General features: G+C 43.4%; 2 protein-coding genes across 2 annotated transcripts; one reads left to right on the top strand and one right to left on the bottom strand.

Moving 5' to 3' along the window:
* Positions 1–32275: 32275 nt before the first annotated feature.
* On the bottom strand, positions 32276–35016 carry foxa2 (forkhead box A2). The gene is made up of 2 exons (XM_083791974.1): positions 34707–35016; positions 32276–33966 (listed from the first exon to the last, which is right to left on the bottom strand). Exons 1-2 carry the CDS (start codon positions 34773–34775, stop codon positions 32695–32697), a joined length of 1341 nt encoding a protein of 446 aa, XP_083648100.1. The 5' UTR covers positions 34776–35016; the 3' UTR covers positions 32276–32694.
* Positions 35017–48955: 13939 nt separating this feature from the next.
* Positions 48956–59442, top strand: LOC310877760 (targeting protein for Xklp2-like; the record flags this gene model as incomplete). The annotated part of the gene is made up of 14 exons (XM_083791709.1): positions 48956–49043; positions 49695–49908; positions 50100–50150; positions 51430–51572; positions 51661–51741; positions 52232–52370; positions 52511–52727; positions 52910–53002; positions 53098–53271; positions 53842–53988; positions 54171–54282; positions 55173–55339; positions 55576–55689; positions 59392–59442. The coding sequence occupies 14 exons, from the start codon at positions 48956–48958 to the stop codon at positions 59440–59442; spliced, it is 1791 nt and encodes a 596-aa protein (XP_083647835.1).
* Between the last annotated feature and the right edge of the window lie 12647 nt (positions 59443–72089).

Below are 72089 nucleotides of genomic sequence, written 5' to 3'. Positions count from 1 at the left end.
TTATACAATAATGCTAAAAGGATGACACAAAAAGCCCTGGTGGCTTGATTCCATTGTGTTCCTTTGTGTATTCAATTCAGCAAGGGGATAAAAAGGACAGAACAGGTGTGTGCATTTTAAAATGACCTGAAGAAGGTCCATTGCTGATCGAACATAAAGTTAAAGTGAAGGCACTACCTCTACATTGTAGGGTTTTTGGGGGGCCTAGCAGCACCCATTGTCAATGTGCGTGTAATTAGGTATAGGTATCATGCTTTGAGGGTGCTTGATCCCAGAAAAGCTCACCAAAAAACATCCGCAGACCTGCAGGTAGCTCCCATTTGCAGAGATTTATTTTCCGGCACTGAGACCCTTTCCTCAGACTCGAGGAAGAGATTTAGTGCTTGAAACGTCACAACTCTTTGCAAATGGGAGCTACCTGGCTGGCATGCTGACCGTCTCTATACACTCTTATGAAGTGGAACTCAAAGTGGAGTCTTTGAGGGCGTTCCAGGGGGTCCACAGCAAAATATAGCATATCCTCATGCCTGAAGAAAGAACGTCATCAGTGACCAAAACCTTGCTTCTTCTAATACATCTGCTCATGTACAGTACCGTGCAGTACGGCAGTGTGCGGGCAAATTTCTTTTTATTATTGATGTGCACTCGTTTGCCTATACGCACCTGCTTTTAAAGTTTGTATTCAGGTGTGCAATCCTTTTTATAAATGGCTAATATAGCATCAAAATCAGTTTAACCACTATAATGCATTCTCTGTTTTAAAATAGCCCATCTACATGCTCTCAAGTTGTCACATGATTGCATGGAATATACTGTATTTTTCTTTTCTACATTTTTATCCCACGATATTGCAACCCTTTTTTTTCACCCAGTGTCAATTTTATTATAATGTAATCCTGGGCGCTGCACTATACCTCCGCCAACCTGGAGAGAGCAACGGACTGACCTCATGTTTCCTTCTATGCATGAGGAGTCCAAGCCGCTTCTTTTCATCTGACGGGGGGTAGTTTCCCCGGTTGGATGTATAGCGTGTATAGAAGGAACACGTTATTCCAACCAGTTAGTTCCTCTCCCCTCCATCGGACGCCCTGGGCTGGCCAAGGGGAGGCAATATGCTGTATTTTTTAAATCTTGTAGGGGGGGTCCCTGCCCTGGCACAAAATATTTTCACACAGATGGGGGTCGGTCCGCGGCCAAATACATAGCAGTTTGAGGAGCACTGCTCTTATGTTACCCGTACACAAGATGTAAGAAACCTTGAACCTCTCTGTGAATACAAACACCTTTTATTAGCGCTGTCCTGGGAGGCAGCTGTCTGGCTGGCTGATGGACAGAGATAGCGACGGGCGGGCGGCCCATGCACTTACTTAACGGAGACTGCATGGGGGGGGGGGGGGGATCGGGGTGGGTGGGGGTACTGGGGGGGGGGGGGGGGAGACAGAGTCGTCCCTGTGCTGACCCCTGACCACCTCCTACCACCGCGCCATTAACCTTTTATCACTCTTCATAAAAACAACAAGGTCCACTTTGAAGTACTGTCTCTCTGCTGCATGCGCGCACACAGGGGTCTATCACGGTGAAGTACTGTCTCTCTGCTGCATGCGCGCACACAGGGGTCTATCACGGTGAAGTACTGTCTCTCTGCTGCATGCGCGCACACAGGGGTCTATCACGGTGAAGTACTGTCTTCTCTGCTGCATGCGCGCACACAGGGGTCTATCACGGTGAAGTACTGTCTCTCTGCTGCATGCGCGCACACAGGGGTCTATATCACGGTGAAGTACTGTCTCTCTGCTGCATGCGCGCACACAGGGGTCTATCACGGTGAAGTACTGTCTCTCTGCTGCATGCGCGCACACAGGGGTCTATCACGGTGAAGTACTGTCTTCTCTGCAGGGATAAAATGGTAAATGGTGCATTTATATATAGCGCTTTTATCCAAAGCGCTTTACATAGAGTGTGCATTACATTCACCCACTCACACACACACACACACACACACACTCAGGAAACCATGCAAGGTACCAACCTCCACACATAGGGAGCAATTCGGGGTTCAGAGTCTTGCTCAACGACACTAACTCTGGGGGGTCAGTGGGGAGCAACGGCATCGAACTAGGAACCTCACGGTTCACCATCCGGCCACTCTACCCCTGAGCCACTAGCCACCAGGGTCTCCATCCGGCCACTCTATACCCCTGAGCCACTAGCCACCAGGGTCTCCATCCAGCCACTCTACCCCCTGAGCCACTAGCCACCAGGGTCTCCATCCGGCCACTCTACCCCTGAGCCACTAGCCACCAGGGTCTCCATCCGGCCACTCTACCCCTGAGCCACTAGCCACCAGGGTCACCATCCGGCCACTCTATACCCCTGAGCCACTAGCCACCAGGGTCTCCATCCGGCCACTCTACCCCTGAGCCACTAGCCACCAGGGTCTCCATCCGGCCACTCTATACCCCTGAGCCACTAGCCACCAGGGTCTCCATCCGGCCACTCTACCCCTGAGCCACTAGCCACCAGGGTCTCCATCCGGCCACTCTACCCCTGAGCCACTAGCCACCAGGGTCTCCATCCGGCCACTCTACTCCTGAGCCACTAGCCACCAGGGTCTCCATCCGGCCACTCTACCCCCTGAGCCACTAGCCACCAGGGTCTCCATCCGGCCACTCTACCCCCTGAGCCACTAGCCACCAGGGTCTCCATCCGGCCACTCTACCCCCTGAGCCACTAGCCACCAGGGTCTCCATCCGGCCACTCTACCCCCTGAGCCACTAGCCACCAGGGTCTCCATCCGGCCACTCTACCCCTGAGCCACTAGCCACCAGGGTCTCCATCCGGCCACTCTATACCCCTGATCCACTGCCAGAAGGGTTTCTATCATGACGACGATGAAGGACGAGATACAATTCTATTGATTTAATTTCATAATAATCATTGAAAAGTAGTTTAGTACCCTTTTCTTTAAAAAAGAAAAGAAAAAAGACTTGAAGTTGAAGTTGAATATGTCCACATTTTGTGTAGAAATTAACAAGTGTGTTTATATTATTGTGCAAGTGCAACACAGGGACACACTTGAATACACAGTATTAGTGTTAATATAACTCTGAGAGTTAATTAACTATAACCACTTAAACCCTATATATAGACCTACTTACTTGACCAGGGGGATCCCCAGGGTTCTGTACTCGGCAAAATATACATGCTCACAAATGTTACAATGCACTGTGAGCTTTATAGATGTGCTATTTGTGCTGGATGTTCGCCCACAGAACGAGGAACAAAGGTGTGATTAAATGAACACTCGGTATGTTACTGTGATTTACTTGACTTACAGTACAAAGGTATTGGCATCGGAATGTACTTAAATGACCAAAAGTATTTCGACATCAAGTTTCCAGATGTCTGAAAGACAAAAATCTACAAAGTGACTATAGTAACTCAAGTTTTTCATATAATTGTATTGGAGTAAATGTACAATATTTGCCGGGATGTAGTGGAGTAGAAGTAAACGTATTGGAAATTGGAAATACTCAAGTACAAATACCTCGAAATTGTACTTAACCTATTCTGAACGGGCACCCATTTTGGTGTTGGCATCATGTTATGCTTTAGCTATTGAAAAATAGCAGATCTACAAGCTCATATCGCGCCACCGAGTGGCGCGATACGAGCTTGTAGGTCTGCTATTTTTGAAAAATCTAAAAAAACGACTGACATTTTTAGAATCTGATCTCAGGTCAGAATGGGTTCATCAGACCAGTGTGTGTCCAGTGGAAACCTCGTATGAATCTGATCTCAGGTCAGAATGGGTAAATGTACTTACTTTCCACCACTGACACTGTGTGTTACTGAGGCTATAACTGACGCCTACACAAGAAGGAAGCAGGTGCCCCTCCTCTCCATAAAGGCCGCTGGTTACTCGGCATGAATTCCATTTTCCATGGCACGGAATACACGTCTTCATTCTATTGGTGCTGCATGCGTGGGGCCTGTCAAAAGACAAGGGGTCAATGCGGTGCGTCGCTGCTTTAACAGAACGACTTTGCTCTTTTCAGATTCGAGGCAATTGTGCCCGGGACGAGATCAAAAGGGCTTTTTTTTTTCAAAAGCATGCGGGCTCTTATGTTCAGTGCCGCTTTCATCTCTTTATTATAAATACACCTCATTACTGGAAAACTCTTCTCTTTGATTGAGCTGCAGGTTTGGTCTGAGAGAGAGAGAGAGAGAGAGAGAGAGAGAGAGAGACAATGGGTCCGACAATGGGTTCCCGGACAACTTTCTGCCTGCCAAGGACACACAATGGCTGAGGTAACCCCAACCAAAAGACGTTTGTCTCAAATCCCCTCTCGAGATGGCTGGGCTATAGGGAGAGGCCAGCCCCCCCCCCCCCCCCCCCCCTTCAGCTGATCCACAACACAGGCCTGTGCTGTGAATTACAGTAACGCCTCCTCTCTATAGCAAGTGAGGATTTAGTAACTCCTCTGATCACACTCCGCTCACGGAGGGTAAATCCTCGCAGGCGGCCGGCCCGGCAGCAGAGCTGCAGATCAGATCGAGAGCGTTAAAACGAAATAAAACCAAATGTTTGGTTTCATTTTACGCTCTCAAAGAGTTAAAGATCTATATATAAGAGTCCGTTTGGTTACCAACTCTCCTCTTCATTTAGCTAGGGGACCACCTGGAACCCCCTCAAGGACCACTGGTGGTCCCCCGGACCACTGGTTGAAGGGAAAAGACCAGTGCTCTAGACCGGTGTGCTGTGGGACAAGTCCAGGTGTGCCCTTGGGATTTTGTTTACAACCACAACATCCACACATTTTTGTATTTTGTACTTACTGTGTACTTTATTTTACCAATACAGAGCAAAATGATATATACCCTGAAACTATATGTTAACCACTTTTATTATAGGAAAATGCTAACTTGTTTGCATTCACAAAAAGTTTGAGAAACCTTGAACCAGGACCGTAAGACCGTGAAGTGAGATGTGGAAACATGTTTTAAATGAATTAAGAATACTTCTTTTATACTTGTAACACGTACTTTTGGGGGTGAGACATTTTTATTTTGTTTTGTAATCAAGATAATACATGTTAATACATTTTAATTAGGCTATTAGTATTAATCATACAATTCTCACAAGGTTTCAAGTTTTTTGTTTTCCTTTCTTTTTATTTTTTTTCACTTCGGTGGCACCAATATTTTTTCCAATCTTTTTTTGGGGGGGGACTAGAGCAAACAAACTCTTCAATGTCTGTCTGTCTGTCTGTCTGTCTGTCTGTCTGTCTGTCTGTCTGTCTGTCTGTCTGTCTGTCTGTCTGTCTGTCTGTCTGTCTCTCGTGCCCCCCCCCCCCCCCTCTCAATGTGATGGTCCATTTCTCCATCTGTTCTATTCCTTTCTGTTTGTTTGTATGTCTCTCTCTCACTCCCCCCCCCCCCCTCCCCTCCTTTACAACTTAATTTCCTGTCCAGTTTATTTGGAGTGTTTGTTTTGAACCATTTTTTATCATCTCCCCCTGGTGATAATAACAGCTTTACAGGTTCAGGTTAATTGCAGACGGCACAAATCCAAAACACCCGCCTAGCAAGCAGACAATCTAAATATTTGAATGATAAAACATTTGACCTGGGCTGCCTGCGTGGGCCACATAAAACATTCCAAATGAAATGGACGTCTGCACCTGACGTAGTATGTGTTTGTGTTTTTTATTTCCCCCTCTATCCTGATTCCTGGCATTTCTTTTCTCACCTTTCAGCGACTGGCCAATAACAAGCGAGGCTTTTGTTCGCGTTATCGTGCGCTGTTCATTTGTCTCGCAGCCCCGGGAAAGCCCGCGTTAAGATAACGCCGTCCTATCATCTGATTGTCTTATCAAAGTTAACGCCACGCACACATGCAGGCTGGCCTGCACTAAAAGGCTAAGTGCTTCACACATGTCCGTATGTGTGTGTGTGTGTGTGTGGGGGGGGGGGGGGGGGGGGGGGGGAGTTGTGATCAAAATACATTTAACTAGCACACACACACATGCACACAAAGAGTTACACTTTCACTACTCAAATCCATAGATGTAATTTATCCATTTGTAACTGAGGATTTCTACTGTTTCCATACAGCAGTCGTTATAGGGCTGGGCGATATGGACAGATCTACAAGCTCACAGCACGTTGCCATGTGGCTTGTTGTGAGCTGGTGGATTGGCTACTTTTTCTTTTGACATTTTCTAAAAAAAGAATTTAAAGTAAAAGTGCGTGAAACCAGGAAATGACAACTCTTATAGCCATCTGGGTTCTGGGATATCCCAAATCCTATAGAGCATAATCTAATCTCACGTCATAATATTGATATATCAACATTATCGTCAACAAAGAGAGAAATATGCAATTCCTTGACCCCCTGTCACTTAACATTATTTTAGGTTACTCCTTCACTCATGTGACCACCGCGCTCTGACTGTAGGTGCGCTAACCGTTCAAAACATATCTAAATAACGGCAGTGGGTCGCACACACACACACACACCAAGACTTCAGTTCAAAATATTTATTGCATTTTTGAACGGGGACAAACGCTTCGGCTTCACACTGATGAAGGCTGGATAGCCGAAGCGTTTGTCCCTGTTAAAAAGAATGCAATAAATATTTTGAACTGAAGTCTTGGTGTGTGTGTGTGTGTGTGTGCGACCCACTGCCGTTATTTAGATGGGTTACTCCTTCAACCGCCGTGCGGCATAAGATCATCCTTGTACCCCTCTCTCTAGGTCTCTCTTATTGCCCCTTATATGGGACTCCTGGAGTGTGAGAGAGTGTGCAACCTCTCTACACACTGTTTGACACCAGGGTCACTGGAATTGCCCCACTTGAGCTAAAAGAACATTCGGTTTGGTTTGGAAAGTGAAAACCTCCAACCGCCATTAATTTGTTTGCTCTCCCACTAGTCGCCACCGCGGCGAAGTGCCACCACCTCAAAGAGCAGCTTCCACACTCCTCACTTTTATTTGTTTGTTTCTTTGGAGTGTGTGTGCGTGTGTGTGTGTGTGTGTGTGTGTGTGTGTGTGTGTGTGTGTGTGTGCACGTGTAGCATGCGTGCGTGTGTGTGTGTGTGAGGCTGTGAAGCAAGCGCGGCCGAGGCAGGCAGGCAGGCAGGCAGGCAGGCAGGCAGGCAGACTTCGGGGTTGGAGGGGGGTAGTAAGTAAGGGGGTAACGCGGGGAGCCTGCTCTACCACCAGGAAGACGCACAGAGGGCGAGCAAATGAGCTAAACACTGACAGAGAGAGAGAGAGGGGGGGAGGGGGGAAGGGGGGAGGGAGGAGGGGGTTCATTTAGCTCAGGCATAGCTGCTCTTGTTTGTGGTTGTCCCTGACACCAGTCGACGTCGTTGCTCCAAAGCACCTGTGTTTGCTCACTAGCTTTCCCCCAATCTGCTCGAAAAATGCTGCGAGCATGTCACATGGCGGCCAGATAGCCCGGGCTCCATGGGAATACAAAAGCCGGGGCTTTTAAGAACAGTTAATCATTGACGGGAGAACCCTCTCTTTTGTTCCCATTCAGCCTCGGCCCTCGCTGACAGAGGCTTTGATATTTCGTTTTCATATCCTATATACGCGGCAGACAGGTCGTTGATATTTCATGCGGTTGGGGCGGGCGGACAGACGCTGGGGGAGGGGGGTGGGGGGGGGCGGGGGCGGGGGCGGGCGCACACACACACAACGCCAGGTGACATTGACACAGGAAGGTGCCTTTGACCTCGATCCCGCCGCGCTGCGGGGGCGGCGGCGGGTTGATGGGCTCACGGCCTTCTGGTCGGATGGCCGCCGTGTGCATCTGTAGGGGATAAACACAACACGCACGGGGTTAATCTCATACACATTTATGTCGTTTTGATGAATCTCTCCGAATGAATGGTTCGGAGCGTGTGTGTCTGCTGTGATGATGGGCGGTAGCGTTGTTAACCCATTAAGACCCGAGACCGATTCGACAAATGCCTTTTTAGAACGGCTAGTTTTCAGACTTTTTCGTGCCTCCACTTTTCAAGATTTTTCAAACATGGCGGATGTGCGCGCTCCGCTATTGTTGAGAACCACTGTTTTAAATCCTTTAACTGGTTTTAATGGGTTAATACTGTCCCTATTCTGGGGGGCGAGCTTGTGGCGAAAATAGACGATCTACAAGCTCATAATGCGTCACATTGTGACGGGTTGTGAGCTTGTAGATTGGTTATTGTGGCAATTTATAGTTGGTGTAGATGGGAAATGGAGGGGGCTTGGTATAGAGCCCGGGGGCACCCCAGTCGACAATCTATGTAGGGTTTTAACATGGTTAATACATGTTGATAGAAGTAATAGTGAATTTAAAAGTGTAATGCCGACATTTCCATGATTTCATGACTTTTGATGGACCTGATTGGCTGGACGGTAATGAACACAATAAGTCTTTCATCATGAGTTGGAGGACCATAATTAATTAACAGGCCCTAATCTCAGTTTGCACTCCATCAATGAAAAACTCCAGCTCTCATTTCAAGGCTGTCAAAGAGGGCTTTAGGGATGGGGGCGGGAAAGAAAAAAAAGTAAAGCAAGAATTCCGCTTTCACAAAGAAGGGGCCAACACATTTATCTTAAAGACGGAATTAAGTTTGCACAGCCCCATTCTTATAAAACACTAAAAGGGTCTAACTCTTATCTTCCCATTTCCCTTCGGCATTCCAATGGTTCTTTATTGTCCGCTCAGTCTGCGCCCCGCCCTCTTCTCCAGAGCTAATAATACTGTATGAGAACTGGAGACGAGAGGCGACGCCGCCGCAAAAGGGTTTTTTTTTTACGGTTGAAAATGCGAGTCAAGAGCAGGCAAAGTGGTCACTCGATGCAGGATGCTTGGTGCAGCGCGGGTGAATGATTAACGCGGAACATTTGACTGATATCTGCTCTCACGCTGGCCCGAGGAGAAGTCAGGAGATAAATGAAGGTTGAGTTTCTGGCTGGAGTGCAGCTCCAAAACGTATACGTGCTTCGACAAACATACCAACCCTCACTTTGTTGGTTTGCTTTGAGACTTTTGAGATTGGTTTTCATGTCAGCATGTCTCTTTGAGTTGCTGGTCAACAAAGTGTCACAGTGACTCAGGCGCGCGCGCGCGTGCGTGCGTGCGTTTGCGCATGCGCGCGCGTGTGTGTTATAAGGTCATTCTAGCAGGTTTTTCTTGGATCATCTTCTGTTTGAACTTCTATTAGCCAACTATTCAACCAATTAATCTCTAAAGTCACAACAATGACATTTTGTCATTGTTTAAAAGAAAATATATTTTATATTCCGAGCTGGTTATGAAACTAAGCCGTTTGTGTTGTGAAATAAATCATATTCATTTCTATACATACCCTGGTGTTCATTTTGAACATACTGTAAACATGCAACGTGCAGCAGTCCATTCATTTCAGCGCTGTACATTATGGTAAATAAATAAAATGATGTCAGGTAATAATCGATGCATTTTATAACCGGCAGCATCATCTGTTAACGTCATGCAGCCATAAATCCTTCTTTTATATGCACAGTGACTTCTACCCATAGCCTGTTTATTTGCTCACCCTGGCCACTCACGATAAGGGTCACTGGTGGCCCCAAACTGTAACTCAGAATCTCTCTCTAGTGACCACACACACACACACCCCTGTATCCGCCATTCCACGTCCAAACACATTAACCCGTTGAGGACGATACTACAAAATATCGTATAAATCAAATAAACAGTATATAATATATAATATAAAAGGTATGTTGCTACAGTATATATCAGTGGTGCTCAAAACCATTTCATGTCAAGGGGCAATGATATGTATTTGGCCAGATTATTACTACTCTTGCTATATTACGGAAGCTTTTATTATATTTGCTGGGGAACTATACTTTTGCTGTGTCCCCACAATGAGAACAAATGTGCTATATATATATATATATATATATATATATATATATATATGTCACAAATGCTTTCTCGGTTTGAATGGGTTAACACTTCACAGACAAACAACAACGGCAGAATAAAGAACGAAAAAAGGAAAAACGTAAAAGACAATAAATGGTTCAGCCTGGATGGTTCAGGGCTATAAGGAAATAGATTTGCTGCTGCAGCAGGAGGGGATGGGCTTTAACAAACTGTACGCTTCCAACAAAGGTTCCCGTTTCAGGAGAGGAAGGTTTGGTGATGGATGGCCCTGCACAAACATAGTTGTCATACCTGACCCATGCCATGCGCCGGTCACAGCCCTGGACTGAGAGAGACATTGTGTGAATGTGTGAGTGCGTCCAATACATCAAGCTGGTATAGCTTCTGACCTGAGATCAGATTCATACGAGGTTTCCGCTGGAGACACACGCTGGTCTGATTAACCCATTCTGACCTGAGATCAGATTCTAAAAATGTCAGTCGTTCTTCGATTTTTCAAAAATAGCAGACCTACAAGCTCGTAGCGCGCCACTCGGTGGCGCGCTATGAGCTTGTAGATCTGCTCTTTTTCAATAGCTAAAGCACGACATGATGCTGACACCAAAATGGGTTCCCGTACAGAATGGGATAATATAACTTAGTTTTTAGTGTCATTTTGTTCTTTAATACAATATAACTTTACATATATACAATTGGTGTGGTTGTATTTTGTCTCTCTGTTCTCAGATCGTGTCAAAGGTCATGTCTCACCTAGACACAGGATCAGACACGAAGTTTGACATGTTTAAGATTCAATTTCCCCCCCCCGAGCAAGCAGGCAGGCTCTAATAGCTCTATTAGCTCAATGGTAAAAATGTCAGCACTTGTGCAGGTTCAAATCCGGGGTAGAAGAGGAACAGTTACATACAGTAGTGCAGCTCTAACCAAAATAGCTGACCAAGACCAACAAGTGGCGATGCAACGTGCTATAGGTTCGAAACATTTAGAAAAACGTGAGATAAATTTGAAACTTTTGAAACGACACCATTCTTCACTGCCGAGGTTTCGGGTACAGGCTTTAGTTCCGACATACTATTGGTCCGACTGTCATTAGACCGACACCCTACCCAAAGCCCTATAGTCCAGTGATTTTTCATGTCAAGGACAAGGACCCCCAAATTGACATTTATTACCAACATGTGAAAAGGTATGCCATGCAGGGACCCCATAATATAGAATAACTTCACGGCTCTAGCAGTGATTCTCAACCTGTTTAATTTCAAGAACCCCCAGTTTGACATGCATTAGTCTATGGACCCCCATTTAATGGCATTTCTATCTCTGACACCCCAATTTGTGAGTGTACAAATGGAACCAAATGGACCTACAGGCCCATAAGGGTCTATTTCATTTTGGAACTAGGGTACCCGGACCCCACTTTTGGAACCACTGCCCTAATCTACCCTTAACCGCAAGCATGGCGCAACGCATGTCGGACCAACGCATTGTCGGGAGCGACGGGTGATTTCCGCATGTCGGACCTTTGGTGTGTCGGATCTGCGTGTGCATCCCGAGGTTTATATGAAAAAACCTTTTCAGATTGGCGTCCGTGGCCAAATATGTATCAGTTTAGGCCAGTGGTTCCCAATGTTTTTCATGTCAAGGACCCCCAAATTGACACCAATTAGCCTGTGGACCCCCATTTGAAGAGATATGTGCAGGGACCCCCATAAGAGAAGATTTTTACGGCTCTAGTAGTGATTCTCAAACCGTTTAATTTCAAGGACCCCCCAGTTTGACGTGCATTAATAGTCTGCGGATCCCCATTTCACAGCATTTCTATCTCTGGGACCCCCAATTTATATTGTAAAATCAATGTTGATTTAACTCTGAGAGTGTACAGGTCCATTTGGTTCCATTTGCACACTCTCAGAGTTACAGACACATTTGGGTCCATTTGGTTCCAAACTATCTCATTTAGCTGGGGACCCCGTGGAACTCCCTCAAGGACCCCTGGGGGTCCCCGGACCCCACTTTGAGAACCACTGGTTTAGGCCATGGCGTCCTTGACTTGAAAATGGTTTTGAGAACCACTGCCCTATTAGTGATCCTTCATCCACACGGGGTTTCCTCCTCCTCCGCCTCCTCCTCTTCCTCCCCCTCCTCTTCCTCCTCCTCCTCTTCCTCCCCCTCGGTCCTCCTGGCGTTGGAAGGCGGGGGTGGAGATGGACTCCTTCGCCGGGTCGGGACTCTGGTGCATGGCCCCTGTGTGACAGACACAGTGTGGAGAGTAACTAACTATACATTCTCTCAAGTACTGTACTGAAGATTTTGTTTTGGTTTTTACTTTACTGGAGGGTTTTTTTCTACTTTGGTAACAAATGTGCTTTAAAAAAATAAATGTTTTACTCCACTGCAATTATTTGAAACGTTTAGTTACTTTGTAGATTTGGATTCTTTTTTTAAGATATTTTTTTTTGCGGCTTACGCCTTAATTGGTTTTTTGAAGGGACAGACAATAGGCTGACAGGAAACGGGAGAGAGATGGGGGGATGACATGCAGTAAAGGCCGTGTCGGGCTCGGGAGTCGAACCCGCGGCACACTGCGACTGGATTACCAGTCGGGTGCCCAGACGGTTACGCCACCGCCTGGGCCTAGATTTGGATTCTTATTACAAAACATTAACGTCAGCTATTTGAAACTTGCCGAAGTATACGACCTCACAACGTCGCTTTGCAAGCTTGTAGATCTTGTCTTTTGTTCAAAAGATATTTATACATTTTGAACCCATGTGACATGGGACATTCTGCATAATGAGTACTGTTACTTTTGGTACTTGGTATAAGTATATTTTGATGCCTATTCATTAACACTTTGAATACATGACTTCTACTGGGAACGGGTCGCAGTATTGATACTTTTACTCAAGTAACATATATTTGAGTACTTCGTCTACGACTGGATAGACAGACAGACAGACAGACAGACAGACAGACAGACATTGTTTTGTGTGTGTTTATTTGATGTGTGGTTCTCCCAGGACAGGACGCCTTCGATCTGCCCTCAGGGATTCCGCATCTCCAAAACGCTCAAATAGTCTGGGAGTGGCGATAAGCAGCCGGGCTGGAATTATATTCCCCAAATCCCAAATCCTTGTGGAGCGTCGCCGTCGAACCTACCGCATCTCAAAACACACCGAGCTAACACATGCCGTATATATATATATATATATATATATATATATATGGACTTGAAGAAATAGTCAAATATAGCCACCACCAATACATGTGTATAATGTTTATATGATAAATTAGATAGATAGATCCCCCTTTCTCCTTCTTCCCTTTCTCTGATGGCAATATCAAAAAGATAGAGCTCGCAGAAAAACTAATTTCACCCACTGTTTTACACCTGTTAACCCGTGATGTGACAATAAAGTTGGTCCTGCGATTCTAGTTCTGATTCAGACAGACACAGAGTACAGTACACAACACACGCAAATGACAATGATAACAAAAAAAAATACATACTAATAGAAATAATAATCATAGAAATATGTAAAAATAAATAAAAACAACAACAACAAAAAGCATTTGTACATTTCTCTCTTTTCCTTTTAGTGAGGGCGTGTTATTTGGTGGTCAGCGCTGGGTGGTGTGTATAGCGTTGGTGTGTGAGTGGTACATACATGTGCTGGCTGCTATATGGGGAACACCCAGGAATGTTTAGTTAACTCACGCCGTGCCGTCCCGTCACACACTCAAGCCTGTGTGTCAAAGGTGTTTTGCAGGGTGTTGACGCTCGCTCGCTCGCTCGCTCGCTGGCAGAGAGAGGTAGAAGGTGAACTGAACGCTGAAGCCATGAAGGAGACCTTCTCTGTATGTTCTGGCTTTTAGGTTTTTAGGACCGGTATTTTTTTTGGAGGATCTGTGCGGGAGATTCTACGACCCCCGCAGTCCCAATACGGTGTCCTTCATGTGACATCCTTTTAATTGTCTTGAGAAAATATGCTTTTTGTCCCAAAGTGACTGCAAAGCAAATGCTGTTTCAAAAAAGCTTTATACCATGTATAACATGTAGGCTATATAACAATGCAATGTGACATGGCTCTGTTTACAAAATGCTGTACCCCCTCCAACTATACTTCCCCATTTTCAACAGTTTTTATTGTATTTTGACACTTGCTTTGGCAATGTAAACATATATTTTCTCATGCCAGTAAATCTCCTTTGAATTGAATTGAATTGTGACAGAACTGACGATATACATAAGTGTTGATTTGACTCTGAGCTTGTAACCAAATGTCCATTTGGTTACATGTGCACAAGCTCAGGGTTACAATTCATGGATAAATTAAAATGTGCATGGTGCATCATATTGTTGGTGTAAATTGGTTCTGAGTGATAAGAGTTGGCATGTCATCCATTTGTTTATGGATTCAAACTGTCATGCAATAATAATTTGTTCATGAGCATCGTTCAGGTATTTTATTTTATGGCATTTTGTTTGAAATCTAATTGTAAATTAGGTATTGCACGAACAAATCAATCGATTTACAGATTTGATCGTTGAACACGACTATTTATTTTATTAATTAATAATGAATCAAAACAAATACTTTAATTATTATGATTTATTTTCAGGAAAACTAGGAAATGGCAAAGTCTCCAGCAAACCTCAATAAAAGTCAATAATATTAACCCAACAAAATGTTATTTCACTTTCTAAGTAATTTACCAATTGTTGGTATGTTGTTGAATTTTAAGTCTAATGAATCTTTTTCATTAGACTCACAAAATAATGCATTATTAATATATCGATAAAGTATGAATCATATCATTGTGTTCTCTTATTGAAGAAGAATATTTAAAGATTGTCTATTTTGTTTACATAGCCTAATATAAATGGAATGACAGTTAGTTTGGTCATTAATTCAAATACATTTTCACTGATAGCGAGGGTTTTATTATTTCACAAACACTGTGGTTAAGCTATAATAAAACAGTATTATCACAAAGTGATACAGATGGACAATATTACACAAACCAGACACATGATATATCATTGTTTGAACTGTTGTCAAGAAATTGTATTTTTACTCTTTTCTTTTCTCTATATCAAAAAACCTCTTTTTGATGCAGTCCTACATTTTACTTTGTAACAACATAAAATTAATCGCCATAGTTTTTAGCAATACACTTTCATTTTGTGCTTAATTTTTTTAAATGCATTTTCAGTGACATTTTAGAAATATAATCATTATTGAAATTTGGGCATTGGTACACGTTAGTTCAAAATGACTGAGAAAATATTTGTTCTCACAGAAATGAAATATATATATATATATATCATTCTTTAACAATAATTGATTATTGATCCTGTATTGAAATGAGCCTGTTTGTCTGTCTGTCTGTCTGTCTGTCTGTCTGTCTGTGTGTGTCAGTCAGAAAGACAGACAGACAGACAACCTGTCTGTCAGACAGACAACCTCTGTCTGACAGCCAAATTGTCTGTCTGTCTGTCTGTCTGTCTGTCTGTCCGTCCATACGTAATGACCACCCACAGAGTCGACGTACCAACAGGTCCTTGAATGAGACGGCTCTGGTCCGTATTGGTCTCTTCGCTTCAGACCCCGCTGTACAGGTGACAAAACACCCACAATGCAACAGAGCATATATATATGTACCGCCCAATGACTCTAAGGTCGCGCAACATCAACATTTGGCAACTGAACCCTGGCGGGGACAATGCGGCGCAGGCACCCAGAGATTGACACCCGCTTCAAATAATTGAAGGAGTGTTGTAAGTTTCCTATGTGAGTCACACAGGCTCTTTTTCTCCACCCTTGAATGCTGGGGGAGATTGTAGGTTGTTGTGAACTTAAAAACCCAAGGCCTCTCTCAACTCATAAATTACATGGCCATAGACAACTTTAAGCGCTGTTGAAATGCCTCGAACAGAGCTTTATTTCAGCACTGCTGGAGCGTGAAGCTGGGAGCACCACCCCACAGGGAGCCCTGCCTGCAGCTCTCTCACAAGAGCAAAAAGGGAGAAAAAAAGACGTAAGACACTTATTTATCTTGCCATACCTGAGGCTTGACATGCCGGCTAAATGCCAGCGGAGCACCGAAGGCCTATACGTGAAAACAAGCACTCTCTGTCTCGTTAATGATGCTGATGTTCACACAACAGCTCCAACCTTTTCTTCTGGCGATTACGCGGCTATTATATATGCCCCTCCGCGTGCGTATGTAGCATAAGCACGGAATTGCTTTCATATGAAAAGTTTTCTCTCCTGTATGAAAAGTCGTGCTTCCTGGAGCCTGGCTTACAACGCGGCTAGTCAGCAACAGCGCCTCGCTTTGAAATACGATATGGCAGATTAAGAGCTTAGTCATTAGAATAAACCATTGTGTAATTGACTCTCTCATCGCTTGGAATCTGTTTTTTTCCCCCCGTTTTTTTCCCACCTCCTCCTAGCTGCTACTACACATTAAACAATTTGAATTAGTTTAACCCAAGAGCTTACAAGTTAAATAGTGCTTGTATGTTAGTGAATGAAAAAGCACATATTTTTTATATTGTTGTCTGGAATTAGTATTCGCTTGTCGAAGTTCTTCTTCACATCATCACAGTGAGTCCTCAGTCTGACCACCCATGCAGGGGGTCTCTGACACTGCAACCTTTACGTGTGTGTGTGTGTGTGTGTGTGTGTGTGTGTGTGTGTGTGTGTGTGTGTGTGTGTGTGTGTGTGTGTGTGTGTGTGTGTGTGTGTGTGTGTGTGTGTGTGTGTGTGTGTGTGTGTGTGTGTGTGTGTGTGTGTGTGTGTGTGTGTGTGTGCGTGTGTGCGTGCGTGGTAACCAATGGACCCATAAGGGTTCATTTGGTCACACTTTGTACACGTTCAGACTTCAGAGTTACAAATGGATAAATTAACACTGGGGATTTTTGTGTCTGTTCATGTGCATACATGCATGCATGCATGATGTGTATTTCTGACTGTGTGTGTGTGTGTGTGTGTGTGTGTGTGTGTGTTCACATGCATGAACGCGTGTTCCTTCATGCGTTGTGTATTGGTTCTTATGACTTCCCTTCGCTATCTCTCTCTCTCTCTCTCTCTCTCTCTCTCTGTCATTGTACATCTGATATACATTAACTATTGTTATCTTTCCCCCCGGCATGCAGACCTTTACAGAGAAGGGGAACCTGCCTGCCTCTGCTCGCTATACTTCCAGTTCCTTCCCGCCCACCGCAGACGTCGACCGACGACCACAGCAACAACTAACGACAACATTACGAGCAGGCGAGTTGACTTCCCAATACACATCCATTCAGCCTTAAGAGAAGTGAGTCAATGTAAATGCAAACACAGAAGAGCCCAGCAGGGCCAACACAAAAGGGCCAACAATATGGATGCTTCGGTCAGTCCCACGCAAGCATGCACGGCATGCAGGGTGAATCCGCGTTCCCTCTGTTTGCTCATGTTCTTCTAACTGGAGATGTCATTAGTTTATACAACGACTGACTGCAGGTCGTCCCTCCCTCAAGAGCCTTACAGTCAGTCAGTCAGTCAGTCAGTCAGTCAGTCAGTCAGTCTGCTCTGCTCTGACCTGGCCATCACTATTGGAGCACTTGTTCCCTAAACACTGGGACATGATTCGGCACCCATGTTTGGGTCGCGGTGGATCCATTTTCGTGGGTCGCCAGAAGAAAATACCCCCCCTTTTTTTTCTTCGTTTCCTACATTTAAAAATATACATATTAAGCCTATAAATATTAGTTCAAAAGTTTAAACTGTTAAAACAATTAAACAATTAATTGACAATTAAAATGAAACTAATTCCAACATTTTTCAAAATAATTCTCGTATTCATAGTTTCTCTTTTTTTAATTTTTTATTAACTGCCTACTTGATCATACTACACTACAGCATCACGATAGTATCTAAAGTAGCAGATCCACAGGCTTGAAACCCGGCGCGAAGCGACTCACTTTGATCTTGTAGATCTGCTACTTTTGCTTAAAAAAAAATGTAATCTTAAAAGGTAACAGTTTTGGACATAATAATGAGGTTTCCACCCGACAGGGATGATAATGTTTTATCTCTGCTTCTGCTGCCTCAGACTAAATAATAATAATAATGAATAAATGACATGCATTTCCTTTTGGGAAATATCGACTGATAATTGTGTTTGTTTGATAGCATCACAATTAAAAGATCGAATATAAAATGTGTCCGCTATGTTGCAACATAACCCTGTTTGTCATTTGTCAAAATGTATTTATTTATTTATTTATTTCGAAAATATAGCATCTACAAGCGTCGCAGACACTGCAGTGTATAACGTGTTTCCCCCTGTAGATCAAGGAGGGCTTCTGTCCTTTCCTTTTTTAGTTTTTACAAATGTAACCTTTTTACAAATCTACCATATACACATAACATTTCTTACTACACAGATGCTACACAGTAAAGAGTAGTTGGATACAAACGTATGTCTTATCAGTACTCTTTTCATATTATATATATATTTATTTATTTTAAATGCAGAAAATAGCTTAACATAAGCCAATAGAACTTCATGTCTTTTCATGTCTAAATTACACCCATTAATATCTCAACTGTTAAGTGATTTTAAATATATTTATATAAAAATATATATATTTTACTAAAGTAACCTAGTAACATAAACCTTTGTTTGCTACAAAGATTATTATCTTAATTTAGCTATCTATTTGAAATCTGCAGTATAGGAACCCACGGTGGAATCTAACTTCCGGTGTTAGCCTATAAACCAACGTCATCACAAGAACAGATCTGTTAAACTTTTCTATCGAACTGTAAAATTAATTTAACCACGTGAAACCTATGTCCCTATTCTGTGGCAAACATTCAGCCACCGATGGGATGTACAAGCTCTCAACACACTGCATTATGAGCTTGTACATCTGCTATTTCCAGCTAAGAGATTTGGTGGAGGGAAAAAAAGGAGCGCACCAGGTCTAGAGCCTTGTGGGAGCCCATCATCTAAGTCTACCGAGTGTAAAAAATGGAACCAAATAGAACAAATTCTAACCCAATTAGACCTGAAAAGCCTGTACCTTCATGTTATATATATACCCTTCAATATGGGAATGTATTTGTGTCATTTTAGATGTTGCTATGTATATAGCAACATGGAAGTTTCTACAATTCGTAGAATAAAAATTCTAAATTCTATAAAAAGTCAAATTCTTCTGAAAACGTAGGTTCAGGATTTGGAAGCATTTTGGTCATAATCGTCCTCGGTTCTACAGCATATGGGCTGACGCGGCTCTTAGGCGCCGTGCATCACAATCACAAGCAGGCGAATCCTTTGCGCACGCACGTGAAGAGCGCTATCGCTATCACAGCCCGTGCTTGACTTCATGTGCTTCCTCCTCCAAAAAGAAGAAGAGAGGTCAGAAGACGTGACTCCCTCCTCCCCCCTTCCCCCGTCAACAATCCCCCGCTGCTTATGCTAAAGAGAGCGGATTTCATCCCTTAAACGAGCGCACATGCTGAGGTGAACGGAGATACATGCCACGATAACCCGTTCAATTAAGGCCAGCACCGTGGTGGCTGCGGGGCAAAATGCGGGCAGATAAATGACCATACAGTAGAAGAGGAAAAGAAAATGCTCAATGGGTATTAAAAGTATAGGGGCAGCTGGGCTCTTATCTGGCCCAGAGAAGATGCAACCGGGCCAACAAAGGGAGGCCTCAGACTAAGAGGCTTGATGCATGGGAAAGCCATGGGCCAGCCATTGTGACTGCCCTTCTGCTGAGCAAATAGTCCAAACTGTTCATTCCCCCATCTCCCCATTCTCTCCCCGGGACATTGTTTGTGTCCTTGCATTTCATTCTGACTGGGGAAGATTGCTCTCAGGGCCAGTGAGCAAACAGTCCAGAAAAGAGCCGGCTATCTCCTCGCCCCCGTTCCCAGGAGAACTAGCATTTTTATTTCAGCTCCAAGCTGTCAAAGGATTGGAGAGTTTATGTCAGGATCCTGAATTAATTGCTTTAAGCCTCGGGGCCGACGGCGGGCATTTTCATTTTATCACCAAATGTTCGGTAAAAAAAAATGTTTCCTAGCAAATGATGCCGGCCCCCACCGTCTCCGTCGCCGCCCTGCGGGCGTCGAGTCGCCAAACAGTTGGTCCCGGATACATGGATGATGAGTTTTCTTGCAACACAAATTATTCCTTTTAGTTGTCGTGACATGGTCGCCACGGTCCGAACAGAGATAAGCCTCGCGGCTGTTGACGATTTGGTGGAATTTGAAAGCAAACGCGCTGGAAACGTTTGCGTGCGTGCGTGCGTGTGCGTGCGTGCGTGCATGCGTGTACAGTGTGTGTGTGTGCGTGTGTGTGTGTGTGTGCGTACGTGTGTGTGTGAGTGCCAAGCTTGGCAGTGAAAGGAGCAGCATTGCAGATGCCCCAATAAAGCCTATAGCTGGTCAGACATTTGGTGGATCAGGTTTTTTTACCGGCTCCAAAACGTTGTCCAAACCGTGGTCCGAGGTGCCAAACAGTCTTCCGAGAGCATCTGCCGTCCTCCTATATATCCCATGGTGCCACTGCTTTGCTAAACCAATAACTAATAACTTTACGCTCGGACAATAACTGGGCTCTGCCACACTATCGTGTATATAGATGGCCCTGCTAACCAGCGTTTCCATGCCAACAACACCGAAGCCTCCGTTTGCTCCGTCATATAAAGCGGTCCATTTCAAAATGTTTTGAATAACTGACCTCGGTGGATTTACATCAATAGATGGATGTGGTTCTGAGTCATATTAAACAACGTACAAATGATGATGAACAGTGTTCCGTTCCCATCATATGATAGGCGCTTTCTTTTTGGTTTTTACTGACAAATCAGATTTATGGGCATTAACATTAGCTGTTGTGGTGTTAGTAGTAGCAGGAGGTTCATATCGTCTCTGTCGGGTGGAAACCTCATATGTTCAAAACTGTTACTTTCCAGGGTCCATATTTGAAAACGGCAAAGGTAGCAAGATCTATACAAGCTCAAATAGAAGCGGCGCCTTTTCGAGCTTGTGTCTGGGTCTGCTCCTTTCGATGCTGTTGTGTGACCAAGTATAGTTACGAGAATATTTAAAACGTTAAAACACGGAGATGAGTGGTTTTGTTCCCCGACGGCGACAATATTGGCGCTCCCATCGTATTTGGCAGAGCGTTGTTTTTCCTGGAGCGTCCAACAGCATCATGCTAGTGGTACTGAACCGGCTGCTGCAGCACTCACATTATCACCACTGGAACTGAAACGTGAGTCACCACCTGGGGCTCTGCTCCTCTTTACACAAATGCATCTGTCAAAGAGTACAGTGGGCCGTTGTATTTGCATTTTAAAAAGCGTCAGCGACGTTTCTCTGTACGGCACATGACAACCAAGGGCGTTATGGGAAGGACAAAATAGTCTCATTCATAAACTGCCTTACCGTGGAAACCCGTTATAATGAATGAATGGGTTTATCATGATTCAGTTGATCTTAGTCTTTCAACACTCCATCACAAAATATACTGATAAGTGATGAATACTTTTTTTTTTTGTGTGTGCGCGGGGGTACACGCCGTGTAATTTGCATCAATAACACAACTGCAACTGTCTCTGGCATTATGACCACAACAATGATGTTTCCGTTTTTGGGCGGGAACCCCTTTTGGTGTTAGCATTATGTTATGCTTTAGCTATTGAGAAATAGCAGATCTACAAGCTCGTAGCGCGCCACCGAGTGGCGCGCTACGAGCTTGTAGGTCTGCTATTTTTTTTAAATCGAAGAACGACTGACATGGAAACATAGCTTTTTCAGAAAACTGTCAGGATGTAGAAGACATTTTTAGAATCTGATCTCAGGTCAAAATGGGTTAATTTAACTGTGATCGAATGGAGCCCCAGCAGCACACATGTGCGTACCGCACGCCATTCACATGAATCAGTCAAGTGGGTCTTGATTTTTATCACATCTCGTCTTTCAAGGCTGAACTTCCGGAGATAAGGAGGGGACACTCCAATCGGGACCCATACATCTGGCGGCTGACTCCTTAATCTGACAGGATATTAAATGACAATCATCGCGCCTGTGTCAGTGTGAAGCAGGCGAGGGTTAAATAGTGTGCGTCAGGGGACTACTCTGCGACGGCGGCGAAGACACGGCCCTCTTTTTTTTTTAACCCATTAAGAGCTGAGGCCAGATTCTACAGATGTCTTCCTATGACAGTTTTATGAAAAACGTATGTTTTTATGCGAGTGGTTCTCAAACTATTTCATCCCAGAATGATAGATATTTGGCCGCAGACCTCCATCTCAAAAAGTGTTGCTCCAGGGACCCCCCCCCCCCCCCCCCCAGAAGCAAAGATGTGAGTTAAAACCGTTCGCTGTGAAAGTATTTATATTCAAAGATTCGCGCGCAAACTTTCAGGATTTCTCCAAGAAATAGCAGATCTAGAAGCTCGTTATAACTCGGCACTCGGTGCTGCGCTATATGAGCTTGTAGATCTGCTCTTTTTCAACGGCTAAAGTTTTAAATGACGATTGCAGTGGTTAAAAGCTACGAGGCGATACACAGACGCCCTCCAGGTTTCAGTGGATTAGAGAACGTAATCTGCTCGACAGCCCCACCGACGGCGCCCATAGGCTTTGCATCGGCAGCCCTCTCCATGATAAACGACACAGCCATTTATATGGGATTAAATCGGGGATTAATTTGATTCGCGTCAGGGTATGGGAATTCATTAAGCGGGACGACAGTGGCACTATACATGGAGGGGGAATTGAATTTGAATCTCCCCAAGGGGGGGGGACGGGGGGGCGACGACACACATCACGGTGGGCCATGGGGGGGGGGGGGGGGGGGGAGATGGAGGTCTTAAAAGACCGGGAGCTTATTGTTCTCCACTCTTAAGACATCCATTTTGACACTTGGTGCTTATATTGCCGGTTGTCAATTGGTTGTTATCGAATTGTGTGTAGCAGTGTTATTATAGGTGAGAGGGTGTGTCCTGTTAAAGGGACACGGATAGAGAGAGAGAGAGAGAGTAGAGAGACAGTAGAGTAGAGTGACCAATGCCACATGTCTGAGTCCGATGCCCATACCGATTTCGGAGGGTCCTAGACTACCGATTAGGTCATTATATATTTATATATATTGTGGATATAAAATGGATTTGATGAAAGTTTTTCCAAAAAGAAAATGTCATGAGCTCACAGCGTGGGCACGTTGTGAGCTTGTGGATCAACTTTTTCATTATTATTATTATATTTATTTTTTTTGACCAGTTTGAAAGTTTTCACCTATACAACAACATGCCCCCAAAAAACAGGGATGCCATGCAAGTTAAAAACCGTGACATGTCGGCTTGCCTAAATGCTGATACGGACGTCGTCCAAAACGTGGCTGATATTTGGGCCTGGCTCTGGAGTGTATCGGGAGAGGTGCGGTGGTATACTGTAGACGGAAAGCCAGAGATGAGCTTAGTTGGGAAAGAGAGAGAATAGCTTATCCTCAGATTTGCACCCTCCCTGTCTATCTGTCTGGATCAGGACCAGACCTCCTCGCCACCGTCATACAAGCGTGAAGACGAACAAATACCGTTTCTTTTTTTCCCCCCTCCACACAGACTTAGCTCCCACTCATACGGTATTAAAATGAGCACATTATTTGAATGTCAGTGATTCTCATGAATGTTGAAATGGCATATCTATCGCCGGCCGTCGTCCCCCAACAAGCCGTGTGGTTGTAGAGGTATTAAATTCAACTCGGAATGCAGATTACAGAATTCACCTCTGCAGAACACCGGTCCTATAGAGCGTTTCGGCAAATTGGACAAGTCCCATTGTAAGATAGCCTATCACTCGGGCACATGTCTGGTATGGAAGAACATATGCAGGACAAAATATTACGTCGTTTGTTATTCCGGAGGACTACATTGGGGGCACTCGGGCTTGTTTGCCTTTGCCGGGAGCGGAGATTGGATTGGGGGGTTTAAATGAATCACTGGCGCACCACGTTTATAGGTTTCATTAACTTTTAATGAGTTGGGTGTCCTTCGCCGCGATTGGCTGGCCAGGCCCCCTTGCCTTCACTTCCTGGAAGCGGAGGAGCACGTTGTTTACAGTATGCCGTGCTCATGTGTCGCTGGATGTCTTTACCGGGGGGAAGGGGGGGGGGGGAAGGGGGGGGGAGAAATAGCGTGGTGTTATTCCAAAACACAATCCCTAGATATCCAACGGCACTTGCCGACGGCTGAATCTAAAACCTTGTCAAGCCTCGGGGGGAATAAAGAAGCCATGTCGGATCAATCACAGCCCGGCAGGAATGTCTTTACCACAGCTGACTGACATATCGTTTTATGGCGGCTTTGCCAACAAGGCTTGATCTCAAAGACTAGCAGAGAGAGAGAGAGAGAGACCCGCTGGGAAATGCTCTGGGATAACCAGCAAGACGCTGTAGTGGAGTGTGTGTGTGCGTTTGTTTGTATGCATTCACACATGTATGTATGCATGTATATATGTCTGCATGCATTATTTTGTGTTATGCGTGTGTGTGTGTGTGTGTGTGCGTGTGCGTGCATAGCCTACAATACATTTGTACCCCCATCCCCTAACACACACACACACACACACACACACACACAACTTTAGTCAACCCAAGCAATAAATAGCTTCATATTCCTCAGCATCTTTAATCTCGATCCAATATTGCATCTCGCTGCATGGCTGGTTGCACTCGCATTGTCTTGCGATGGGTTTTTTTTTCTTTCCTGGATGCTTTCGTATGTGTATGTATGTATCTCCTGGAGGAGCTAATCTTCCCCTCCAGCACACGGCTGCATGAGAGCCTCACTTCAACACTCCCCGACAAACAATGCGGCCGCCTGTCATCTCCATTTCATCTCCTTTTGACTGATTGATTCTCATTCTACGACATTTATTTCATTTCACTTTGAAAGCTTTGATGTCTGATGTTACATGACTCCGAAAAGAACGACACATGTCGAACCCGCACGGGGCTACCTTTTCAAGGCGGGCGTTGTGAGGAAGGAGGAGGCCATGAGGAGAGGCCTACACGTTGCCGTAAAGCTTTACGCGGATAAAGCCTGAGCTCCCATCCAGCCACTGTTCAATGTGCAAACGCCGTGAGTCACTGAGAGACACATGGTCCTGGTCTGAATGGAGTGTCTTCAGGACAACCAGCTGCCACCTAACAGTAATCAATGGGCATTGTTGATGGACCTCTCTCTCTTTCTCTCTCTCTCTCTCTCTCTGTCCATCCCAGGTTGCTGGACCGGGACTAGAGGAAATCTCGAGGCAGGAATGTCGCACGGTCGTGTCAGAGGAGAGCGGACACATCACAGTCAGTAGCTGCATTCTCACCATGTCCATCTTCCCATCACACACGAACACGCACGCACGCACGCACACACACACACGCACACACACGCACACACACACACACACACAAACCTCTGCTCCTTTCCCACACACTGACAGGTCTCCAGGTTGACCCCATGATGTGCATGTCTGGAGAGGACCACTCGGCTTGACCACATGAACCCTATACAGCGTCACTATTTCCGGGGGTGAACGTTCAGGGAAAATGGCCAACCTATATAGAGGCTCACGTGCAGCGCATTGCAACGCAACATGTTGCAATGAATGTGAACATGAACATTGTCTATCTTCTGCAAACAGACTTGCTGTAGAGCTGAGGAACAGAGCGGACCAAGTGGTTAAGTGGTTAAACTGCCTTCAAAAGATTCCCACTGCAGCTCCGGCTATCGGTGAATTACGTTGATTGTGACGGAACGTCGCCAATTAAGATGCTGACGAGATAAATGGTAGACGTCGCCGTGCGTTTGATATAGGCGATGATTCCTGCGAATGGTTATCGTGTAATTGTAAATGACTGTTTCCTTGATGTCTCTCTCCTCACGTTTGTCATTAAAAGAAAGAGCTGACCAGTGCAGAAAGTGTGATGGGCCACGTTGTTTAGTGTAAAACAAACGTGTGTGTGTGTGTGTGTGTGTGTGTGTGTGTGTGTGTGTGTGTGTGTGTGTGTGTGTGTGTGTGTGTGTGTGTGTGTGTGTGTGTGTGTGTGTGTGTGTGTGTGTGTGTGTGTGTGTGTGTGTGTGTGTGTGTGTGTGTGTGTGTGTGTGTGTGTGTGTGTGTGTAAAGGGATATAGAGGAGGTGATAGGCGATTGCAACACGTCTGAACATCCCAGATCGTTATCTGGTAGATTGGGATTCCTACAAGATATCAGCAGGAGAACATGGCTTTGTCTCCATCACTGTCCACACACTGTCCCTCAAAGTTCACACCGTTCACCACTTTCACGTCTGTTTGTTTGTGCACTATCAGAGCTAAATTGACCCTCTGGGAATTTATTGTGGGTGTTTTGAGTGTGTACCTTTTTCGACTGTCCAATATTTACATTATATCAACAAACGTATCTGGTGATGATCATTTATATAGTCCGACATCGTATTTATTTAAAAGTCACTCTGTAAATATTGATTAATTGTTTGAGTTATGGTTAAGAATGGTACAATTCTTCTGCAAAACGGCTTTTGGGTTTGATGCCCAAAATGACGACATTACAGGCAAACGTTAACAGCGGAACTGACACACTTTGTTAATATACGTGATGAAGCATAATTTTGCTTTTATTTTCATATATCGTTTGCCATCATATGAAGCCTTACATATTTGTGTATATTCTTGATGCATTCCAATACATAAGCTGTGAATATGTTGTGGGGGAGAAAGCAATCGGTTGCAGAAATTTCTGGTGAATTAATTTGGTTTATTGTGATAGACATGTGTGAACATTTCTGCAGCTATATTAACCTCTCTACTATACACCGCCTCATGGATTTCCCATAGTGAAAATATAATATTACATTTGTTTGACTATTATTCATGAAGGTTTTGGCCTCATATATATTCAGTTATGCACGGAACTATATACAAATATACATTTAATGTTCATGCTCTGTTTAAATATATGTTTGGGTTTTATTGCTCATCTTTTTTTTAAACAACGCATCTGCTCATAAGCAGCTCCACACTGGCAACAAAATGTACATATATGATTTTGATCTTAGAATAAAGGAAAACCATTCATGTCTAAGGCCATGAATTCAGAAAGGCCAAAACCATGATATAAAATACTCTGTTCCAAACATTAATATTGGCTTGGGAAATGGGGGGTGGGGGGGGGGGGAAACCTCTCATTTAACAACGTGATTCATTCACAAACTATGAAAGAAAACAAGACAAAGAATGGCATCCTTAATTAGCCTCCTGCAACAACAACAAAAAGACCGGACGAGTGACTGACGACTCCGAGCAAACGCTTCACCATGCAAGCGAGCGAGGACGGAGGAACCGTGATGCTGGGTGGCTTTGAGTTTTGACTTTGTTGTCCTTTTAATATACTGTGGGATAGCAGTTTCCCTCGCTAAGATATGGGATTAGGACTATCTCATGGTGAAAGAGGAGCTAAGTCGGGCCAGTGTGGTCGGTCCCTCCCCTGCAATAGGCTAAAACAGAATTACAGCTTGTTCGACCGGCGTCCCGCTGTCACCAGGGAGACCGTTCTACTTGGGTGTTCCACACACAGGCAGGCATGCAGCGCAGACTGTTCAACCACGACTGTTATACTGCTGTCTTATATATAGGCTGCATGCGCACTCATTCACTGCATTGAATGTGTAGGCACGGGAGAGAAAAAAGGCTGCATGCATGCAGGCCTTTTAAAACACACTACTTTAGATTAGGTCCAACGTTATTTAAGCCTCCCATGACCCCCAGAAGTCTGGATATAGCCGCTAAGATCATATTTAAATTATACATGGGCTAATATTAATTAGGCATGCATGCCCTGGGCCTATATATATACGATGTTACAATAGGCCAAAGTAAACCCAATTTAACCACATGAACCCCATACACGGCATATAGCGTCGCTATTCTTTGGGTGAACATTCTGCCAAGAATATAGCAGGTCTATTTCGGCCTACAGGCTCTGCAAGTTCGGCTGTTTTCTGTGAAGATATTTAGGGCTATATCTTCATGCCACGCCCTTACCCCTGAACTTATTTGCCAATTAATACTATATTGAAAAACCTTTTTATAATAGTTCAAATAGCCGATCTACAAGATCACAACGTGTCGATGTAGATCGGCTAGTTTAACTATTCTTAAATGTTTTTCAAAATAGTAAGAAATGGCAAATAAGTTTAGGGGTATGGGGTGGCACAAGATAGGGCTCTTTTAGAGGAAATGTATAGGGGGCCTAGCATAGACCCCTGTGGGGCTCACGATCCGGTCAACTAAGTATATGGTTTAAGTGGAATAAGTAACTGACTTAATTTGTATGTACAGTATATACACTTGTTCATGAATATAGATATAAGACAAACTAAAACTGGTGTGCGTATTGGGGAATATTATCACCGCCTAATTCAATACTAACTTTCAAGTGCACATTTGACCCAGAGTCTTATGCCCTTGTGCAACTGTGAGAAAAATAGAGGCCTTAATCAGGAAAGAAATGTTTATGAGTTATAAGAAATGTGGCTGAAATGAGGTTCTATATATCGGCGTAAAGGGATCAACATAGGCTGGACCATCCCGTTGCTATGACGACAGAAGAGCTTGTCTGTAAGGGTGCGGACAGCGGTATCATGTCTCTGATCTGTGTGTGTGTGTGTGTGTGTGTGTGTGTGTGTGTGTGTGTGTGTGTGTGTGTGTGTGTGTGTGTCCACAGGTATGTTCATGCTGGAGTGTTGAGGGTACACATTTTGCCATCCAAATGTCCACTGTAGCTAAGCAGGCAATAACTATATAGCAGACTCACTGTACAAAATATAGTGTTACGGACCCAAAAAGGGTTACATTAACACTCAGCATTTCTGTGTATTGAACACATTTTGGCTGAGGTTAGTTAGACTATAGTATATACTATTAAACTAGCAAAGATTAAAAAAATAAAACACATTTGTATTTCACTGGATTGACCTGCATGGTTATCAAAGGACCGGATGAGAAATAGCCTATATGTGTTTTTCCATGATGGGATCTTTAATTTGTGAGTGAATACATTTGTCAAAAACATTTACGGTTTATCGGCCAGATTGGGACATCTAAAATAATGAGTTATACCGCATGTGATTATTATTATTATTATTATTGTTATTATTCGTATTGTTGTTGTAATAAATAATAATAGGCCTAACAATGATATAATAATAATTAATAATAATAATAATAGTAGTATTATAATGAGATGAAAATGCATTTTATTATTATTGCTATCATTAAATATATATTATCAAATCATAGTTTACAATAGAAAATAGGTTACATTTAATATAGCGCTATACTTTAGTCATAATATGCTGTCTTGTCAAGAGTTCCAAGCAATTTTAGTTGTTACCCGCGAGGCAAGCTTATAATAACACCTGGCGTCATGACAAGTCTATTCATAAAGCTCAAATAGGAAATCCCTGCACAATATATTCAGTTGGCACAATTGCGTGTAGGCTATATAGCCGAAAGACCCGAGTATAAGGCTTATATAATAATTTAACTCGAGCTTAATTTATCCTTCATTTAACGATGCCGCGGTGGCCTAATATATTAATTTAACTAACTGATGAGACGCGTTAACTGCATGTTTCCTTGAAGGTGAAATATTTTCGGCAAACACCGTGGTCCATGTAGCCTATAAATATATATACGCGGCATAAATGAGGTTCGAACATAATGGGGGTCTCTCTCTCTCTCCCCTCTCATCTCTCTCTGCGCCTTGCATCAGGTTCACACACGCATACACACACTCCTCCATGACATCAATGCAGCAGCAAACGATATCAATCAAGCGCTTCTGTCACGACGCCATTGAAAGACGCTTGCAACTAAAGAGGCAACAATCACCATAGCCAGCATGGGCTCCACACAACCAGCCACCACTACTACACAACCAGCCACCAGCACACAACAACCTGCTGCAAATCACCTCAGATTGTTGTCGTCCAATATTAAATTGAATACGGCCTCATCATGCAAGCTTGAAGAAGAGAATTAAGATGCACCCATGGTTCCACGTGTATTAGTCCTACATTGGAACAACCTTCGCCGAACTAAAGATAATAAAGTAAAAAAAAAAAAAAAAGCCCCCATACCTGTTTTAAAACGGTCGATGCATGTTGTTTGGCTGCGAGCCGCTTTTCCTTCCTTGTCTGGCTCATCATTGTAGATGGGAAGCTGTCCTTGTGCCGTCTGCACATGCCGGCTATAGCTCCACTCCACACACACACACCACCACCACCACAGCATTTATTTGAGCTCAAACTCTGCCACTGTTGACTTTAGCACAAAGCAAAGATTTCACTGCCCCGCTAGTTAAAACAAAAATGATTATTTTACAGAGATATCGATCAGTGTGCTATAAAAAAAAAGGGGGGGGGGAAAGAAATCAGCTTAGCATTTTATGTCTAAAAAATGAATAGAACGAAATGTAATGTCTAGAGTAAATTTACAGAGCCGTGCCGGTGTGGTGGTGTGACGTCCCTATTCAAAGTTTACACTTCTCCAATTTGGTTGTGGTGTGTGTACTGTGTACCCTTCCCTATATGTGACTCCATTGTTTACTGGCTTTGTTTATTCGCAGATCACGGGTGTTTAAAGGACGATCTGTAAAGAGGGGGACTGGGGGAAATAAACGCACACTTTTAGTTTTAGGCCTCTGTACGTGTTCAGGGGGCCTCAAACAGACCCGGCTCCGTTTTCTGCATGCATGCGCCCTTGGATTTGAGCGCGCAGCGGGGAAGGAGGGGAGAGGAGAGAGAGAGCTCTGTATGTGCGCGCGGTTGGAATGCGGGTTTCTGATTCATTTGGGAGACACAGAGAGAGAGAGAGAGAGAGAGACCCACTAATAACTATCTTTATTATCTTATCTGATGGTGGAGATAATGAGACTCAACGAGAGGGGTGGGTTCGAGTGCTTTACAAGGAGGTGCATGAGACAATGGGGCCAGATTGTTGAAGAGTCTGAAGACAGAGGTTTTTTAGAGCCTCACTGTGTGCATGTTCCCCAAATCAGCCTCCTCCTGTCCCTGAACTATTCTCCGGCGCCGCGGGAGACTTTGTTTATGTGACAATGAAACGTATATCTTATTCAACCATAGTTTTGCTGTGCACTGTGTGTGTGTTGGGGGGGGGGGGGGGGGGACTTAATTTAAACTCCATGCACACGATATTTCGCTGGTCGAAATATATCTGTTCTTTGTCACAATATGGCTCCAATTAGCAATGAGGGTGGGGGGGGGGGGGGGGTCAACTTGTCAGACGTCCATCCACTGACTGACAGATGGACCGACAGACCATATATATATATGCGGTTATGGTTAAATGCCAAAGGCTGGTTGTGGTATTTCACTATATATCATTTGAATCATTTGAATGACTGACTTGTTGTGTTTGACTATTCCCTGCAGGGAATCTAAGTCAGTCATTCAAATGATTCTTATTGCGTAAACTAATAGCTATACTGTCTGTTATGATGGGGGGGGGGGGGGTCGTTTATGGGCAGACTTTGACAATATTGTCTTTTTAGATATTTGTAGTTTGTTTACGTCATTTTTGTTGCATATAAATATTTTGTGTTTGGTGTTTGAATAAAATGACCTATACAATTTTCTGTTTATATAGGAGTCATTAATGTTATACTAAAGGCAATGGTTTAGAAATAAATCACTGCATGCCCCGGTGAGAAATTATGATATTAAATTTTACAATTTCGGGTATAGGCCTATTATTATTTAGTTAATATAATTTTACGTGACATGTTTCGAAATAGTTTATTACAACTGCGCAGCATAGCCTGTATATGCACTCTGCAGGTGTGAGAAATACTTTGCTAATTAAATTAAATGACACTGTATCCATTGGGCTATTTCTGGACTTTATACATTGTTAAATCTTATCATATTCCTATAGTCAGTTCAACTTCATTCATGGATATTATTGATAGCCTTTTAAAGTTTTGTGTGGTCAATCACCATTTTGAAATGAACACAGCAATAATAACCTACTAGCCTATACTACCCTACCCTACCTATATAATACTACTACTACTACTAATAATAATAATAATGCTTGTAATATTAATATAATGTATGGGCAAAAAAACAAGATCAACGATCATATTCAGAAAAAGGAAAACAATAACACTTTAATATAGATTCTGTTCTTGTCACTACAAGAATACACATACAAGCCATAAATAGCAATTACACAAATGATTGAAGAGATCTCCGAGGCATTTAAATTCATTTAGGAATCCATATAGGCTATTAACAGCAGATGCAGATGCTATATCTTTTTTTTTACAGCGAGTTATGGTCATATTGTCTTTGGGTCCATAATATCCTGAAGCCGCCCTTCTGAACAGAGTTTGTCACATTATTATTAACATTCCTTTTTCTTCTCAAAATAATTAAGCTTAATTTAAAAAAAGCCTTTAAATGTACTCCTTGGTCGCGCGACACCGTCGTACTAATGGGGAGCATCAATTAGGCTTCTTCTTCTAACAAATTCGACAACTAAAATCAGTGAGAAACGTCAAAAAATATCCGAAATACATATTATACACAAACTATATATATTTTTTTACAAATGTACAAATCACTGGAAAAGGTCCTTTATTCGAGGAGGAGAATTAAGTTCATGTGGAGTTCATGATAGGCCGGGAGTAGACGCCTTGGTAGTACGTGGTGTCGGCGAGGGACGACGGGTCGAGGCCCGCCTTGCCCGACATGGAGCCCGCGTGCATGGACAGGGCGCCGGCCATCGGGGAACCGTAGCCCGAGTAGTGCATCACCTGCTCGTAAGTCTTTAGGTCCATTTTGTGATGCTGCTGCTCCGACGACATGAGGTTGTTGATGGAGAACGGGTGGTTGAACGAGTAGTGGTGCTCCGGCTTCAGGTGCTGCGCCACCACGTCGTGTCCGGACAGCACCGAGTGGTGCTGGGCCATGAGGTGCTGAGACACCACCTGGGAGGCCGGGGAGGGGGCCGCGTGGTCCGGGCTGAGCGCTCCATGCTGGCCCTGCTGCTGTTGCTGTTGCTGTTGCTGCTGCTGCTGCTGCTTCATGTCCGACATGGAGGCTCTCTTGTGCTCGTTGGAGGAGTGGTTCGAGTGCGCCGGGGACTCGTTGCCGTTGCAGCTCTCCGAGCTGCTGTTGGAGCCGCCCTCAGACGTCTTGCGGCCGCCGCCGTTCTCCTTCGACGCCTTCATCATCATCTTGTCGCACTTGAAGCGCTTCTGCCGCCGCAGGTAGCAGCCGTTCTCGAACATGTTGCCCGAGTCCGGGTGCAGCGTCCAGAAGGAGCCCTTGCCGGGCTTGTCCGGCGACCGCGGCACCTTGAGGAAGCAGTCGTTGAACGACAGCGAGTGGCGGATGGAGTTCTGCCAGCGCTGCTGGTTCTGCCGGTAAAAGGGGAACAGGTCCATTATCCACTGATAGATCTCCGCCAGCGTCAGCATCTTGCTGGGCGACTGCTGGATGGCCATGGTGATGAGCGAGATGTACGAGTACGGCGGCTTGGCGTGCGTGTAGCTCCGCCGGTAGGTCTTGGGGTCCCGGGAGCGGTTGATGTTGGACTGTCCGTACATGGGGCTCATGGCGTTCATGTTGGTGTAGGAGCCCAGCGCGTTCATGGAGGCCGGCTGGCCCGTCATGGGGCTCATGCTGGGGCTCAGCGCGGCGCTCATGGCCGTCATGCCCGCCGCGTGGCCCATGCCGTTCATGGCGACGCCGGCGCCCGGCGACATGCCGGTCATGGAGGGGCTCATGCCCGTGTTGACCGCGTAGGAGGACATGTTCATGGAGTTGGCCGTCATGTTGGCCGTGGTGCTCATGCCGGACATGCTCATGTAAGTGTTCATCGTGTTCATTCCCAGGCCGGTGTTCATGTTGCCAACTGAGGTGTAACACTGCAGAAACAACACAGAAAACACCACCGTTAAGAAAAACAACAAAACAGAAATATCACACATAAATATAGCAGTTGTAAGTGTCAAACCTTAATTGATTATTATCATTTCTATGCTAAAAACAATATCTGAATATCAATTAAAAATATTTATAAAGCCTAATTGTGTGCAGGGAATATGATCCATGGTTTTGTTGGCGCTCAGCTATTGCTATATGATCTCTCAAATACACGAGGTGGATATAACCTATAGAGATGATTACAGCTACATGTATGTATAGGGAAACCATGTCAATGATTGACTGAAAATATACAAAATCGATGAAAATGTTCTTGAAGCCTCAGAACACTGCATGTTCACGGCGCAAGCACGAACGAAGCCGAGGCAACCCAAATATTTGAATGATTGAATCAATCTATCAACAAATACCTCAAATGTTTGTTTAATGGAGGGGGGAAAAAATCCGATTTAGTAAAGATACATATAGACTTATGAAATTATACACCGAGTGAAAAGTTCTCCCCCCCCCTCCCCACCCTACTTACATGTCAAGCAACTTTGTTAGGATAGTGCGCTCGCTGCGTGGAGATGGGAGAGGATTTGGAGGCGCCTCAAGTCAATATTTGATCACAAAGTTAATATTATCTCAGGGCTAATATTGAGTTGTATAAAATGGGATCGGCTTTAGACGCGGACGCGGGGAGAAGGGGAAAAAAATAAACTATATTTAAGGTACCCACCTCGGGCTCTCCGTAGTAGCTGCTCCAATCGGTGTGTTCGTGTCCTTCCATTTTAACTGCTCCGAGCATCCTGGAAGATCCACCGAGTTTACAAACCGTCTTCCCCGCAGAAGAAATGTCACAAAACCGTGACTAGGGACACGCGGGGTAGTATTTGAGTCGTCGCTATGCTGCTTGCTGGGGTCGTGTCCGTGTTCCTTGAGTCAAGGACTGACGCATGTGTGTGTGGTGTGTGCGTGTGCCCATGGATTGGAAGCCAGTTGTATATAGTCGCCCTTGTGGTGCCCCTGGCTGCAAATGCTGCCTGTTGGAAGAGTGGAGTTGGAATGACGTTGAGTGCAGCCTGTTAACGCCGTGATATAGCCGTGTGCGCTCTGTGCGCGAAGAGGCAAGCCTCCAATCCGCACTTCTTCGGCTCGGCCCCCATTTGAATAATCTCCACTTCTCTCACACCTAGACGTGAGACTCCTTCCATGATGCGAGCTTCACCCCCCCCCCCCCCTCCAATTGTTGTACACCTGCGGCGACTGAATAGAAACGCTTTCATATGAAAAGGTTCATTAGAAACGATCTTTATTGTTAATTGTGTTCTTGGCCCCGCGGGTGGCGGTTAAAGAAGGAGAAGTGGGCTTTGGCCTGTTCAAATTTATGGTGAATATTAGTGTGAGTTTGCAACACAGAACATGTATACTGTATACACAATCTTTTAAAGACTAATATACAAAAAATAAGGTGGATGTTTTTGGGGGAAATATAGCCATGCCGTGCCACTCTTTGTGGCAATTAATTTAACAGCTTTATACTTTTATAATTCATAATGAATCCTGCCTGTCACCATTGTTTTATTACACCAGATCTATGCCTAAACATCAATAAATTAAGGACTATACCCTGCTTCTAAAATGCATTTATTGCGCAAATTAGGGCAACTATAACCTATATTGGTTATATATATAATCTTATTATGGTGTAAAAAATAATATAATAATATTTATAGGCTGTGTTTCTTTAAACGGGTCATTGCGAATGCACTCCTTTTCTGCTCATATAACTGCAACAGTTATTCAAAGTTCATTCAAATGATTTCAACTCTTTCGGTAACAGGTGTTCTTTTAATTAAGCCTTAAGGAGCCCATGACCGACAACAAAACAATAATATGCACTTATACACAGTGTATAGGCCATATTTGTCTTTCTAAATGTCCTCGCTGTTATGACGCCGCCTTCATAATGTGTCATGCATGGTCATTATATTTTAATTGTATGTGCCTGTTCATATAAAAAGCTATAACATTATCCATCTGTTAGGTAAACTATATGCAATTGTCAACAGCTGATGTGTGCATTTACAATTTCGTTGACAATCGAGATATAAACATTTTAAACTGGATAATAATGACCGAATTGACGTTTATTTGTGTTTAATTGGCTAGAAAGAACCCACAAGTCGAGCTTTGCAGCGCCCTCTTTCGGCATACCGTTGCGCAATTGCTCGTGTTGCTGCATGGTAGCCGATACAGGCCCCTTGTGTGTTTGCGTCGCTTATCTATACTGAAATCAAACATCTGTCAACATTGGGGGATCGATAGAAAATATCAGTCTGTCGAATGCGTTCGTAATATGCTTCTATAACCTGCAGGCACAATTAGACCAAGAAAATATCACAATACAACTAAAACCAGGCGCGACTAAACATCCCATCATCAGGCCATTCATTGTCAGTTGAATACAGTATATATTTATTTGTATTACACAAACATCAAGGTGAGCCCGCAGAACTGTGCCAGACGCGTGCCAGTAGTTGTGCATCTATTTGACTGCATATTTACGCAAGAGCATAACTATCAGTATAGAGGCCCATTAGTAAGGCAGAGTAAACCTGCGATGTTGACGAGGGACCAACACACTCTGCTTAACTTGGAAATGAGATCATGAGAGAGAATCTGTGTGTGTGTGTGTGTGTGTGTGTGTGTGTGTGTGTGTGTGTGTGTGTGTGTGTGTGTGTGTGTGTGTGTGTGTGTGTGTGTGTGTGTGTGTGTGTGTGTGTGTGTGTGTGTGTGTGTGTGTGTGTGTGTGTGTGTGTGAGAGAGAGAGAGAGAGGATTCACAGTAAAATAAATCCCCTCGGTGTCCATTTAGCTCCGATGAGAGAGTGTGTAGATATAAGGCTACAAATGGAACCAAAATGATGATGGTCGCGAGTTTACTCTCTCTGAGCTCGTATAGTCAAATTAATAGCAGATCATTTTAGTAATGGAACTAACTGGATTTGGTCGGCTACAATACGCGTTGACGTTTTGGTTTTATTTTGCTTAAAATAGGTCTATATTAAAACGAGTAATATAACGTATATGTTATGGAAATAGCATTGGCAATAGATTGAATATAGGCCATAATGGCGTTATAGTAAATGCTATAAATGCTTTCGATAAAACAGAAACAAAATGGCATGTATACCCGATGGGCTACTTTGAAAAAAGATAGATTTAAAATGTAGGTATAATTTATATAAATGTAGGTTTGTTTGGCTATATTGACTTGAGTCGAAAAAACGCGCACCTTATCAACCACCACACCATGAGATGGAGACAAACTATACATGAATACACGTAGCCTAATCCTGATGGTCCTGGATTTAGACATTTTAGAGTCACCATACATCGTAAACATTCTAAAAAGATTGTCCCTGACCTGAATGACATCATGTTCCCATGGTCTAATTCTGAGGTTTAATCATTAACCCGCATAGCCTGCATGCGCTCCCTTCTCTTGGGTGAAGGTCACATTTTGGATTTTTGTCCAAAACACAAAGTTAAACATGTGCCATTTCACCCTGTTTCATGCGCACAGCAAAGTCCTGAGTGTCAGTGGACCAAAACACCATGCACAGAGTTAAATTATAGCATAATGGCATGGGCAATGTATCAATATATCATTCATGATTTATCTGCATTTGGGGTATTGTGTAATTAAGTGTTGTCTTTTCCTGGTTGGGCTAATCACTTAAGCCTTATTTTATACTTGCAGTGTGTTTGCTTCACATTGATTGGCTTTATTTGTTATATATTGTTATTTGTTTTTTTTAATTATTTTGAGCAAAAGATTTTGGAACCCATTTTTTTCACCCATGTCAATTTTCTAATGTAATCCTGGGCTCTACACTCCCTATAGGCTCCGCCAACCTGGGGAGAGCAACGGACTGACCTCATGCTTCCTTCAATTGATGCATGAGTGTCCAAGCCGCTTCTTTTCACCTGACAGGTAGGAGTTTTCTGGTTGGACGTAATGCGTGGAAGGAACACGTTATTGTTATGTATTGTTATTCTTTTTCAAAGATTAAAAAGAAAATGGATATAGGTTGTGTCATGGACGTGTGATATCCTTTCAGCCATATGAGGAATGACACACTATAGGCTGCATGGAGTCTGCAGAGAAATGATAAGAACAATACGCCTACAATAAATTAAAATAAAATATAATAGGCCTACCGTTAAATGGTGCATTTATTTTCAGGTCTCATTATGGTTATACGTGAGTTATGGAGGAGAATGCGTCCATGATGCATTGCTGAATTTCGGAGGACCGTGCATCTAAATTTGATCGTCAATATCGTGAGAATTCATGTGCAAATAGACACAACAAACTGTTTTTGTCTTACATTACAAATGTGACATTTCAGTGAAAAAACATAATCAGACCATTCAAAACTGTATACGTATACGCATATGTATCACATTTAGGCTATCATTTACTGATTGCTATTCAAATAGTTTCAACTATGTATTTTCTTCTTGTGTATAATCAGTCGAGGACTGAATCTGTGTGTTATAAGTTAATATAAACTGTACACATTTGCCAGAACGATATGAACCTATAGCTTTTCTTCAACATTTTACTGTTGATTAAAGCTTGTCTACTTTGTTAGCAACATCAACTGAATGCTCAAGAACTTCAACACTGCATTCTTTATAGATGTGTCACTTTGTTGATCAATTAGTACCCATGATGGCAAGTGTTACAATCGACACATTCAGGTGTCATTTCTTAACTGATTATGACGTGAGAAAACATTAAACAATGAAATCTTAATGAGCCAATGAATGAATCTGAAGAGAACCGTAAGTGAAAGTGTAACACCAGGTGCAAATGCAAAACTCTTAAAAAACAAACTACAATTAAGGCCCTGTATTCTGCCCCCCCTACCCAAGGGACATTCTTGGGTGCTATGGGAGCTCCAGTTGGGACTGGGTGCAGGGGAATGGAGATGGGGTGCTCCCTGCACTTTGAGAGAATGGCGGGCCCTTCAAACATTCCATCAAACACCCAGGAGTTGTTGGCGAGAACGTGTTACTTTAAGCATCACTTTCAAAGTTAGGATTCTCTTTTTTTCTCCCAGCATGTGCTTTTCAGCCGAGCTTTAAAGATTCACTTAAGGTTTTGACTCTTTAGTGAGTCCCCACAGCATGAGAGAGACAAAACACCACAGGCCAAGGGGTTAAGCATGCAATTCGTCAAAATAAAATTAATAACGAGGGGCTATTCTTTCGGAAAAGCGATGGAGGAGAAGAAAAAAAATGTTTGCTGCCAACCAGCCTGTGGTGATTGTAAACATTCCAGAGTCAGGCTGGAGTTTGGACCTGCCATTATCTGCCACAGCTGTGACAACTGCTGTTGGCTGCAGGTTTGTGGCTGGCGACACCATGTTTACCTGGAAATGAATCTGAAAAGCGGCCGGACTGGGAAGGCACACAAGCCGGCTAAATAAAAACCATTGCAACTGGACGCAGCGGGAGGGGAGGGGGGGGGGGGGGGGCATCGTTATTGCACTGGGCCCATCTGGGTTGCGGTGCAAACACAGACCTTAAACGGGGCTAAGGACATCCTCAAACATGCACCTTTTGATATAGAGAGGAATGCAGCCCGGGGAATGCCGCTTGATAGGTTTTACGTAGGCTGTATCTAGGGCCTTGCCCGGGTCAATACTTTTCCCCTTGTCATGTTAAAGGACCCTACGTTGACCACTGCCCTCCGTTTATCAAACACGGTGACAGAATTATCTCCGGGACCACAGGGGAAGAAGGTGCACACACAGGCTGGGATCTGAAGGGATGCTCGGATCGGATGGCATCAAGGAATGCAGGCAGAAAGGGCAGACGAGGACAGGAAACAGGAGGGAAGGTTTAAAGAGGGCAGAATAGAATATAAGAGACTAAAAGTAATGGCATATAATGGCTCTTCTAGAAGAAAGAATATAAGATGCAGTAGCAACTAAAAGCGAGCTTGAAATGTTGTGTTTATAGAACAAATAAAGCTACATTTGAGAGACGTGAGAGGTTGTGTTATAGGAAAATATTCTATATACAAGCCTGATGGTATAATGTGCCATGTGCCATTCCAAGCCATGTGAATGGGGAAGCGTATTGGGGGCCAAAAGCTTTAATATCACATTGTTATTCATTGGTGGGCCAACCGCAGAGTCAATACACATTTAATCACAGACTGAAGACAATTAAACCAGGGGGACAGTAGTGCTATGTTAATTAATGTTAATTAAAGTGACAGGCTCCCATGGGAAGCTGTGGTTCTAAGTATCACTATACAATCAGGCCTCTGCCATAATCCGTGATGAGATATTGCTGTTCACACTCAGCCAGCCTCCATGCTGCTAGATCCCTGTCAGTGGTGACAAGAGGACAAACTTGGCATGGTGATTAAAAAAGTTGTGTCACTGATAGCCCATCTAATGATAAGATGCGTAAAACTAATGGGATTTGTAGTGATCCCCGCTGGGAAATGACTTCTCTGCATTTGACCCATCCTATTTGGAGCACAGCCCGACCGATCGCTATATTTTATTGGCCTTTATTTCAGGGAAGACCGTTCAGGACTCCCCGATTATACAACATGATCACAGCATTATACAAAATAAAATAAAATGCAATACATATAGGCCTAAATAAATACATATAACAACATTAAAAATAATGCACATAAATTTGAGCTATACGCGAAGCAGGTGTAGTTATGTAATGCATTCTAAAGTAAATCATATCAGTCGGATTTGAAAAACATCAGTTACAGATCCGCTATTCTTAAAGGTTTTTGGATAGGCGTAATTAAGTGGCTAAATACAACAAATGTGCTTGTTCATTGTAGTTAAAAGATGAATGTTCTTTTCATACATTGAAATGTTGAAGTGTATGTCAGTCACTTATCACTTGCACTTGTGTGGGAAGGTATTGGTTAGCAGAGAGTTGAAAACTCATATTGCTGAACTGTACTGCATGATTGATTATCTGACTGACTGTTGTCACAGACACTGATTTGGGGGGGGATAGAAAACCCAGTCATGATTCCCATTGGTATACATACTGTCCATGTGTGTTACCATTTCTACTATGTTGATATTTAACCTGTGCAACACTATATGAGCTTGTACATCTGCTATTTTTGAAAAATCGTAAACATTTCAGAAAATCTTTGAATATATAGACCCAGGGGTCTATATTTGAGCCATACTCCTTTTTTCATTCTTATACACCAAGTCTATTCGCCCCAAAATAGCCAATCTAGAGATTGCCAATCCTATACATATCGGCCAATTTTCGTCTAATGTTCACCTATTTTGACATTGGGAATAGGGTTTAAGTCACTGGTTCCCAAACACTGGGTCGGGACCCATTTGTTTTAAATTATTATTATTTCAAGACATTTTCAAAAAACATTCCCAAACAAGCTAAACATTTCTTGAATTTAAAACAAATTCAATTATTTTTTTCAGTAATGTTATGAAGAAGTCAAAGAAAAATCAAAGATATTCCATAAAGGAACACTGAAAATAGGCGATCTACAAGCTCACAATGCAGCGCTAAGCGACTTGTTGTGGAGCTTGTAGATCTGCTATTTTCACTAGTTTGGGTCCCAGGCAGGTTTAACCTCTCTTTTGGGTCTCAACCTGAAAGGTTTGGGAACCGCTGGTTTAAGTGGTTAACAAGAAGTTATTTTACGTTAGAATTTCAGACCTTTATCAAATATTCTATTCCTCAATTGTTATTGATATGAAGATGCACAGTTTAACCCATATGTACACAGATTACACACGCAGTTATTCATATTCAAGTGATCAGTCACACTAAGTGGCTCTCAAACCTTTCATGTCGAGGGCCCCAAAATGTATTTGGCTGCGGATCCCTATCTTAAAAATGGAGCAGGGATTTGAGTAAAAATGTGTTCGCTTATTTTTTTGTTGTTGCAATTTTCACAAAGTGACATGCTATGAGCTTGTATATCTATATTTTGAATAGCCAAAGTGTAAAATTGATTGTGTCGCTATAATTACTTTTACTGGGGACCCCCTGGTACCGCAGACCAAGGACCCCGGACCCCACTTTGTGTACCAATGTTCTGAACAACATAACGCAGGAGATTCTCATATCTCATCTCTCACATCCACTGAGCATCCATCTCTGAGAAAAACACTCACATCTCTGTTCTACATCTTCCAGGCTTTTAGTTCTTTTTCTTTTTCCATCATTCAGCCAGTCAGGCAGGCAGGCATGCAGGCAAGAAGTCAATCAGTTTGTCAGTCAGTCAGTCAGGCAGACAAGCAGTCAGTCGGGCAGGTAGGCAGGCAGGCAGGCAGTCAGGCGGGCGGGCGGGCGGGCAGGCAGGCAGGCACTAGGCAGATATCTGCCATACTGCTTATCAGTATTGTGTGACCCCCAGGGGTCCTTGGAGGACTGAAGAATGAGAAGTAGTTTAATGTCTAGTATAGTCTAGCAGTAGTAGAATTAATTTCACTTGAAATGGTTACAATACAAAAAATACAAACGCACGCACGCACGCATGATTATTCTAACAATATTTCAGCACCACCATGATTCTTTCTCATAAACAATTTTGACAATTTTAAACCAAAACCAAAATATCAGATAATACATAGCTGCACACATGGTCTTGGCATATGTCAACAGTCATACAGTATTTCACATCAGGTATCATATAGGACAGTATGATTTGGGGTCCATGGATATAGTCTAATGAAGTGGGGCAGGTTGAAGACCTCTGTCTGTGCTGTCCTTCCTGTATGGGACCTGTATAGTGAGCATCCATCCATATGCAGATGGCTCATTTGTAGTGTTTACAGAGGAGCATTGAGAGGACTGACAACCCCTCAAGGGGCTGAAAGGAGGGCTGTCTACGTGGCCCCCGGGAGCCCAGTGGTAAAGCCTGTGTCCTACACGGCAACAACATGAGTGTCCAATCTGTGTTTACTTACCCGTGCACACCCCCTGCAAAAAGTCCTGGTCTGCGCCCGTAAATCGTACCTTTTTCCCCCCTCCCTTTACTGGCCCCGACAGCTAACAGGCTATTGGGAACAGGGTGTCCAATGACACAGCCACTCAACAGATTAGCACCTCATCAGCCTCCTGCTGCTTCCAACAAATAATGGTCGCGGCCTTTTCCACGGAAACACAATGGAGCTGCCACCGCTAAACAGCCCCCTGCTAGGAGTAGAGTCCCCTCTTCCCCTCCCCTCCCGTCCTAGCCAGCCAGCCAGCCAGCCAGCCAGCCAGCCACCACAAAACTTCCTGGTCTGTTCTAGTGGCCCCCACAGCTGCATCAGAGGGGCCCTTCTACCCCGGCCCCTGGCCCACCCCGACACCAATTGGCAAGATGTGTGTGTTTCAGGTGAGCAAATATTGCCACTTGCCTGAGAGTTCAATGGCCAACCCTTTCAGAGTGGTTGCGTATTGCGCCTTGAGGGTTACGTATGGTCCCGCGCACAGCAACCGCTCCATAGGACGAGGCAGGGGGAATTTCGGCCAGACACAGCTGGAGTCATCAAATCAAACATACCCCTTATAGCCCATCTGCATTTTCCCAGACCTGGGAATCTGCTCCCCGCTTTCATTTCCCCTTCTCACAACAAAAGAACGAGTGGATGTCCTTGACAGACTACCTAACCCCCCCCCCCCCACCACCACCACCACCACACACACACACACACACACATGCACACACACAAACACAAACACACGCACGCACATGCACGTGCACACATGCAGACTGGACCGTAACAAATCTCATTTAGAGCATTATTGACTGCATAGCTTCCCACCCAAGTGCCTTTAAATCAAAATGAAGGGTTCAGGGTTTTATTTAATTTTATTGTTGCGTGTACAATTATTTAGTTATGGTTCCTCACATGTGAGGAGGAGCGACACATGCATCAGGTTATTAAAACCCATTAAGGACGGGAACCCTTTTTGTAACTATACTTTCCGGACCTATTGGGGTAGTTGTTGATGAACATTATAGCAACATAACGTTTTTGTAATTTTTGTTAAATATTTGAAGGTTTACAGTATATGTAGAACAGGATTTAGAAGGCGTTTTTAGAATCGGCCTCAGTCCAAAATGGGCGAACTTGCAGGGGACTTTGATGGTGATATTGTCCTTCTGTTCTAATGCACAAGGAGTCATTTTTCAATTATTTATTTCATAAATGTAATGTAGGCCTAATCAAGTCCATTTCATGCAATTCATGCACTAAATTATGAAATGGAATGTGTGTTTTCAATGAGTCTGAACATTGTTAACGTGGAGTTTGAAGTTGAATGGGCTTATATTATATAGGAGGTCAAATGAATATGAAATATAAAATAAATAAAAAAGTCTAGGTGCACACAAAATCCTGGGTAGACCCCGGACGTATTTCAACCCTATAGCCATACCACAGGCCTCTAACCCTCAGTCTACTCTTCCCCTCCCCAATGCTCTTAGCTGAAAATACCCGATCTACAAGCTCACCACGCATCGCAAAGCGACACGTCGTGAGCTTGTAGATTGGGTATTTTCGCAGACCCCCCCCTCCCCACCTCCAGAATAGGGACACTAGTTTTCATTGTGGTTTGAAGTTGATCTTGTCAGCCACTTGCCATGTTTGGGACACCATTGTTTCCAATACACAAAGTCTACACTGGTCTAAATGTCCTCTGTAGTTGCATTCACTTGTCACCAGGTCCTTAATGTGGAAAGAACAGATAGGGAGAATAAAAGGCATGCTGAGAGATTGCATGAGTGATTAATAGAGATATGGAGTTTCTCTGGTACCTCTGTCCTCCAACAAGGACACATATGTAGTAATAAGAACACAGGAAAACTGTTGTACAATCATTGATTGAAAGCTTTATTTGAATATGGAGAAGTAAAGAAGTATACCCTAAGTACAACATACAAGTAATAAAAGTATTAGCCATAGACAACACATTTATATAGCCTGTGGTTGCTGCCAGGCAGAAATCTCTTATCTCCATGTTCTAACTTTTTGTGTTTTTTTTGTATGCCTGTAATATGTCACACTACAGCATCACACAAAAGTAGCAAAGGTAGCAGGTCTGCAAGCTCGAGATGCAAAGCAACATGTTTTGAGCTTGTATACGATCTGCTACTTTTGCTACATTTGAATGTGTAGGCTGAAAACTAACAGTTTTGGTTTTTGGACATAGGCCTATGAGGTTTCCACCCGACAGAGATGAGAGCAAGGGGAAGATTCACACAGTCTCTATGTTCTGTAGTAGCCAGAACAGAAGAGTTTATGATGAAGATTAGTTTGGAAAGAAGCAGTTTAGCTTTAGCAGTTAAAGCTTACACAAATAGGATGCTACTTCCTGAACTCAAGTAACGACCAACCCGTTCACGGGTACAAAATGCAATGACGGGTTCTGAAACGTCCACAGCTTTTACAGAGGCTGCAGATGTGCACAATGTCCCCACAATCTGAAAAATTTATATAATCTGCACTGGCATTATAGGAGCCTATACTGTCAAAATAGCTAGATATTTCTAAAGGAGGCCCCAATTTGGATTAAGCAACCTTTTTAGATTTGCCTTGTGAGACGCTGATGATCCAGAATATCATGTCAATATCATTACTATGAACACTATGTCTGTCGGGTCCAAAACAGTTACTTTTCAGAATTCAAATAAAAAATAAAAATAGCAAAAGATCGACCAGCTCAAAATTCAAGCTTGCAGATCTGCTACTTTTGATGCCTTTGTGTAATGCTGTGTAGTATGGTCAATTTACAAAACAAAATCCCAAAAGTTAAAATATGGCTCGACAGCAACGACATTTCATTGCAAAGTTTCATTGTGACACAGATCTGTTCACCCAATAATATATTTCATACATTTCTTAGTTTGTTTTGAATTAAGCTTTCCATGCCAGAGTATAAGGCCCCTTTGAATCAAACTGAATTGAACTGAATGCTGGACCTTTAGGTATCTGAATCAGAATCAGCTCGTTATTGTCACATCATCACGGGTGTACAGGTGTAAAGGAGTCTGTGAAATGTGCTTAGTGTCACGCATAATTTACAGGAACGGTAAGAAGCGTAGAGACAGCATAAAAAACAGATAAACATTCCTGACATGAGTTTCCGTGTGAATGCACTGGAGGGCGATACGGCGATGAACCAAGGACCACCTCGCTCTATCCTGGAAGTCAAACAGAGGTGTGTGGGTTAGCCTCCCTCTCATCTATCCTGGGAGGCCATCCCCTCCGCCCAGCACAGAGAAATAGAACTGGCTCACAGAGCAAACAAGATCTCCCCTCATCTCTCCCTCAGAGCCCTGCAGACCAAACCTTGTCTGACTGAGAGATGGGCTTCTCTGTTGTTTGTTTGTTTGTTTGTTTGTTTGGTCTGGAGCTCATGGATACCCAGCATGGAGGTTGAGAGGAGTTACAGAGAGGGGTAAAGGATGGAGTGGAGGTGGGGGGGGGGGGGGGGGGGGTAGGACATGGACCCCCCCTGGAGGTGGAGGGAGGCCTGCAAGCCGCAGCATGAATACACCAATACACAACACCGTGAAGATCAGATCATGTGCCTCTGGTCCTTCCCCTTATTCTGACTGCACAGCTTTGCTATGGTATACACACGAAAAGAGTTAAAGCTGCACTGTGTGTACATTTCCTCTTCTACCCCAGATTTGAACACCCCGGTTTCCTATATGGGTACTAGGCGCACGCATGAAGTGAGTGCAGGCAAATCGAGTGACAAAGTGAGTTTAAAGTCGTTTAACGTTGTTTAATGCAATCAGATATAATAGGACCTTTCTGTTTGGATGTATACGGGCTGCGTCAAGGCCCATAAAGTAGTTTTCGTGACACTCAGTAGGTGTTCCGCATAACGTCCGGGTGTGATGATGATGTCACGCGTACAGGGGCGCTGGAAGGTATTTAAACCAGGGGGAGCTGAAGGGTGGGAGGGATATTGCGGCCAAGCGCAGCGACGCCGCGCGAAAAACTTCGGGTCTTATTCGGGTATAATTGGCCTAATAATGACTTATTTAGGACCTAGTTAACCGAGTTAATCATAATAACAGTATGTGACTCTTATTGTGTTGTTGTTTGGGTTAGATTTCTTTAAACCTGGTGCAGGTGAAAGTAAAGGTTTAGGTTTTTGCTGTCTCGTCATGTTGTGTCTATCTGTCAACTCACTCGCTGTGCATTCTGCATTCAGCATGCTCTGATAGATATGTCAAAAAAAAATTCATTCATGAAGAAAAAGTGTCACACAGTGACACAGTAAATATACAGTAGTTCAGTCAGTGTACGGCAGACCATTCTATCAGTTAATGTCACATTGTTGTCACATTGTTAATTGTCCACATGTTAAGCTTTTTGATGGGTTTGAACAACTGAGCTCCAGTGACATCGGATGGACTGTCTGTGTGAGAAATCCTTGATCAGCACCACATGATGATGAGTACATTTCTATGTTGTTTCACCAAGCACGTTTCTGAACTCCAGAGGCACATCTGAAGCTTATATATAAGTCTATATAGTGACACCTTGTGGCAACTCATAGAATTACTTGAAAGAATGGATACAGACCATTATTTGCACAATGTCTGCATTCCTGCACTAACAATATTTGGACTTCTTAGAGCAATAGAGCTACAATGTGATCTCAAACATCCACTTGAAAGCTGAATTTGCCTTTATCATACGGGTCTCTCCAATACAGGTTGGCCGGCCAACAAACTCTTTTTGATCTATTATACCAGGTGATTCATATGATACATTGAGCTGATCAAGAACAAACATTTTATGCTGAGGGAAAACCAAATTTACTTTTTCTTTGTAATTTGTCGTTGGCCTCTTCAAAGATGTCAGCAAATAGCATTAGCCGTCACGTTTTCCCTCAGAAAAGCCATATAAATCTGATTACCTCGTTTCATCTTTAAATTTACTAGATTTTCATGCCGCTCTAAGCTAGTCCTATATAGCGCAGATAACAGCACTGGTGTGGTCATCGAGTTATGGCCATTTCGAGTGTTAAAAACTGCTCTAATGCTGCTCTAGTATCTCATGTGTGCAATTTCAGTAGTTTTATACGGATTGCCTGATAGTCAACGAGCACTTCCAAACTCCAGCACTTAGAAAAACAATCACATGCAAGGAATTTCTTGACCGGAAGTAGCTCATAAAATGTCTACGTGGATTTTTTATTAAACAAACACTTTACAGATTGAAAGAGGATAATTCAAGCTTTCCCTACAGCTGCAATAATGGTGATTTTGACGTTGTTTAATATAATTAAAGAGGACTTGGATCCAAGATGGCTGTGGTCTGAATATGGATCCAACCGGTGGAAAAGGGGCCTGGTAGTTGTCAGGGTAACTAACCTGGTGGCTGTGTTGCAGAATGATTGGAGGGAGTTTGTCATCAGTGGAGATCTGGCACACCTGGAGTTTCCTCTAGTCTATATAAAAGAGGTGGCTGCTGTGAGGTGTTTTTATCCTCCAGTAAATCACATTTACTGGGTAGCTTCTCTCCAAAGCAACATAATCAACATCCTTGACCTATAGTAGGCCTACAGGTTATAGGCTACTGACTGAGGAACAAACCTTTTTAACAAAGATTGAACGGTAAGATCATTTAATAACTGATCTACTTTTGAGTAGTCATAGTATGATAAAGCCACTGTTTGTTCGTGCGTAGCGAGGTAGGCTATCCATCCAAACAACGTTTGCCGCTTGTGGACCGCTTTTTCAACAACTTTCATGGCCAACGGCTGTGATGTTGTAAGGATTAAGACTCTGAACGCAGGTTTTCACATGCATGCTGTCTAACCCACCCCACGACTGTTACTGCTCAGTGCTCACACATTTAGGTGGCTTTGAGGTTCGTTTTCTGCTCCAGTGCTCACACTGCCTGCTTTCGTTGGGTTTGTGAACATCATGGCCAACTATGAGTTCGATGCTCCGTCTCATGTGATGGACTTCAACCACCTTCCCCTGGACGCGGATGACGTGGATCGCTGGTTCGGTGAGTTAAATGGTGCTTTGGATTGTTTGAACGGTGTCTGTACAGCTGCAGTTTTTGTGATTTTGATATTTAATACAAACAGACTTTTCTGTTTGGCTGTCAATGGCAAATGGTGGCTATAGTTGCCACCCTGCCATTAACTTAATGGCAAGATGGCAGCGGAATTTATATTGCTGTCATTCATATGTTTTTAAACTGCATGCTCTAGCTTAACCTGTTCTAGATGACTCTACATATGCTATGGTTTCATGTCACCTTTATTAGTTAATTTAACTATTTATTGCATCACTATCAACAGATACATCGGCTAGTAATCTGGCCACAACACCTAACAGAAGTGGCTTTCCCTTTGGAACATCCCTGAAGCTGGACCTGCCCCGGGCAGTTGTGGCCCCTCAAGTCAAGGAACCATGTGACTCTGGTTAGTTTAATATTCATCAACAATATAGTTGGCTCTCACAGATGGTGTAATCCTATATGGCCCTAAAGGTCGATACCAGCAGGGTGCATTAGTATTGGGCAATGGTAGTCCACAGATTCCACAATAAGGTCTCCAGTAATTGGTGGCAAATGGCAATACATTTGTAATGGCACTTTAGTTGTGAATTATTAGTAACCTGGGATCTTAAATGCATTTGACAATTATTCTAGCACCCAGTGGATCCAGTTCGCCACCCCTCAACATTCTCACATCCTCGGGTAACCGAGCACCCAATGGATCCAGTTCACCAGCCCCCAACATCCTCACATCCTGGGGCAACCGAGCACCCACTGGTCTGGCTGCAGGTAGCCATGCTCCCAGTCGCATGGCTGTTCAGCAGCAAAGCACCTCGTCCTCTGCTCAATTACCTTTCCAAGCCCGCAGGTATGTCTTGTGATAAAATGGTTAGTCTCTTTAGTTGATGCTGTTGGTTTAAAGTAAACCAGCTACTATTCTGAGTTGTCAACTTGATTCAGTTACACTCTGTACAAAACAGACTACATTTGAATGCTATTCTCAACCATGTAAGATTGTATGACATACTCTTGGTGATTTCATTTCTGGTTGCTCTGAAGGATTTTAAAGCGCAAGTCAGACGAGCCTGACATGGTTCCAGACAAACGAAGGTGAGACCTTGCCTTAAAGGACAACTTTAGTTTTTTTCAACCAAGGTTCATGTTTTAGGTTATTAGAGAAACTAAAAGGTGAGTGTTAATTTTCTTTCATTTGCTGCTTTCTTTCGTTTTGTGGATTTTAGCAGTTTTTGACAGGGGGGCGGGGGCATTCGAGCATGGGGATAAATATGTATTTTTTTACAAAATATTATGGCGATTTATTTTTATTATTTACTATAGTCCTAATAAACCCCAAGAAATTACATCTGGCCACAAAAGATCACAGGATCTACTGAATGTGTCAAACTGACATATTGAGCCTATACACACAGTATAAGCCTTCCCCCAGTAGGCTACCTTCACATTCAGTGAGTAGATCATGTGATCGTCTGTGGCCAGATGTAATTTCCTGGGGTTTATTAGGACTATAGTAAATAATAAAATAATAAATCACCATCAAATCTGGTAAAAAAATACATATTTAGCCCCATGCTCGAATGCCCCCGCCCCCCTGTCAAAAACTGCTAAAATCCCCAAAACGAAAGAAAGCAGCAAATGAAAGAAAATGAACACTCACCTTTTAGTTTCTCTAATAACAACCTAAAACATGAACCTTGGTTGAAAAAAACTAAAGTTGTCCTTTAAATTTGGTGCTGGCCTTAAGGATATCAAATTTCACACGGACTCCTTTCCACCAACCAGTGGAAAAGGGTTCACGGTGCATTCAAAGTTATCATTTCCTCTACATTCCAGTGTGGCGAATACCGTCTGTGTGTCTGTTAGGGGCACATAAGGTTAATAATGTAATGTATCGTATACCCTTGGGACAGGTGTCTTTGCTTGCATTTGGACCAGTTTCTTAATTACTAATTGGCACAACTAGTGGGTGTCATGGTTAACGGCTACAAATTAATGTATGATTGGAAAAGTTGTATGATAAATGTTTGCATATTCGAAAACGCCACCATTCTGGCAAACTTCTTAACTGTTCATGATGGCACAGAAGCATAACAAAAGATCACGTGTGTACGGTGCTGAAATACACAACCCTTGGCAACTGGTCACTTATTTTTCAATCTAGTAGCCAGCCAGCTAGGCGGTCCGATCCTACTCCTCTTAGAGGCAAGCGTCCAGTCAGACGAAGTACCATCAGGAGTAGCCAGCAGAAATCTGGTTTTGCCCGGAGGTCACTGGCAGCAGCACCTGTACGGTGAGTAAAGGCATTTTGACAACATGTAGTGGGAAATTCTGTGGGAACCCCCATTTGAAAGATGCATTTTCTTCCACTTAGACCAAAAGGCTCTGAGGACGAGGAGCTGGTGCACATCAGACGGCTACAGATGAAAGTGGCTGAACAGCGGAAGAAAAATGAGGCCAGCTACAAGGCAGTGTTGAAAATGAGGCCAGCTACAAGGCAGTGTCGAGTGGCCGTGAGTGGGAATTCAATTTATGTCAAAAGATTAAAGTTTGTGACCATGTGAGACTTGATCTTCTTTGCTCCTAATTTATTTCCTGATTTCAGGTCACCTGCCAAAAAGGATGGCCCTGTCCACTGCTGTGCCCAAAGAGTTTCACTTCAGTACAGACGGCAGGGTTAAAGCAGGCAATACATCTGACTCCCAAAATAAAGTTGCTTTTGTGTCAATGCTCCGCAAACACCCATCCTCTCCGGTGAGTGACTTCTTGCACAGCGTCTGTCACCATCCACCAATAACCAGTCTAACGTCTTGCTGCATATGCATACAATGTTCTGAGGTTGGAAAGGCTGTCATTTCAGGTAAAGGCCCCTAAACGCACCACGGTGCCCAAACCATTCAACTTCTCACAAGGGAACAGGAGGAAGGGGGAGGAGCCTGATCGCTTCCATCTGCGTAGCCGTCGGAGAGAAGAGAGGGGTAAGCATGCAGCAGGGATGACTTGACTTATCCTGCATCAGAACTGAGGTGGCTGTGCATAGTTTTATGTGCAGCTAGTCACCTGCACCATCTTTATATCCTATCCCAGTTAACCTAATTGCCACTGAAGAGTTTTAAACATGTTGCCACTGCCGGTCCTATTCCAACTAACGTGTGTGTGTTGCGCTGTTCATGAAGGACCATCTCCAAAGAAGGCAGAACAACTAAAGATCACTCGGCCTCACAGCCCACGCCTGATGACTCATCAGAGGATCCGCCTCACGACCGCCAAGAGTAGTGCTGAGCTGGAGGCGGAGGAGCTTGACGAACTCAGCAAGTAGGTTTGCATTACAGTGCCATTTTCTTACTTGTTGGGTTACATTGGGTCAATGGGTGCCTTTGCTGACCACCGTGTATATTTTCAATAATTTGGGACTATACTAGTTGCACTTCTAAAACGCCACCTGTCTCTCCAAGGTTTAAGTTCAAGGCTCTTATACTGAACAGAAAGATTATGGACAGTATTATGAACCCCAAGAAGCCGGCTGCGAAAGAGCCCACAAAACCTGAGGGCTTCGATTTGCAGATTGAGAAGAGAATCCATGAGAGGCAAGCCACCAAGAAGACTGAGGAGGAGGAGCACCATGTCTTCCATGCCCAGCCCATACCCTCAAAAATATTGGAAGGGGTGGTGGTAAGTTTTAGTGCAACCCTTTGAGTCTGTGTGGAAAGCTGCATACATTATGCTTAACATTCAATGGCCCAAAATGTATTTCTAGTTTTGAGTGCGGTCCGGGGTAATTCTATAATATACATTTTTGAGAGGGTGTACGGACAATTAAAGCTCTTAATGATTGCCATTGCTATGTCCAACAGGGAGTTCCCCCGAAAAAAGTTATCTTGATCACTATCCCAGAATCCCCAGATTTTGCCCTCAAGAAAAGGGTGCAACTGGAGCACAAGGTGGAGGTAAGATTCTAGGTTTTGTTTATCATTCTATAAAGTAAAACCTAGCGCACTCCTGATGGGATGCAATGATGTTTTATTTGCCCCCCCCTTTTTAGGTGACAGCACCATCCCCTATCAAGGCCAAACCAATGCCTCGCTTCAGTTTGCCAGTCTATACTCGTCCCTCAGACAAGAGCGAGGTAGAGGTGTGCCCGTTCTCATTTGAAGAGAGGGAAAAGGAGAGGAGGACTCTGAAGGAAAAGAAACTAGAAGATCTGAGAAACGTTGAGGTAGGGAGAAGAACACACCAGTGTAAAATTAGTTATTTTACACAGGCTGACAGCACTGAATGTTCCATGTCTCCTCTGCCAGTGCACTTTAAGTACATTGTTTGTCTTTACTCCACGTTCAAATGACAAATATTGTATTTGATACATTTCTACGAATAATTTCAAATGCAGTGAAAATGGCTGTTCTACAAGCTGTTGTGTTTATACATGCATCATTGAATGTGGGCTTGTAGAGAAAAGGTCGTTTTTTTTTTTTTTTTTTGTACTTTGCAGTTTGCATAACCCTGTTGGACCTATAATCTATGTTTCAATCCGGGAGTTGCCGGTCTCATTGGCAAGAACAATTATGTTGCTACAAGAATTTAAAGGTTTTCAGATTATTTTTTTTTAGAACTGGGCCTGGTCTAAATGGGATCAACAAGTACCGAGTACAAATTAGACAGCAACTTTAACTTGAGTACATTTTGTCTGTCAGGCTGGTGTTTCTTGGCTGGGGAAAGGAATGTTCTGTTGATGAAGCCGTAACCTCAACTTGATCCAGTTTCTTTGGCCTTGCTTTAAAACTCCCAGGTGCAGCAGTTCAAGGCCCAACTCCTGCCAGATTTCCATGAGGTGCACCTTCCCAAAAAGACAGTACTTGAGCCTACCAAGCCGGAGCCTTTCAAGCTGCAGATCGACGAACGAGGAGCGGCTAAGAACGATCGTTGGGAGAAGATGGTGCGTTATGACTTACAAAATAAAGTGTATCAAGAGTCAAGACTTTATGACTCATTGGTATGACTCATTGGTATGACTCATTGGTCATAGTAGTAACTGAACATGCTGCACAAGTCATTCAACACTTAAATGATGAGTATGACATGCCCAATTAGGGTGGTAACATTGTGCTTCTTCTGTAGTTGAAGGAGGAGCAGAAACGGCAGGTAGAAGCGACTGTTTTCAAAGCGCAGCCTAGCAAAGTTGTCCACAAAGAGCCCTTTCAGCCCAAGAAGGAAAGCCACTCTGTTCTTGGTGAGTAGAACCTAATCAGGCGACTATTCTTAAAGGGAGTGTAGGTGATATTATCTTCTAATATTGACTGCAACTGGTGCAATGCACTGGGGCCCAGCCCCCAAGGGGCCCATGAAGGGGGAAGAAGAGCAAAGTGTCAAGATGACGGTGAAAAAGCCTGGTTTCAGAGGCTACCCGGTTGCAGAAACGGTAATGCCAAGGATTCGTCAGTGATGTCACTAACTGGTTTATAAACTGCTTTAAGTCCGTACTACCGTAAAGTGACATCACTCCCCCATCCCCCCACAAGCCCACAATATTTTGTTTAGTGGGGCTAAACTAAATATTTGCACCGGGGGGGCTATCGCCAGGTCCCTTCCACTGGCTGTATTCTGATGATTATCACGTTAGGATACCAATTTTATCCAGTCACTTGGGTGAGGATTCCAATCGGGACATGCAGACAATATAAAGGTAAAGCTATAACTGTGGCGTTCTCTCTTTCTGATTGCATAATGACCTGACCTTGCTGTTGAGCAATCACTTGCCCCTTAATTTATTTTACAAATATTTAGAATTTCACAAGTTAACGCCAGTGTAGTGACTATTGCAGTGTCTGGATTAAACCATCACACCTGACCTACCAGGTATTTTTCTAAATGCAGACTGGGGAAATGAGTTTCTGTAAAGCCAAAAATATTGAATGGCATCTGGTATCTAACATAAGTTTAACAATATTCAGTAATGACCAGTACAATAACAAAAGGGAATTTCAGCAGTAGTCTTAATACTGAGCTGTCCTGGGCATTTAACACACATTATGTAACAGTTATTTAGACTAATTCTTCTCCTCACTCTTGTCTCTTCAACAATCTGTTGCTACAAACACTTGGGCTTGAACACTTCCACAGTTCCAGAGGCCTTTGAGCTTGCCACAGAGCGCCGCGCCCGAGAGTGGCAGGATTTTGAGAGGGAGCTGAGTGAGAAGGAGACCCTCAGGGCCTTCATGGAAGAGAGGCAGCGCCAAGAGCAAGACGAGCGAGAGAAGGAACAACTTTCAAAGATGCGCCAGGACCAGGTGATATGCTCTCAGACTTGTATCATTGCTGTCTGGTGGGAACATTGAATGGTATACCAAGTGGTATACGCCATTTACCACTTGGCCATCAGTGTGGTCTCCCCTCCTTATTACGCTACTGAGTCAAAATATGGAGATGCAATGTTTCTGCCCCACAGCAACAATATGTAACTATGGCCACTGGAAAAAGATTTTGACTCTTAAGTAAAAACATCCTCCTCCTCCTCTCTCCTCAGGTTCATAAAGCTCGTCCAGTCAGACATTACAAACCTGTGCCGAAGAAGTCGGCTCTGCCTCGTACTGTGCCTAAGACCCCAAACTTTTCTGACCGTTTCCGTTCAAACGGAAAAGTACTGCATGCTAAAAACAAAATTCAACCCAATTAGCTTATGGATGCATTATTTATTGTCTGGTAATGTGTAATACTTGTTTTACATGTTTTTAATGTTTTAACTTGAAACTTATTTTATTAAAACCGTTTACTAACCAATTACTGCTTGTTATTTTTGTAGCAAGTTACACTATTGGCATGTACTGTAAACACAACGATAATCTAGGTTTTGACCCTTTCATCATAATGGGTGTCACTATAATGGTCATAAAATGGTAACTAAACATAATCCACTGTCAGAAAACTGCTTACAAATCACCTAAATCATGCAGGGGATTCCAAGCTAATTGAAGTGCAGCCTTTGGTTTTCATGTAAAAGCCAGCATCAGTATAGTTGGTCATTTCCTCACCTGCCCTTCCTACTGATTGCTCTGGTTGGCAGGTTTCAAAACTTTCTACAGTGTAAGTTTTGTACCCTAATTAGTGAGGACCATTCCATGAAGACATGTTTGGCTGGAATTTGAGTAGGCCTACACTACTTTAAAGTGACATCTTTTTGGACATTGTAGCGTAGGCTAGAGCAGTGGTTCCCAAACTGGTGCGTGCACCCCTTGTGGTGTGCGGGCCACTTCTAGGGGCTGCGCAACATGAAAAGGCTAATGGTGGTGCTATGGTTTTATTTTAACATATTATGGCAAGTATATGCAGAATATAGCCTATGGTGCATATATGAGGTTAAAGAAATGTCTCTCTATAGCTTATGCAATTTATATTTCCATGTGGGGGGCCAAAAAGGTTTGGGAACCGCTGGCCCAGAGAAGATTGTAGTTCCTCTTGGTCAAGGGGTTAATTTAAACTAATTGTCTTCAATACTACAACTACCCAAATTGGACAAAATACCTACTAAAACGGTGCTATAGAGCATGTTTATATACCTGTAAATCAATTTGTGGCTGATCTGTCAAATTTAAGTAGCCCATCTCACACTGTTCTACCACAGTAAGTCCTCGGCCCTCGGTTTACTAATACTGTTTGCTGTTGTGTAGGTTCTGCTTTCTGCAAAGGGGTCAGAAGAGGCCCACATCTTTAAGTAATTATTGTGACTATCAAGATGAGAGTTGTGTTAACACCCCTCGAGGCACAAGACATCCATGGTCTTCAGAGACTGCGATGCCGATGATCATATGAGAAACGAGCTCCTCAACGGCTATACGGAAGGAGATATGGTGTACCAGCATACAATAAGGTCAGACTAAAGAGGTCCTTTGTCTACCAGTCGACCTTGAGGCTTAATCAGGAGATGTAGTAGCCACAGGATAATCTAAGCGGTGGATATTGCTCATGTCTTTATGTATGTAAATTGTCTTGTTATTTGTGTTTTGTATATGTGTTTCTGCATACTGTACTTGGCTGCTGTGTCGCAAGACAAATTTCAGTGTGAACTGACAATAAAGTACTATATCATATATCATATATCATATTGGGAGATTCAAGATGACATTGTCTGATAACTGAGTGGATTAGAGGGGGAAAAACAGTAATAAACACGCCAACGCTTTTGCGAAACTTGGAACAGCAGAAATTGTCTTGACTGAAAAATAATTAACATTTGCAATAGATAACTAATGGTTACAACTGGTTACAAGTTTATAATGAAAGGGCTCTTATACCACGATTCAGTCTTTTGGAATCCCACAATCGCCACCAGATTGAACCATGTCATTACTCCTGTACATGTGCAACAATTGCTTCCAGATGGATCTGACATGAGAGCCACACTCATTGTGCACACGCATTCGGGGCAACGCATTACATAAGTCTCTTATCAAACCTTTTCAAGTCAAGGACCCCCAAATTTATATGTTTTTGGCCACAGACCCCCATCTGAAAAGAGCAACATTTATTTTGTGATCCCCTTTAGTTTTTTCTCTATTTATTAATTTGACAGAATCCAGTTTATTAAGGTATTTACCTTTATTGAGTTAAAGTGTTTTTGTGCTTCATTTTGATTTCATGGTTTGTTTTTATTGAGGTATTTGCAATCTTAAAATCCCATCGTCAAATATTCGGGAAAACAGCGCCTCCCCTGTTCGTCTGTCTTGAGAGACTAAGGTATTTGAATCAGCTTTTTTTTTATCGCATTGGGTAGATTTCAGTTTTTCGCAGTTGTATTAGTTTGAGTTTTGATTACCTAGAACCTTTGGTTTATAAACCCCTGACAATGTCTTGTGCCACGCTGACAATGGCATGGAAAATGAGAACGCTAGCATGTGAGAATGAAATACTTTTAAACTAGTAGGTACATGCATCTTAAAAAATAAATAAAATGGCAGATCTACAAGCTCATAGTGTGCACAAAGTGACACACTATGAGCTTGTAGATCTGATATGAATCCAACATGGCTCATGTCAAATTGGGGTCGCATTCAGGACACACACACAAACACACACACAGTTGCACCGTTCAGTTCACATGGTGTGATTTTTATTATTATAATGAGCAATCGCACAAAACACATAACACATTTAATTCACACAAGGAACACCCTGAACAGAAAGTAATTTAATTGACTCAGATGAAGCCCACATCTGTGTCTTACTTAACCCACTTTGGGCGGGAACCCCTTTTGGTGTTGGCATTATGTTATGCATTAGCTATTGAAAAATAGCAGATCTACAAGTTCATGCGCTATGAGCTTGTAGGTCTGCCATTTTTGAAAAATCGAAGAACTGACTGACATAGAAACATAGCTTTTTCAGAAAACTGTCAGGATTCAGAAGACATTTTTAGAATCTGATCTCAGGTCAGCTGCTCTTCCAGCAGCGCTGCTGTGTTGACTGTGCATCATCAGGAAACATCTGTTCACATGGAACACAATGCTAGGGATGTCATATTTATACCTCTCATACCACACCTTGTTCTCTGGCAATATCATGTACGTCTACCTGCTGCACGCACACACACACACACACACACACACACACACACACACACACACACACACACACACACACACACACACACACACACACACACACACACACACATCGTCCTTTATGTAATGTCGTACTTCACCCGTGGAGAATTGAGTTGAAACTTAATTAGCACTTGTACTATAACATTCAGACAATACATCTGGTTTGTCTACTCTAATGTAATATCTTTTTAGTTTTTTTCCTATGGTGAAAAGACATTCTTCTCACCCTGTGTTTGTATGGTTCAAGATAAAGGACTTCCTTGGCTTCATCGCACGGCGGACATGGACCCTACAACAGTACATGAGATGAGAGGGATGCAGTAATGTTATTCAGTGAGCTGGGCAATTAACTGAAAATATATCAAAACCAAAATGTAGAACCACTTCTAACTGACTTACGGTAGCTCATTAAGACCCGAGGCAGATTCTAGGCCTTTAAGTTTTTTCAAAAATGTTCAAAAATAGCAGATGTGCAAGCTTGCATGTTTGTATTTTAATAGCCAACGCAAACATATATATTTTTTCATCTTGCTCATAGACGTTAATTGATTAAGTGTAGGTTTTTTTGTGATTTCACATCGTGACACATTGTGAGCTTGTAGATCTGCTATTTTTACTATAAAAAAATAATAACCGTTCATCAATTGTAATCGAAGCAAAAGTTTGAAATAATTGCCCAGGCCTATCAGTGCACCATCCATCATGGATGGATGAATAACGTTCATGCCCCCGCTTATCCGTAGTCGGGTCGCAGGGGCAACAGCTCCACCAGAGTCCTCCAGCCTTCCCTCTAGTCTACAGAGCAACATTAGTGACTTCCTCCTGGCGGATCCCGAGACATTCCAAGGCCAGTGAGTGTGAGTCGATGTGTTTCCTCCAACCTTTCAACGCCTTGGTCTGCCCGATCTCCTCCCAGTGGGACGTGCCTCGAGGACCTCCATTATAGGGAGACGACCCGACTCCGAGAGGCATCCTAACCAGATGCCCGAACCACCTAAGCTGGCTCCTTTCCAGGCCAAGAAGCAGCGACTCTACTCCGAGTCTCTTGTTATTCAGAGTGACATTAATCATGTGATGTTATTCATCACCGACATCGCCATGTATACACCTGTGAATGAATGCGATGGACTGCGGTGCACCCAAAATGCATGGCAATACCATTGTAAAAAAGTGTTAGGATTGGCAGTGTCTTCTGGCAGAAGAGTCTTTGAAGCAGTTAAACAGGTCTCTGGGTTTGATTGAGGATCCTGTGTATAGCCTACGAAAGGAGGTAAAGTTCATTGTGATTCCATTTGTGGACAATCTTTAAACACAAATGATGTATTCTATTACACGTTATTGACCATTACAGACTGTAACTGTCACTTCCTTTCCCATCATGCACTGTCTCTGTTGCCTCTTCCTCTTTTGGATAAGTGATTGTCACCCTTTACAATCCCTCCATCAATTTCATTCTTGTCAAAGAAAGTATTTAAAATCTGCCCCACCTTGAACAGCTGTAACGTTGAAGTGACACCTCAATGCATTACTAATTAAAATACAATATGTCACATATTGTATTTTAATCATTCTGCATAATGATTACGTATAGAGCAGTATAATATATACTCACTCTATCTTTGTGGATACGCAAATTATATGACCCCCAAATTATTATCATAAAACTAATAAGAATATAAAACATGTCAAAGGGTACAAACACATATGCGTGTGGCGGTTTATTAGCAGCACATCCTCCTTACCTGAGCAGCAGTCATCTTATTGTTCTTATCGTTGTTTCCTGACAGGTGGCTTCAGAATCAGCAGGTTGCGTCTGGGAAACAAGGCAGATATGAAAGGTCATAAAGCCATAACTCAATGTTCCTATTGAGGAGACGTTACGTATATATATATATATATATAGAGAAGCACCTGCAGGCTGGCTGGGACAACGCTTTATCACCAGCTGGGCAACGTTTTATAGCACCTCTTTTTTGAGTGGTGCAACCACTCCCTTACGGACTTATGTCTGCCTGGCTGGCTGGCCAGCTGGGTAGGTATGAGCATGAAAACAGCATGGTTGTTTTTCACCACCTGTGCGCAGGTGGATACATATTAACTGTATATATGATGATTTCGGGTGTGCCAGTACAGTACAGTGACAGTACAGTAGAGGGTACAGTAGAGGGACCGGCACACAGTAACTGTCATTTCTCAATCGTTTCGGACACGGGGCGGCACGTCGGAACCGGCCCGGTCACACCTTAGTAAGCATGAGTGGCTATTTCAAACACAAAGTGTTTTTGACTGGGGAAACTGCCTGTCATAATCTCACCCCCCTCCCTATCTAATTATAGGACAGTATTATGATGCCCCAAATCACACCTTAGAAAGCATGTGTCTATTTCAAACACAAAGTGGGGGCATATTTTGACAGCAGAAACTGCCTGTCATAATTTCACCCCCCACCCTTATAAGTATTTGGACAGTATGATGTGGATAGTGATTTTGTATTCATCCTTAGGGCCCCAAATCACACCTTAGCATGAGTATGCCATATAACCCTGTCTGTTTGCTACACTGTCTCCAAATGCAGTCTGACTGACTGACTGAAACAAAACAGGCCTCATGATATTTGATGTAACCTCTGTCGTTTTGTACTGGGAGTCTGTCATATCTGTCTTATTATGTGGCGCCATCTGGTGTTGAATATTATATATTGGATATTGACTCACTGGCAGACTTTTATTTTCTGTGTACTATAACTTTACTCGCCTGTCATCCAAAGTGGAAAGCAGAAGAAAAACGAGTGTAGGGCTGCTACACGGTACACCCACCGCCTATCTACCAAAAGGAAAAAAAATAATAAAGAAAAACACTTTTATAATCTCTAAATCACTTTTATTGTTGACAATTTGTGCTTTAGGTGAACACAGAGCCGTATAATAGAAGAGTTCTGTTAGTGAGGGGGCACAGAACAGCCCGGCCACTGTCTATTCTATAACTCTGTCTATTTCTAAGGCTCTGGGTGAACATAGACTGTTCCTGACCTCCTCGCACCTGCAGTCAGAGGAAGTGACTGACTAAATGAGACACGCATTGACTTGACATGCGCAAAGTGGCTCGGGGGGTTTAACCCTAACCTCCTGTCAGAGGTAAATGTTTATTAAACAACAAAGTAGCGCGAAGTATGAAGATGAAGAAGATTGTGGACGCTCACAGCCACAGCACAGCAACGGGCATACGGTACTTTAGTACTTTGGCTTCTGTTTTTGTGCTTTAATTAATTAAGTAGCAATTTGACCCAGCTCGTCTTTTTACTGAGGACTAATAAAGATTCGAGTGAAATAATTTCGCCGTTTATACCGGTTTATACGAGCGGCCTTGCGCCTTTTCCTCCACCGCCAAGAAATGAAAGAAACCTAGCAGTATGAAAGTCCGAAGTAAGACTTGGTGGGAGGGCTGGAGAGGTTTGTAATGTGTTGTTCTGGTTGCAAACTACGAAATATGGAAGTAAGGTTTCCGAATGACACGACAGTCGAACTTAATTGTTACTTCTTTATGCACGTTATTGGAGAGGTAGCCTATATGGCCCCAGAAGTGTCAGACTCAGCAACACCAATTCCTCCGAGTCGCATGTGATTTACAAATAGGGAGCTATGGGGAATACACAGACTAAAAGCTAACTACTACATCGCCAACCGTATTGCAGCGGTTCTGAACTCCATATATGCCTATATATTCTATGCCCATCTAGGCTATATGCTAGAGCTAGATGATATTGCATGATACATTGCATGTATTCCATAACACAACCATATATGGTTGTGTAAGTATATGGAATACATGCAAATGCAATGTATGCAATATCATCTAGTATAGAAGTGCACAGGCTTGCCTCTCAGACCCCCTTTCCACGTTCTTTTTGGTTCTTAGTCCATGACCCAGAGCTCCAAAATTGGTTGGAAAAACTAGACCTATATTCAATTGTTTATAGGATCAATATACAAGTAAATTAATACATGATAACCCTTCCACAGTAGTAGATTTTTCATATTTTCTATTATTTTGCATATTTTCCTACATAATGCCTCATTTGCATATTTTAAAATGTGTAATACAATAAATCATTGTCTTCGTGTAAGTAATCAATTGGGGAAGTGCCATGGTGATAACAATCTAATATAGGTATGGTTTTGCCCACTCAATTCACTTCACATTCACATTCAACATTCCAATTTTGGAGCTCTGGCTCATGGACTAAGAACCAAAAATAACTGAATCGGTTCCCATTGGGAACCAACCGGTGGAAAAGGCCAACCGGTGGAAAAGGAGCCTCAGAGTGGAAGTGGGTCTGGGCTCTGTGAAAATATATGTCCACAACAATATTATGTCATACATTTGTTCCTAACTCTGGTCCATAGCCCTAATGCCCTTTGCTGCCGTTGCATCATTAGAGCTATGGACCAGGTCCAGAGCTAACAGACACCCAGAGACGGAACAACAAGAGAAGAAATGTTTAATGTGTTCAATGTGAGTGACTCAATCTTGTGATGAAACATATCTGAGACTTCATGTTTACTCTACAGGGCAGGCTTACTGCGGAAAGTGGATCGTATCTTTTCTGTGCTACATGGCATGAGAAGAGCGTAGCAATCTGACATGGCCACATTGGTCGGAGAAGACCTGAAGAGGCGGCTGTTCGTAGCTACAGGCCGGGTGTCAGTACTGCTGTATGGGGCCGAGAGACATGAACCCTCACAGTGGAGTCAGTACTGCTGTATGGGGCTGAGACATGGACCCTCACAGTGGAGTCAGTACTGCTGTATGGGGCTGAGACATGGACCCTCACAGTGGAGTCAGTACTGCTGTATGGGGCTGAGACATGGACCCTCACAGTGGAGTCAGTACTGCTGTATGGGGCTGAGACATGGACCCTCACAGTGGAGTCAGTACTGCTGTATGGGGCTGAGACATGGACCCTCACAGTGGAGTCAGTACTGCTGTATGGGGCCGAGACATGGACCCTCACAGTGGAGTCAGTACTGCTGTATGGGGCCGAGAGACATGAACCCTCACAGTGGAGTCAGTAGGCTACTGCTGTATGGTGCTGAGACATGGACCGTCACAGTGGAGTCAGTACTGCTGTAATATGAGCAGATTGGACACTCGCTGCACAGCAGGAAAGGGCCCTGGATGGCGTCTATGCAAGTATGCTACAAATGGCACTACCTGTGGTGTCACATGGGAGGAATACTTCAGAAACGGGGGACCTACCACGCGGGTCACAGACGAGGTCAGAGAGAGAGAGAGAGAGAGGGGGCTGAGGCTGGCTGCACTAAGTCAGCCACCCATAACTGGTGGCAAGCAAAGTGACACTGTGGGAGCCATGGACAGTTCCCAGGGGCACCGCAAGGCTCAATGACACTTTACTAAAATTTATGTAACCCCCTCCTATATGGCTGTGAGTGACAGGCCTTCCTAAGTTCCTATAGTATAGGCCTTATGGCCCTTTTAGACTTTAAATCCTGCAAAGCTCACACAACCGGTGCTTTCTTCACCCACCAGTCCCTGAAATATAATTGGCCCAGGGGTGGCCTCTATATGAGTCTTAATCTGTCCCTCGTGGGAGAGCCAACCCAGGGCAGTGCCAGGAAAGGAAAGATGTGACAAATGCACCATTTTATGTGCACCACCACCTACGTAAACTAGACACACTGCGCCGCAACACAGCAGAGCTCAAGACCCTGATGATACACAGGAGGATGGTGATGTGGAGAGCAGCGATTCAGGAGTCCCGAGATGGTGTTTGTTGACTACTCTTGCATCGCATAGACTATCTTCTGGCCTGCCCTGGTCGAGGAGGACCGTGCCTCACAGAAATACAGAAGACGGCAAAGGTAGGCAAGCTTGTTGTTTTATATGCTGCTGCTGCTGTCATTGTGTGTCTCTACAGTATTTGTTGTGCTGCTGCTGTTTTGGGACTGAAGGCGTCCCAGTGATCATTTCTGTGGTGCTGGAAGTTGGCTGCTGGAAGTTGGCTATGGTTCGGACCTCCCTATGGTCTTCTCTCTCTCTCTCTCTCTCTCACTCTCACACTCTCTCACACTCTCTCTCTCACTCACTCACTCACTCACACTCTCTCTCTCTCTCACTCACTCACTCACTCACTCACTTCTGTATGAGATCTTGTCTGGAGCACATATTTTATAACATAAGATATATGATGACCAAAGTTGGTATCTGGTTACATCTAGGGAAGGTGGTGTGTTGTGTATAAAATATACATAAATCATTGCCGATGCTTCATCCCGTGGGGTGGGAGGCTATATGATCGCCCTGCAGCTGCAGTACTGTGTCTTGTTTGGTTTGGTGAGCGTTTTGAGGGAATATGTCTTTCCAGATCCAACCCTAAATCTAGTTTGTCTATATAGGCATACAGCTGTCTGTCAATTTGTGTTCTGCTGCTGTTACAAGAAGAGCAACAGAATATGAAATGATTGTAAGACCGCTGGTGTCAGGGAATCATGTTCGGTTCTGTCCTCGGCAAGAAGGCTGATGTGAAGCAATCATTTTGTGTTGTTGCTGCTTTTAATAATAATAATAATATTACATCAGACTTGTAGTGCTTTACAAGGTTAACTCAAATAGGATGGCTGTTGTTTGGGTTAATTCGGTTGACTCTGGCACCACCTTCAGGTGTATGGTGTGTAAACCTCTTGGTCAGTATTTCTCTACCAATCCAAGGCTGAATGATTTCCTCATTCATGATGGCGTTTTTATTGTGGCCGTTTGCTCTGTGGAATTCTATGGTTCTTTCACATATGCTGTAATTTTTGTTATAATTGTAAAGTGTTGTAAAGCCAAACAGACTCGTATGACAAGCAAACGTCAGGCGAGTTGTACGTGTATATTTCCAATCATATACGTTTATTTGCCAGCTGGTGTCCACAACAAAAATAATATTTATCACATTACAAAACACAATTCAAAATCTATCATAGGCGGATCTAGAAATTATGGGCCCTTGGGCCACCGTCATGCAAAATTTTATTGACACAAATGAATAAGCCCATTGTTAATAACACAAGGACTGTGTGTGTCACTGTTATTCACTGTTACCCCTTTTTGGGGGGGCCCCTGAGCTTGAGCCTCTTCACGGTCACGCGGACGCTCAAGCTCAGGGGCCCCCCTAGCTCAGGGGCCCCTGGGCCTGGGCCCAACAGGACCGTTGGATAATCCCCCCTGATATATATATATATATATATATATATATATATATATATATATATACATGCATCACAACCAATCCAATTACTCTTCCATCGAGGTTATTCATTAGGGTTATTGATCATGTGTTTTTCTTTAGACTTGGGTGCTTCAGTGATCAGTAACGTGTTCCATATTATAATAGCCCTACACATTACAGATCTATATACCGCATTTGTTTCTGGGTTTTTGTGACCCCTAGTAGCCTGCCTGGTAGTGTGACTTTGAGTATCTCTCACATCATTTATTTGCGAGTACAGGCAAACTCAAACTGGTCATTTACTATATGAAAGAAAGAAAGAAACCCACTAAATTGCACGCCGACCTGGCGACCTCTCTTCTACTCTGAGCCGTGAGAGACGCTGGCATGCAATCTCTCAGTACTCTGCCTCACATCTGACCCAACGGACAGTGCAGTGCAAGCCTTGCATCTTTATTCTTTTTTTTTTAAGATATTTTTTTGCGGCTTACGCCTTTATTGATTTTTTAAGGGATAGAAAGTAGGCTGACAGGAAACGGGAGAGAGATGGGGGGATGACATGCGGTAAAGGCCGTGTCGGGTCCGGGAGTCGAACCCGCGGCACACCGCGACTGGATCACCAGTCCGGTGCCCAGACCGTTACGCTACGGCCTGGGCCTGCATCTTTATTCTTAGGCAGCTATTGGAAGCTAGACATTTGTCTGCACACCTGCATATTGCAAAGCGGTAATTCAGGTGAGAGTACTATTGCCTGTGTAGCGGTTGGGGTAAAAAAAAAGAATCACACCCGTGTGAAGTGAGGGGCGCTCTTATCATCCTACATGATGTATGATTTATATTGTCAATGGGAATTTAATCTTTGTCCAAATTAGCTGATTTGCTCATCTACATATGACTTAAATTCTCAATTTCCTTTTGGGATCAATAAAGTCTATCTTATGATCTTCTCTTGTGCAAACATGATTACACATGTAGTAGTTGTATAGCAGTACAATTACAGACAAATTTACTGTAGAACGAATAATAATACCCCCCCCCCCCCCCCCCCCAAGAAAATGGTGAGAATTCCTCATTTAGGCCCTGAGGTTGTAAAGTATGGATCCAGTGGCATTCTGTTCTGAACGATATGCCCACATCACTCCCTCTGTGTGGTTTTACTGTGCATTGTATGACAATTATGGTTACATTCCAAGTCTTGACGCGTAGTGAGTTTGTAGATCGGCTATTTGAACTATTTTAAATGTTTTTTTCAAAATTGTAATAAGTGGCAAATATATTGAGGGATTGGTGCAAGATATGTTAGCATTTTAGCTGTGTGTGTGTGTGTGTGTGTGTGTGTGTGTGTGTGTGTGTGTGTGTGTGTGTGTGTGTGTGTGTGTGTGTGTGTGTGTGTGTGTGTGTGTGTGTGTGTGTGTGTGTGTGTGTGTGTGTGTGTGTGTGTGTGTGTGTGTGTGTGTCATTTTGTGAATTCATAATCTCAAATGCACATCCCACTGTTTCTCCATCATCATCACCATGATATACAAGTCACATGGTATTTAGGCCCTCTATTGCTTAAATGTAACGGCGGCCAAACATAACACAATCATTGAGCCACAGGGAAAGCCTCGTTACACTCAAATCAAAGCCAGAAGCGGAGTGCTATATTATTTCAGCTGAATATTCTGAAAAGGCAGCCCTCAAAGATGAGAGCATTTCAGCGCTTCTTTGAATTTTAATCAGTATAGGAGGCAATTAAAAATCTCCTTTGGTTCTCCTCTTCTTAAAAGAAGGAAAAGCATGTTCTGCTAATGGCTTGGGCTCTTGGATAAGCCTTACTGCAAATGACTCTTAATCCAGTAGGCCTGCGTTTAGTTACCTGAGGGAAATACTATCCAGACTCTCCCCCCTCCCCGTCCTCCGTGCGAGCTCCCAGATTAGTTCAATATATATTAATCCCTCCATTTATCTTTGTCAACTGAGGAACCAGAAATAATTTGGGAGCCAGTAAATGAAAGCGAGTTCAATAAGGGAGGCGTGCCGCAGAGAGAAGGCAGGTGCTGGCCACCTCACAGAGCTCCACACCGTGGGATTGGATCTCTAATGAGCCTCCTCTGCACGGCAAATACACCACCGCTCATTTGGCTCATCAACATTTCATAAGATATGGGATTATCCTCTTGAAGTAAACAAGACATGTTTCAGAGTTTCCAAGATGGAAAATGGTCTCTCTCTCTCTCTCTCTCTCTCTCTCGCTGCACCAAGCTCCATTGTTGTTTGCTCATGAAATTAATGAAATTGTGATTTTTCTTTTTTGACGTGTCCATAGGCCAAGTCGTCTAATAACAGAATTATGTATGTACTGTATGTCCCCTAAGCAGACCAATCGTAAAGCTTATGCCAATAGTACAGTATGTGATGTTAGGACATCTTTGAACACCTGGACTATGTGTATAACTGTCATAGATCACCTGATGAAGATCAAATAGATCGAAACATTGTCAGAATTCTTTCTTGTACCTGTGGTGTGTGGGCTCCATCCAATATCTACTATAAAAAAAACCTGTTTGCTTCATCAGCGTGGTGAGCGGTTGCGAATACAAGAACGCTGGCCCCAAAACACGCTCGCCCCGGATAAAATCCGGTGACCTCGGAATGGTATTGGTTGTAGTATTGCTAAACATGACCTCAATTAAACTATGCCTAAAGCTAACCTTATTCCTATATATCCTTAACCTCTGTAACACAACAAATACAAGAATACAAGAACCGCTGGGGGCGAGTGGTCCGCAGGAAAATGTGGGTTTGAGTGTGTTTGGACTGAACACCTGGGGGGAATTGGCATGGGAGAAGGGGAATAAAATGGGGAAATAAAATCCAGGCTCTCTCCGAAGTAGAGCTACAGTTCAAGTAGAAATTCAGTGAAAATATAGAAACAACATCACACCTTTTTTATGAGCTAAAACCTTATGTATACTTTCTACTTCTGTCCTTCGATTTGTATACACAATACAGTCGAACCCGCAGCATTCCTTGAACAAATCTGACATTTACTGTAAATCGTGGGACTAATAAATACAACTGTAGAGTGTGTCACAGTAGGAATGTGTATGATGTCCGGCCAAAACATGCACATATGATTTCAGCGTGAATCCAGGAGACTATTAGCTTAAAAAACGCTCCTTTAAAAAAAAAAAAAGTTGTAAACTTCAGAGTTAGGAGTTTCAGTCGGCACGGCGTTGCTTTACACATGATTTTGCAGTCGAGTCAGCGAAAAGAAAAAGAGGAAAAAAAGGACAGAGTATGCTTCTCGATACTGGTAGGATGCCCCCTCTTGTCTCGCCAGTGGAAGTCATTACAGATGGCATGACTTCGCCTCACACCCACTGAGATACTGGCGCTGCCCCAAGCGTCCCTGGCATTACGTGGATGCATGATCAAAGGTTTGGAGACGCACATAAAAAGGCCAAGTATGGAACTTTCATGGGTTTCTCGGGGCTTTGCGAGTCATCTTTGCTGCAGGGGAAAATAATAATTCATTTCTTGACTGCAGTGGTCATTTGTGATCGTCGTAAACGCAATCCAAAATAAAGGCTGAAACACACGTGCATGGCCATAGTGCAGGAATCTTCTTTTCCTATTGATTCAAGCCTGATTTATACTTCTGCTGCGCCGCGTCGTGCACAGGAAATACCTGATCTTGTAGATCAGCTGTTTTTGGTGCCCAATGACATCGCACAATGGAGCATAAATAAGACATTAGCCTTTCTATTGACTGAAAAATGGAAATCCGACGTCCCTGTCCAGATCTAAAAGACAAAACAAATTGCTTCGTTTAATAAATAAAAAAAGTAATTTTATTTATTTTCCAATCCAAGATTTATATAAGCCGCCATCTGCCACAGAGAGGCTATGCGTTTCTTTCAAGCTTGATTATTTACCCAAAGAAAATAACGGCGGTGAAAAATTCATGTCTGCGTGTCGGGGGGCGGCCTGACCCCTGCGGTCAGCCGTCTAGCTTTTCTCTTCCACCTCCGGGATGAGAAAAGCACCTCGGAACGTCGCTGAGTGATGGAGGTCAGAGACGAGGCGGAGTCACGGGGTCGTCTCTCTGCAGCCGGTGACATCCTCTCTCCGACTCCCCATTACACCTTTTCACCACGTTCAGGAATGAGGATGGCCGCTGTCAAACCCGAGTGAACCTGTCCTCCCTCCCTCTCTCTCTCTCTCTCTCTCTCTCTGATTTCGTCGACTACCTTTTTTTACTGACGGAAACTAAATGCAAACTAAGCTACGATGACTACAACTGAGACTAAATATATTGACAATTTTGTCAACAAATAAAAAACTATAGATGGACAAGATCCAGGTTAAGTAAAGGACACAAGTCATTTTACACTTGGTTGCATGCTGGAAATAGCCGATCTACAAGCTCACAACGCGTCGCGCTGCAACGTGTCAACGACGTTCAATTAATTAAGAGGGTTATTCTAGACATCTCATTGTAAATTTGTAGCAGTGGTGTAACGTAGTACATATACTCAAGTATTGTATTGATTTTTTGGTACTTTTACTTTACCGGAGTATTTCCAATTTTCAATACTCCACGACATCTCAGACAAATATTGTACTTTTGCTACACTCCTTTAGTTACTTTGTAAGCCCTGTATAAATTATATTTTGGCCATTTGAGTGTCAAATGGCAAGACACACAAGCTCATTGTGAGCTTATAGATCAGCTATTTTCAAAATATTTTTTTTATTCATTTTGAACTTGTGAAAATAGGACATTCTGCTGCTGCACAATGAGCCTATACTTTTGGTACTTTAAGTACATTTTGATGCAGTTATTTGATGTGAAGATTATTTTAACCAGGTAGAGAATGTTATATAATACAACTAGTACATTTGCAGTGGTTGGTGGTGGTGTTGGTGACTCTCCCCACTCTTCCATTGAAACATTTAGAATGATTCACCTACAAGTAGTGCTGCCTGGAGCTCATAAGCCCAATATCTCCCCAGGCCAAGTCGTGGATTTAAGAATATTACACAACATGTTTTATGATGTTTGACTGTGGAAAGAAAAATCTAAAATTGGTGGATGCTGTCATCCTTTATATTGCATGATATATATACTGTGGCTAATAGTGATTGACTGCTTTAGTCCCTGGATCCACATTTGCTTCTGTGAGGTTCATCATATCGTGACTTGTATGTTATTCTACTCCGCTGCACTGTGCAGTTTGTAAAGACCCGAGTTATACTTGAGCCGCCGCGTGTGGGGTGTCGCTTGCCGAATGTTGCCGATGGACCACAAGCCCACAATGCATTGCAGCGCGATGTGTTGCGTCCTTATAGATCGGCGACACACCCGTTGAATCAAGCATAAATCATGGCATGAGCTCCCTCTTTTTCCTGTGCTTTGACTTTTTAAGTGATAGCCAAGGTGGCCCCGGCGAATGAAACAGCTGTGTTTTCTCAAGTTTGACGCAACAATAAACAGTCTGCATGTTTATGGTCAGCCGTGATGGAAGGTATCATGTCATACTAGCCCGGCTCCCAGGACTTGTGGCTAGCAATAACTGTCAAGTCGAATGTGGAAGTAAAATATTCTGTGTGACCGTTGAAAGGAAGCCCTGTGTGCATTTGACTCAGCCGGGGATGGTGGTGGTGGGGGGCTATTTGGGGGTGTGTGTGGGTGGTGTGTGTGGGGATGGGGAGACTGGGGGAGGGGGATCGGGGCGGTTGGTCTGCCAACAGATTAAGTGGTCACTAAAGCCCACATGACGTGTTCTGTGTATTTCATATGAATGCAGTATTTCCATAATCCTACATCTCTCTGTTAACCACTTGTCTAAATAGTCATAAATCACCGGTTGAATTCCTGCTTTTATTTGGGAGTCAACTGGCTTCCAGAGCCGTACGGAGTGAAAACCTGCAGCGTTGAGACAGAAACGGAACGCTGAGTTATCTGCTTTCACGCAGGAGCCATTATGTTTATTATGTTTACCTGGAGTCGTATCAAGGGGGACGAGTTCCCAAAACTAACAGGGGGAAAAAAAGCAAAACTCCGCGAATAATTGATTATTGGATTGGAAAGATTGAGTGGAGTGCCATTCATCATGACCTTATTGCCCAACTCTCTCTCTCTCTCTCTCTCTACAATCTCTCTCTTTCTCTCACACACATATGCACACACACGCGGAGACCGTAAAGGGCCGAACTCCCGTATTC

The sequence above is a fragment of the Protomyctophum parallelum genome (assembly GCF_964188405.1).
Source record: "Protomyctophum parallelum genome assembly, chromosome: 20".
Classification (NCBI taxonomy): Eukaryota; Metazoa; Chordata; class Actinopteri; order Myctophiformes; family Myctophidae; genus Protomyctophum; species Protomyctophum parallelum.
Note: the sequence above shows the minus strand (reverse complement) of the source record. Positions and strands in the feature narration are given on the sequence as shown.

Excerpts from the sequence above, each read along its gene's own strand:
- foxa2 (XM_083791974.1), bottom strand. The coding sequence starts at position 34,775 with ATGCTCGGAGCAGTTAAAATGGAAGGACACGAACACACCGATTGGAGC. Across the intron at positions 33,967-34,706 it reads GCTACTACGGAGAGCCCGAG|TGTTACACCTCAGTTGGCAA; the intron begins GTGGGTACCTTA and ends TTGTTTCTGCAG.